Genomic DNA, 69,947 nt, shown 5'->3' with positions numbered 1-69,947 from the left:
TAGTAATATTTAGATATGTGGTTTAGGATTTGATTTCTTTGTGAAAGCATCATAAGGAAACAGAGCTATATGTATATTTTTAAATGCAAAAACTGTGTTAGATGATGCAAAAATTGGCTATATGATTGATGCCAGTACTGCAAGTCAAGAGCCTAGATAAAATTGTTTAATACAAGAAAGGAAAACAAATGTTGTATTTCTAAATAAAAATGTTTTATGTAATGTTATTTAAGATAGTTGTATATAATTGTACTAACAATTATCAGTAGATTTTTTTTTTTTTAAGATTGATTGATTGATTGATTGATTGATTGATTGCTATGTTGGGTCTTCGTTTCTGTGCTAGGGCTTTCTCTAGTTGCGGCAAGCGGGAGCCACTCTTCATCGCGGTGCGCGGGTCTCTCACTATCGTGGCCTCTCTTGTTGCGGAGCACAGGCTCCAGACGTGCAGGCTCCAGACGCGCAGGCTCAGTAGTTGTGGCTCACGGGCCTAGTTGCTCCGCAGCATGTGGGATCTTCCCAGACCAGGGCTCGAACCCGTGTCCCCTGCATTGGCAGGCAGATTCTCAACCACTGAGCCACCAGGGAAGCCCTATCAGTAGATTTTTATTTCGTCTAAGCTCCTCAGTGTTCATATATTCAAACTGATGCACAGACTTTTTAAGAAAATATTTAGATTTGGAAAATAAAGTATCACATTATTTTCAAGTTTCCTTTATAATTAGGAATGCATGCTGTATTGCACAAAAAGGATCATGAATAAATTGTATTTTTAAACCTGAAAAAAAAAAACAAACAAGAGAAAACCCTCAATTCTACACCCTCCCAGCTATTGTCCTTTGCACGCTTTCTCCACAAGCATCCTGAACACCATCTACACCCCCCCCCCCATTTTCTCTCCTCTCATTTGCTCTAACCCCGGCTCTGACTTCTGTTCCCACCTCTCCCACCTCTTCACCTCTCTGAGCCTGTCTCAGGCAAGCAGAATCTCGGAGACACTCTCCAGGCTTTACACCCCTCCAGCATGGCACTCTCAGGGGCCTCCTCAGAGAGTGGTTGTGGGGATGAAATGACTTACCAGTGCCTGGCTCACGGCAAGTGCTCGAGAGACAATAGCCAAAGTGTGATGATGTCCTTCACTCAGTACTTATTTGTGGAGCATCTCCTGTGTGCTGAGGGCTAGCTTGGGCCCTGGGGAGTCAAGGCGGAAGAAGAGCTGGCTGTCCCCCAGGCTGCTGGCTGGGTTTCCCTCTCTCTCTCCCCTCCTAACTCTCCTGTGAGATCCTTGAGGTCAGGGCTGCTCCACCACTCATCTCATTATTCCCAGAACTTGCCACAGGCCCTGGTGCTCTGCCAGGGAGTGAGGAGGTGGATGGAGTGATGGAAGGGAGGAAGGATGGAGGGAAGAATCCATTCTCACCCGGCACTGGAATAAGAGGTCTCGTGTCTGACCTAAACATCCTTTCCTCCTTAAGCTGCCCCACCTGACAGAGCTCCTCTCCTTCCCTCAGTGAGCACACATCACACAGCCCAGCGCAGCATGAAGACCAAGTAACACAGTGGCCGACATTTTTCAAGGGCTCGCTCGACACCAGGCACAATTCTAGGTGTTTCACACGTATGATCTCACGTATAGAAGATGCTATTATTCTGCTCATTTATGACGAGGAAGCTGAGGTACAGGGAGGTTGAGTAACCTGACCAAAGTCATACAGAGATTAAGTGTTACGTCTGGGCCTGGAATCACATTAGGGGAGAAGATGCTTGGGAATTCCTCACCGTGGAGGGGAACTGACAAATCCAGTCTCCTTCTGTAGCAGCACAAGTCCCATCCGTGGCTTGGAGAGGAAAGTATCCCAGGACAATGGGTGAGTGAGGGTCAGCACTCAGGGAGCCTGGCTTTCAGCCCCAGACACTGGAAAAGGGAATTTAACCAATATTTATTGGCATCTGCTATGTGCAGTGCATGTTGTAGCTTCTCCTAGTTTAAAACAAAACAAAAGCAAACTCTCGATTCTACATCCTCCCAGCTATTGTCCTTTGCATCCTTTCTCCACAAGCATCCTGAACACGATCTACACACCCCTCTCTCCATTTCCCCTCCTCCCATTTGCTCTAAGCCCGGCTCTGACTTCTGTTCCCACCTCTCCATGGAAACCGTCCTCACCAGGTCACCAGTGAGCACCATGCTGGCAACTCAAGATGTACTTCCCTTCTCATCACTAGACCTGTCAGCATCATTCATCTGAGTCAGGAAACCCTTCTCTGGAGTGATTTTCCTCCTGCTGCTCAGCCTCTCCTCTGTCTTTCTCCCCCTCCTCCTCCTCCTCTCCCATCGTCTGAGTGTCTCAGGTCCTCAGGACTTGGGCCCAGGCCACCTCTTCTTTGTGTGCCTTCTTGTCCTCGTCCAGTCCAGTGGCTTTAAGAGTCCACTCAGTCGACAAATATTATTGTGCACCGAGTGTGTGCCAGGCACTGTTCTAGGCACTGGACAGAGAGCAGAACAGAACCAATAGTTCTGCCCTCATGGAGCTTACACTCTAGTACAGGAGATGGAGAATATGCAAACCATATATATTATATCAGGTCTCTGTGTGATAAATGCCATGAAAAAGGGAAAACAGGTGAAGAGAGGGTTATTGGAGTGTGGAGGGTGGGCAAGGCGGCTATTTATGTGGGTGGACAGGGCAGGCTGCTCTACTGATGTGACATTTAAGAAGATACTGAATGAAGTGAGTATGATGAAAGTTCCCCTATTTGTGCTTCCAAAGCTGATCTCTATAGAGATCCAGAGCTGATCTCTATTGAGATCCAGAGTCATATCCAACTGCCTCCTGATCTCTCCCCCTGGATGTCTCAGGACACCTCACACTCACCATGTCCAATCTCATCTCTTGAATCGCCCTGCCCCCGACAACACACACTGATCCTTCCTCATCTTTCCATCTCGGTCAGTGGCACCACTTTCACAGATGCTCTTCACAACACACTTGTGAATCCACCCACTCTTCTTCCTCTCTAGAGCCGCCACCTGGTCCAGATCCATCCATCCCCTCACCTGCACTCCTGCCATAAGCTTCTAGCTGATTCCTCTATTTCCATTCTTTCCCTCAATGTCTGCTTTGGAATGAACTCAATCTAAGATAGTTGGACGGCTTCTCTTAGGATGAAACACAAACTCCGAAACATCACCGCCAAAGCCCTGCCAGCTCTGAGCCCTTTCTACCTCTACAGCCTAATCACTTCCCTCTCTCCAGCCACTGAGAGCTCTTCCAATTCCTCTTTGTTATCTCAGGGCCTTTCCCCTTACATGCCTAACCTGCCCCCCATCCCTGAACTGAGACCAGAGAACAGCCTGGCACATGGTAGTACTCTGCTCAGTCAATGCCACTCTAGACCTCAGTTTCCTCATCCAGAAAATGGAGATAATAGCATCTACTTTCAGACATGAAGGTTCTTTATTTCACGCTGCAGAAAACATCTCTGGTAACTTATGCAGAGAACAACAGTACGAGAAGGATTCTGAGTAGCTTGAAAAATTATTAGAGAGGGACCAGGCTCAGAACAGGCTCAGACCAGGAAGGAGGGGTGCTGGGCAGCCAGGGCACAACCAAGGGCAGCTGGTTCAGGCACCGTGGCCATGGAAGCACACACTGGATGCTACTGCGGGCCCCAGCAGAAGGAATTCTGATCTGACCTGGTGTCTGTCTATCACTTGCTCCTTAGGTGTGTGTCCAGGTCCCACTTGTGTGGCAGGTCAAATATTTACCTGGCCTTTTAAGTTTCTTATTGAGGGTGAGGCCCAGTCTCTCACCAAGACTCACACGGTGGGGACATCCTCAAATATGGTGGGAAGTTCAGGTTCTCTGTGGTTCCGCTCCATGGAGGTGTCCATCACACAAGGCCATGGAGTGTTAGGGGGAGTAAATGGTATATAACATGACCCAGTGATTCTCAAGTGTTTCCCCTAAAGGCAGAAGGGATGGAATGTATCCAGGTCAGGAGGTCCAGCCTGGATCTTGAGACTGTAGGCTCGTGTAATGTTCATTCAGCAAACACCTCAATGTGACAGGCCCTCTTCTCAGCACTGGGAATATATCAGTGAACAAAGGAGAAGATACCTCTGCTTGGTGGATCTGTATTCTAGTGTTTATCTTTGAAGCCTCATGTTTCACTTGAAAGTGAATGTAGAGTTTTGCATTTTATTTTGTAACATGGACATAATAATACACCCATAACATATCAGGGTTTGTTTCAATACGATAGTGACGGCTTCCTACTCATGGTCTACTGGCTGTGCTGCCCCATTTGCATGAAGATACAGAAAACTGTGTCTTTATGTGTCTATGTCTGACCAAGTACTGGTTGACACAAGAATAAAGCTTCATACGAGTGTGTGGGAGGGGAGAAGAGAAAGCTGGGGTGCCAGGGCCCTGTGGGAGGGGGGCAGAGAGTGAGAGAGATGATGGAAGCCTCTGCCAGGGTCCAGGAACAGAATATTCTGGAAGTGCCTCCTTCTGCCTGCTGCAGCAGAAAGAACCACAGGCTTTCTTTTAAGGGATTCGAACAAGGAATGATCCCAGACTAGCAGCAATGTGTTACTGGGGGCAGTGGTCTGGGCTGATGGGCAGCTGGCCCCAGCTCAGCACGGACTTGGACCACTGCGGTCACCAGGTAGCCTGAGGGATGCCGTGCTGCTGGTAGCAGTGGGCAGCTGGGAGCCCAAGGGACAGGCAGCCTGCAGCTGGGACAAGGGGAGTGACTTCCCTTGGCAGTAGTGCTAAGAGGCTGTCATTGGCCCTGAGGCTTGTCAGGGCCAATGTAAGGAGGGAAGGAGGCCCAGAGAGACCCACACTCCCACCCCATGAGCAGCCTGGTTGCCCAGATGGGTGGTTTTGGAGAACTTTGTTTCCTAAGGAAGCTCACTCTCCTTCCAGGCAAAGCACTGGACCGTTTTATGGGACACAGATGCTGGTTGGAGTGGAGGTGAGGGGATGGGCTTGGCCTGAGCATCCGCCCCCCATCTCCCCACCCCTGGTCAGAAGCAGACCCAGAAAAGACCAACTAGGACGAACCCTCACCAGCCCAGCCTGGCTCCAGAAGAGACCTCAGATTACAGCTCGCACGTTTTGTCAGCTAAGAAAGGGTCCATGAGGACTTGGGCTGCAGCTGGGCTGTCGTTGACACAACAATTACAAGAGGTCACACGTGTCGTGCTCACTGCAGGTCAAGCATTGCTCTGGATTCATTTGTTCCTCCCAGCAGCCCTATGAACTATGTACTTGCTGTCCCCATTTTCACAGGCACAGAGAGGTTAACTGGCCCAAGATCACACAGGTAGTAAGTGATCGAGCTGGGATTTGAACCCAGGCATGTGGCTTCAGGATCTTAAACCCTGCTTGGTGTTGACTTTGTACCTTATACCCAAGAAGAAGAGAGCAGCCAATATTGTTTCAGCACCAGCTATCTTACCATGTGATTTAATACCTAATTTCATTTCATCTTCAGGGATATTATTATTGTCATTCACATTTTATAGATGACGAAACTGAGACTCAGAGACTACATTGTGTATTCTGCTCACGGTCACAGAGCAACACCTGACAGAGCCTGGATATGAATACAAGTCTGTCTCACTACAACTCTCAGCACATAATAAAACCTCAGTAAATGCTGAGCCCTTTCCCTCTTCTCTTGGGTCCAGGAGTCATCTCCTGGCTCCTGTGTGTCCTGGTCTGGCTGCAGTGCCCCACCCAGAGGTCCTGCAGCAGCGATCCCATCTCAGTCAGACCACTTCCTGTTGGCAAGCCAGCCAGAAAACTCCAGAGTGTGGAGACCTCAGACGGGCTGATGAAGCATGGCCGACTCTCCTCTGACCACATGCATCTCTACAGGCACCTTCGGACAGAAGCCAGCTGCACAGACAGGGCGACATGGATTGGCAGCCAGCAGCTGGTCCTGAGGAGGGCAACCAGGAGCCCAAGGCCACAGGACAGAACAGACCCTCTTCTCTCCACTCAGAGGTGGATTGAGGAAAGCCAGCTCCGTGATTTTTCCAAGAAGCTGTTCCAGAGCCAGAGAATGGGAAACTCTCCACCTGGTTCTGTTCAGCAGCTCAGGCCACAGTCTAGGGCTGGTGTCAGCTGGAGTCGTCCCTGCATAGAGCAGGTTCTGGCTGGCCAGCTGATGAGGGCTGCCTCTGGCCGCTGCCCCGGGAGACAGCAAGCCCAGGCCAGGCAGGGTGCAAGGAAAGGGCTTGAGGCTTGGGCACTGGGGGGCTTCTCCAACAACTGTGTATGCTAAAAGGCAGCGGGAGGCCCTGGCCACTCAGCATGTGGGCTTGGGTGCCACAGAACCCCCTCCCCAGACCCCTGGGCCCAAGTCACCTCCCATCCCTCTGCCTTTGGAGATAAGCATATGCGGGCATCTCTTAGCTCCTCCCCCAGCCTGTCCATCAAGGTTGCAGGGAATATGGAGACCAACTGGCCAACTCTCCTTCCCCTGACCCTTCTTATCCTAGTGGTATATTTTTCAAACAAATTTTATTTTCTTATAATGGTAATATATTTACGTGGCTCAAAATTAAAATGTCCTAAAAAGCCACACATTGAGAAACCTGGCCTCTGCCTGGGGCTCCATCCACTCTCCCCTCAGCTCTCCTCCCCGCCCAGGACCAGGTAACTCCCCACTGCACTCATGGGAGTCCTTCCCATGCTTCCTGATGCAAATCAAGCATATACAGGTATATTTATTTTTATTTCTCCCCCTTTTATTACATAAAAATAGCATACTAGACATTGTATTGTATCTTACTGTTTTGAGTAAATATATCCTGGAGATATTTCCTTATCAATATTTGGAGAGCATCCTCTTTTATCCAGCTGTATAGTACTGCCTCTTCTGTCTGTACCTTGGTTTATGAACCAGCATCCTAAAGATGAGCAATGGCTGTGTCCAATCTTATTTTGAAATGAGATCTTAGGCGGAGCTTGATTCGCGCCAGGCTGCTCAAGGTAGAGAAGGTGCTGAGTGAGGCCAACACCCTACTTGCTACCCCACTGCCTCACCAGAACCCTAGCGCTCCAGACCACGATTTTAGCCCAATCTGCTCACCTTATGGGTGGGAAACTGAGGCTCAGAGCAGGGACTAGACTCATCTGTGGTCATGAGTTACCCTGGGGCAGAATTGGAACTAGAAACCAGATCTCTTGGGCTCTTCCCTCCAGACTACTCACGGTTCATCCCCAGGGGGACCAGACCAGGGCAGTGGCGCCACTTGACTGGAGTCAGAGCAGATGTGACTGTGGACCCAGCTGTGAACCCCAGATCTGCCTCTCTCTCGCTCTGGCCTTCCAACTCCTCTTTCATTATTTGGAATCAGCCCCTTTGTACTCCCAGCAGGAAAGAGCTCAGGGAAGAGGCAGGGTTGGGAGGGGACCAGGGGTCTCTGGAACCCCCTCCCCCATCTTGGAGATGAGGAAACTGACTCACCCAGCAGTGAGTGACCTCCTCAGGGTGACGTGGCAGGTTTGTGGCAGAATTAGGGTGGATGGGGCACAAGCCCAGCCTGGAGGACGCTGCTGCCACACTTGTAACAGGCAGCGTGGGGCAGTGGAAAGGCAGCCGGCCTGGGAACCAGGAAACCTGGGTCCTGTCTTTGATTCTGCCAGACACAGGGTGACTCTGGACAAGTCCTGCCCTCTCCCTGGGGTCCAGCCGCACCTCCTCTATGGCAAGAGGGTTGGACTAAGCAGAGGACCTTTAAGCTTTCTTTTGAATGCCAAAGTGAGTGGACTAGACCTTGCCTTGGAATTGTGACAAATGACCTTTAACTTCCACCAAAAAGGAAGGATGGAGTAGCCACCCTCATGAACCATGAGGCTTGAGTAATGGGCACCTCAAGTGAGCCCTTTCCTTGGCAATTCTTTTACTAAACCACAGAGGCATTGCCAACCTCCTGGGAAATGTGCTCCCAGGGTTGAGTTCAATTTCATTCAGGAAAATATAAGAATATGAGATTCTTGCACCCAGACTTGGGGAGGTCAATGCATACTTGCTTTTGTGGATTAAAAATTAGTCAATAGTCAACCTAAGAAAGAAATGGAAAATTTTATTCTAGCTAACCTGAGGATTGTAAATGGGGAGACAGTCTCTCAGGAAGCTCTGAGAACTGTTCTGAAGAGGTAAGGGGGGAGGCCAGTATGTATGTGACTTGGGGGAAGGGTTACATGCAACCAAGCACACAGCTTGGTAGAAGGTTACTGTTGTTTGCAAGAAGCAGATATCTTAGTTAACGGTTTTAGTGTTTTTCTAAGTATGGGAAGATGCAAGAAACTAGGTTCATAAAAATATCTGATGAAAATGTCTAACTATCTGAGGGCCAGTTCTGCCAGTTTTCGCAGATCACAAAGTGTTTGATTCTGATACTTGTCCTGAATTCCCTTTAGGGTGGATTGTAGGTCAGTGACTGCAGTGGCAAATGACTTGATTCTTGTAGAGCTGGGTGGTGGGCAACATTCCTTTTTTTTTTTTTTAATTTAATTTAATTAATTTATTTTTATACAGCAGGTTCTTATTAGTTATCTATTTTATACATATTAGTGTGTATATGTCAATCCCAACCTCCCAATTCATTCCACCACCACCACCCCTCCACTGCTATCCCCCCTTGGTGTCCATACGTTTGTTCTCTACATCTGTGTCTCTATTTCTGCCTTGCAAACCAGTTCATCTGTACCATTTTTCTAGATTCCACATATATGCAGTAATATATGATATTTGTTTTTCTCTTTCTGACTTATTTCACTCTGTATGACAGTCTCCAGGTCCATCCACGTCACTACAAATGACCCAATTTCGTTCCTTTTTATGGCTGAATAATATTCCATTGTATATATGTACCATATCTTCTTTATCCATTCGTCTGTCGGTGGGCATTTAGGTTGCTTCCATGACCTGGCTATTGTAAATAGTGCTGCAATGAACATTGGGGTGCATGTGTCTTTGTGAATTATGGTTTTCTCTGGGTATATGCCCAGTAGGATTGCTGGATCATATGGTAATTCTATTTTTAGTTTTTTAAGGGACCTCCATAGTGTTCTCCATAGTGGCTGTATCAATTTACATTCGGTGGGCAACATTCTTTATTACACAATCCCCTCCATTTTGGTCTTAATTTCGACCAAGGTTTGCGAGGCATTTCCTGACCATTTTGTCCCAGGAATGCTGATTCCCAGGTCAGCTGAGGATTTCATTGATAGACCAGTCAATGTGCTATTACTCATCTAGTCCTGGTAACAGTAGCCAAGTGCCTCTGGACCACGTGTCTTACTAGTCTGTCAGCTCCAGGAAATGGTTCCCTCCTGTTGCTTCTTCCCATATCTAGAGTCACACTATTACAGTCATGGCTCTTATAGACTATACATCAGGTCAATCGTTTCAACTCACCTGGTCATCATCATTTTTATCGGAGGCTCAGTCACACATTTGTTAATGCGAGAAAAAATAATCTTGTAAAAAAGGCAGAGTGCAAATAATATAGCCTGTGACGTTAATCAGGTCATAAGTAAATAGTGTTATCTTCACCATTTTTCTGAAAAAAGAAAAGAAAAAACACCCAGGCTAATATCACCGTTAAGGCTGGCAGTGGCCGTTTTCTTCTCCCCTCACAGGCAGGACATGTTGTTTTGAACACCGAGGCAGGAGGGTCACATCGCTGCCCCTCACAAACACTGCAGACATTTGTCTCCAAGACCCTGTGATTTTTTGCCAGGTCCTTGTTTTGATTCCCCAGAGAGTAGCTGGGTTGGAAGGCATACCAACTACCTTTAAGGTGACCTCTAGGCAGTGGGTTTTTGTAAGCCTGGAAAAATTCTAGAGCCAGTCTCAGGTGGGGCTGAGCACCAGGTGGGGCCTTAGAATCTAAGGTCACTGCTTTAATCCTCCCGCCCACTGGAAATTACTGACATCCAGAGGGTTTTTTTTTAACTTAAAGGGGAGGTGCACTGTACACCCCCCTCCACTGGAAGAAAGGAGGCCCAGTGCCTAGCTACCCACCCCACACCCCAAACCCGCACACACACACCAACGAAGGCACCGCCAGGGGCACAGGCATGCTTTGGCTGTGAGGCCCCTCCGGAGGCCCGGGGTGTGAACAGCTGCATAGAGGGCTGTGTGATGTGGAGTCAGCACCTTAGGAGGTGGGAGGGGGGCGGTGGGCAGAGGAGGAAGAAGCTCAGGGTCCCGATGGGTCAGAAGAAGGAAAGGGGAAGAGGCGGTCAGGACACAGGAGACGAGAAAACAAAGATGACCAGAAGGGGCCCCAAAGTAGAAAATGTAGAAAAGATGAGGGCAGCAAGAGAAAGAGGCAAAACAGGATCTGGGCAACCACACAAAACAGGAAGGAGACAGAGCGGAAGGAGGGAAGGAAACAGCAAAGAGAGCGAGATGAATGGGGAAGGATGTGAGAAAGGAGAGAGGGAGCCAGGAAGAGCACATCAGAACTCCGTGTAGAAACTTCCAGTTAGAAGAGGAATCTGGAGCCCCTGGGTTGATCCTTAGTCCCTACAAAAGCCTCTTGGGCCAAGTATGCCATGTCGGCTGCATAAATCAGCAGGTTGATGGCTGTCATGATGGTCACAGCCAGTCGTTGGTCCCACATGCACACCAAGGAGGTGAGTCCGTCTCTGCAGCTCCCATTGCTGGACCGCTGGGGCTGGACACCAAACTTCTCATTGAGCTTGTAGAGAAGCCAGAGGACCAGGCGGTGGTGTAGAAGAAGATGGAGAGCACAGTCTGCCCCGACAGGAAACGGGGAAAGCGGACAGGCAGCTTTTTATCTTCGTCGCAGTCAGACCCCTTCAACATGAAGTTCATGGCCCCCAGGAGGAAGCAGATGGGGTACACGGCCACATACCACACCAGGGCCGGCTGGGACTGGTACAGGTAGGGGCTGCCGATGAAGACGAAAATGACACAGGCCACATAGTTCTCCAGCCTCCTGAGCATGCCTGGCAACATGGGCACACAGTTAGATATATCGCCAGGCCAGACACAGACCCAGGCCACTTCAGTGGCGTAAAGCACAGCAGCCATGAAGGTGAATGTAGTGGCGGCGATGGCGTGGTCCCGGGTGGGCCTGGAGACAAGAACTGGATGTAGGTGATGCAGAAGATGATGGAGGCTGAGAGGCAGACGACGGCGAAGTAAACGGCGTGGGAATAGAGAAGCCGTCCCAGGAGCAAGGGAGGCGGGACTGGAGCCCACAAAACTCCACCATGAAGATGATGTGGGACACGGTGAAGCAGAAGCACCGATGAACGTGCACCAGTTAATTACGTCACCCTTCAGAGTGTCCTCACTGGCCACCAGCAAGAAGGGCACGCAAGTGGAGAGCAGCCGCAGCAGGTGGAGGGGGAAGCCCACGATGGGCACGGAGCCCAGGTCTGAGGATGAGCACGTGGTAATGGTGATGGTCAGGCAGGTCACCATCACTGGGTGGTGGTGGTGTAACCTTGCTTGTTTTACAGCCAAAGCCTTGTGAATAGTTAAACACAACTCTGGGGTTTGATGGACTGCTTCCTGTTTTGCTTTGCCTGCTTTGCTCTGTCTTTGTTCTTCTTTCTCCAGAAATATATGACCACTGACCCCTAGAACACTGACCCTCTGATCTGGACAATGTAAGGACCAGACTCAAGTTTAAAAGCCAGCAAGGCGCCTCGTGGTTAATGTAAAGGTCTCCAAAAGAGAAGAGCAGGGCACCCCCAGCGCGCAGCCTGCAGCGTTTCCTGCTTCCCTTCTTGTATAAATCCGGCTGAAACTTGCATGTAAGGAGTTGGTTCTTTTGCGCAGTAAACCCCCTTCTCCCCTGGCTGCCGGCTTCCTTAAGATAAAGCTACTTTTCTTCTACCCAACACTTATCTCTCAGTGTTGGCTTCTTCAGCGACAGCCGAGCCTGGGCTGGGTGACAATGTCATGCAGCCGGGCAGGCGTCAGGTCCCCGAGGCTCCGGTCCCTCCACCTCGTCCTGGGGTGAGGAGGGGAGTGTAGCTGGGAAGGTCAGGGCGCCAGCTACTTCTGGCCAGGATCTACAGGCATGTGCCAGAAGCTGCCGAACTTGTTCATTTCCAGAACTTTCTCTGTCTTTCCCCACTCCTTGCTGACAGCCTGCTTCTGCTTTCTGTTGAGAGAAGGAAACTGGCCTCTGAAGGAGCAGCCGAGCTCTTGAGTGAGTGCAGGGCTGTGCACCCCGGAGCCCCCTTCCCACCCGTTTGGGCATATTCTTTGCCCTTTGGGACTTTGGGATCAGTTTGGACACTGCAGGAGTGGGCAATGGCTTGTTTATGACTCTGCACCAGTATCTCCCCGAGGGAGAATTTGTTTGTTTGTTTTGAAATCTGTTCTGGGGAGCCAGTGAAGTGGGGTCTACATCCGTCCCTTCTAGAAGTCCACTAGGACGTATCTTGGCAGCCTGGCAAAACTGTAGCTGTGACCTTATAACCAAGAAAAAAAAATTTTTTTTTAATTTTTTGTTTGTTTTTTTAATTAATTAACTTATTTCTTTTTGGCTGTGTTGGGTCTTCGTTTCTGTGCGAGGGCTTTCTCTAGTTGCGGCAAGCGGGGGCCACTCTTCATCGCGGTGCGCGGGCCTCACTATCGTGGCCTCTCGTTGCGGAGCACAGGCTCCAGACGCGCAGGCTCAGTAATTGTGGCTCACAGGCCCAGTTGCTCCGCGGCATGTGGGATCTTCCCAGACCAGGGCTCGAACCCGTGTCCCCTGCATTGGCAGGCAGATTCTCAACCACTGCGCCACCAGGGAAGCCTGATTTTTTTGTTTTAATGCAGCCTGGCCCATGTATGTTTTCGATTCTGAAGAACGGTGACCCCTGAATGGGTCTCTAAATGACTCCACTGTTTTGCAGTCAGAACTGTTTTGTCAAAGATCTGGTAAGTGGGAGGAAATTCCATGTGCAGGCCTTCCTGTTGCTCCATAATAAGGGTGCTTCCAACAAGGGCACTAAATTAATGCCCTTAAAAAAGGGAAACTGCACTGTGAAAAGCCCACCCCCTTTACAGATGGGTCTTTGCAGGCAAGGGAGGAAGAAGAGGGGGTCAGCTTCTTAGGGAATTGAATCCACCCCAGCTGCTGTGGTTCCTATCCTGATGCCTGAAGCAGGGGCTGCCCGGGGTCCCTCCCCCCGGTCTCTGGAAGGAGGAAGAGTTCTAGTGCACGGGGCAGAGCCTCAGCGCCCTCACAGCATGAGGAAGAAACGAGGTCTGGAGTAGTCTCTCCCTTTAAGACCCCACAGGGCGCTCAGTTTGGCCAGAGCGTGTCCCCTACAGGGGGAGGCGGAGGGGTGGGGGTGGGGGGGTGGATTTCCACTAAGACAGTTCCCTGCAAGAGGTCTGAATGCACAAGGACAGCCAGTTGGCTGTTATTGGTCTTATACTCCCTTTTCCGCCTCAGACCTACTAAGCTGTAAAAACGCCAATCCTCCGTACTGAGATGATCCACAAAACATGGTGGAGACGTTCGTTAGTGTTTTTTTCAACTCACTGCCCAACATGGGCTGATGCACAGGCGCTGGCGACGATTATGTTGACAGAGGTGAACGGCACCTTGTTCTAGGCAAAGCCCAACACTTGTCTCTCAGTATTTGGCTTCTTGATGGACGAGCCGCCGAGCCTGAGTTCGGTAACAGTGCCACAAGCTAAGGGGCCTCCAGAAGCTAAAAGAGGAAAGGAAGGACCTTCCCCTGGGGCGTCAGAGACAGCAAAGCCCTGCTGACAACTTGATTTCAAAATTCTGGCCTCCAAAGCTGTGAGAGAATGAATTTCTGTTGTTTTAAGCCACCAGGCTTGTGATCATTTGTTGCAGTAGCCCTAGGAGAACAAGATTAATTTCCAGAAATGAAAAATATAATCTTTGTCATATTTTTTTTTTAAGAGTTTCCAGAAAAGCTTGCCGACCTCCTGCTCTAGAGCATATGGGCACATTGATCCAAGGGACCCCTTGTCATAATCCTGTGGTCACCCAGTGTCTGAGACTCACAGAGTATGATTCCCTGACTAGAGAAGGGTGGTCAGTCCAAATGCCCACAGGAGCTGGGAGGGAAGGAGATAAGTAAAGGAGATGGAGAGGACCAAGGCCCAGTGGAGAGGACCAGCTGCATCTGTCGGGGGATGGTAGAAAAGCACAGTGCAGTGTGCATGACATGGTCTCATGATTATAATCGGGGGAAAAAAAATCTACAGATACGCCCTACAAACATATGCATATATGTACACACACGTCTAAATATGGTTTCAGAGCATGTGAAATGTGTTGAAGGCTGTATCTGAGGTTGAGGACGTGGATGCTCCCTGGGTGGGGGGCGGGGGTGGACGTGCCTGTGAGCAGGCAGGAAGCCTGGCCACGCTGAAGGGGGGAAACCAGGCACATGAGATATGATCAGAGTCCTGCTTTATGTCACTTATACATGAGAATAAGAAAATATAGAAAATACTAAACAGAGATGAAGAATGAAAAACATTATAACGTAAAGGGCGTAGAAGCTGCTCAGCTCCAGCTACCCCCCCTCCTAAGGAACGCAGCGCAGTGACACCAGATCTCCTGACGCTTCAAAAGGAGCTGAAAATCTGGATTTTCATGTGACATTAAAACCTGCAGCTACCAAACACTTCGAGAAGAAATAATACCAATTTTACACCATCTCTTCATGAAAACACTGTGAAGGAAAAACAAACACATCCCCGGGCCACCTCCAGTACAAACTGGCTTGCAACCCCTGATCTGGAGCAAATCAAGCTTGCACGTGCTAATGTCCAGAGTGGGGTCAGGGCCTTCTGGGTCCTGTTTGAGGGGAACAGGCAGCTGGCATGAACTGAGCGGGCCATGTGCCAGGCCCTCTGATAAGCCCTTCTCATTCTTTCAGACATTTAATTGACACAAAGTAGGTATTAAGCCCAGTGCACAGATGGGGAAACTGAGACTCTGTGAAGTAACTTGCCCAGGATCATCCAGCTACGAAGTGTCTCCTCCAGGCCCCACAGGCTCCCTGTAACTCTGAGTGTCCATCTCCCCTCCTCCTTCCTTCCTTTCTCCCAGCCATGACTTTCCCGGCTCACGTCTTGCGAGTCCAGCATGCCCGGCTGCTGGGCAGGCAGGGCTCAGCCACATCTAGGATGTGCTCTGACCGGGGCACCATTTCCACGCTCACAGATTAGAGTGGAGGAGGGGCTTTTTGGGAAACTCAGGCAAACCTCTTGCTTTACAGGTGGGGGAACTGAGGCCCAGAGAGGGCACATGCCTTACCCAGGGCCACACAGCTGGAACCCCCATGCCTCTCCTTCTCCAAGCCCTCCCTCTGTGGCGTTAAATGCATCCAAAGCTGTCATTTAGCCTTAGGTGTAAATTGCAGGGCCAGTTTGGGAAGTAAGTTGGGAACAAACTCAGGGACAGTCAGAGTGACACCCCCAGCCTCCCTTAAATCCAGTGCCTCTTGCCCACACCCCACCCCTGGCAGTGCCCACTGGAAGGCCAGCAGGCTCCAGGGCTCCACTGGCAACTGGGGCTGAAGGAGCCTTGTGAGTCCAGGTAGGTTCTCGGGGTTTGCTCTGTGTTTCTCTTTCCAGCCTCAGCTTTTCCCAGCGTTTATTATCAGCAAAGGTGACAAGGCCCCTGATGGCAGGAAGCTGGCTGCGGGCTCAGGGTGCTGACCCTTAAGCCCTGGGGGCACCTCTCAGCCAATAGTCCCTTTGAAACAGGGCAGCTGTCCCTGAGGAGGGAGCAGGCTGGGGAGGAGCTCTCAGTCTCCCACACCCTGGGACCCTTGCAGGAGGCCCTGTGTGAGGCAGGACTGCAGCCCTGCTGGCGGGACCGTCTTGAGCAGGTGTCCTGGGCAATTCCCTGGTCTCCATGGTCCCTGCCACGCTTGCCACGTGTCCCCTGTCCCAACCCTGAAACCCCTTTAGGCCCCCGTCCTCCCTCCCTCAGTTCCATTCCAGCCCCTTCTCCATGGGGAAGGTTGGCTCCATGCCTGCATCCCTTCTGGGTCAGAAGACACCTACTGGGCTGCCTCGGGGCCACTCGGACCCCGGAATCCTCCCCAGCTCATCTCCACTCTGCCGCCCCCGCCCCAGTCCCAAGTGCATCCTCAGGGCTGTCACCACCCAGAGGTCCAGCAGGTGCCTCCTCTTTCAGCTCCTGCCCTTAAGAGGGGGCTTATCATCCGTCCATCCTCCACCCCCTCCCTGGGATGCCCTGAAAGGCTCCACATCAGCATCCAGACACAACATCCTTGTCCATTTCCACTCCTTCCTTCCCAGCTTGGAAGCTGCTAACCGGTCTCCCAGACCAGAAAAATGCTCGCTCGAGTAGTACTACTTGTAGAACTTTCCAGACTAGCACCTGGATGGCAGCTGTGGAGCTTAAAAGCCAAACATTATGTTATCTATTCTGTGGTTCCTCCATGATGCTCCACCTTGGAGTAATGCTGGGTTGGTGCCTCTCTCCCTTCTCAAATGGGGAAGAGTCACATGTTAAGGCAAAACTGTGGGAGGATTCAAAACAGTTCTTTCTTCCCATATCATCTTGTCCCCACTGCCTTGCTCTCACCCCATGGCTAATCCCTGTTCACCCCTGAAGCTGCCCTCCTCCGGGTGGGGCTGTGTCTCCTCAGATGGCAGCTCCTTCTAGTGATGGCTGCAGGGAGGAAAGGCCGGGACACATGTCTCTTCGGGTTGCTGTGGAAGGAGGCCATGGCCCTGAAGGCGTGTCCTGGGTTCCCAGAGCCCAAGCTTTGGTCCTGGGCTCCCACCAACGGGCCCTGCTGAAATGCTGGGCTGTAGAGCGAAGGGTTCAAACCCATGGCTTTGGCATTTTTATCTGGGGTTCCCACTTCCTAACCATGCCACCTTAGAGAAGGGACTTAATTCCCTAAGCCTTAGTTTTGTCTCCTGTAAAATGGGGTTAAGTGGTACAATCCACAATCCATTTCTGAAACCCTTCAGATCAGATATGCTACAGAATTCACAATTTTGCAGCTTCCGACAGGTGACTTGGTACATATACTCTATATGACATAACATCCCACTGGGGTCTGAAAGTGCCTTGTAATCAAACACGTTAGTGTTTCTGCAACTGAACTTTTGAACATTCACACTAATGAATTAAACAAAGACCATAAATTGTCTCATGTCCTTTCAGGTTAAACCTTGTTACCAAAGAATTTTTTAAGTATTCTTTTCTATTTTCATTGACTTGGAGGGGTGGGATTGCAGATAGGGACCATTGTACCCTTTGTCTCTGTAGATAATGGCCCACAGCTCAAAGAGATAAAAAAAAGTGTTCATGGGTTTGAAGCCAGACCCAACCCAGCTGTGAGCTTTGTGATAAGACAGCCTCCTGACAAAGCCAAGGATGATGTGTGGGGAGAATCACTCTGGAGCGGCTGTGCTGTTACCCAAGTGTCTGAGCCATTGGTTCAAACTCCACACATCCTGAGCCTCAGCCACCACAGGCCCCTGAGCCTTCTCCAGGCGTGTGACTTAATCCCCTCCAGAGCCGGATCTTTCTCTGATGGGTCCTCAGCGAAGACCACTGCCATGCCTTTGAGGAGACCCTCGTGACCATGTCCACTACCACGCCCTCCGAATCACCGTCCTCCAGTCTGGGCTCCCCGTTTTGGATCCTGAGACTCTTCCGCTTCCTGCAGCTGCTCTCCACCTGTGTGGCCTTCTCCCTGGTGGCCCGCGTGGGCACCTGGAGCGGGGCCATAAGTAATTGGTACCTGTTCATCTGGTGCTTCTGCTTCGTCGTGACCCTCATCATCCTCATAGTTGAGTTATGTGGGCTCCAGTCCTGCTTCCCCCTCTACTGGTACAACTTTTCCATCAACCATGCCTGCCACGCCACCCTCTTCTGCCTCTCGGCCTCCATCGTCTTTGCCATCACCTACATCCAGTTCTTGCCTCAGGGCCCCACCCGGGACCACGCCATCGCTGCCACCGCATTCTCCTGCATCGCTGCTGTGGCTTATGCCACCGAAGTGGTCTGGACCTGGGCCTGTTACCTGCCAGGTGAGCTCACCAGTTTAATGGGTACCATGCATAGCCTGCTCAAGCTTCTGCAGAATTTCGTGGCCAGTGTCATCTTCGCCTTCATCTGCAGCCCCCACCTGTGCCAGCCCCAGCCGGCCCTGGTGTGGTGCGTGGCCGTGTACCCCATCTGCTTCCTCCTGGGGACCATGGCCCTCCTGCTGGGCTTGGTTGACTGCGACAATAGGCAGCCCATCTTCTGCATTTTCCTGTTGGGGCTGAGTCTGCTCTCCGTCCTCCTCTACGCCAGTGCCCTGGTCCTCTGGCCGCTGTACCAGTTCAGCAAGAAGTTCGGTGGCCAGCCCCAGCGGTCCAGCGATGTGAGCTGCAGTGATGAGCTCCCCTCCACGATGTGCATCTACGACCAACAACTGGCTGTGGCCATCCTGACAGCCATCAACCTCCTGACTTACGTGGCCGACACAGTGTACTGGGCCTGCCTCGTTTTTGTCAGGCACTGAGGATCACCCCAGGGGCTCCCAATTCCCACTTTTCTCTGAGTTCTTCTGTCCCCTGGTGTCCTCATCCTGTCCTCTCTCTCCCTGCTCACATCCTTCCCCATTCATCTCACTCTCTTTCCTGTTTCCTTCCCTCCTTCCGCTCTGTCTCCTTCCTGTTTTGTGTGGTTGCCCAGATCCTGTTTTGCCTCTTTCTCTTGCTGCCCTCATCTTTTCTACATTTTCTGCTTTTTGGCCCTTTTCTGGTCATCTTTGTTTTCTCGTCTCCTGTGTCCTGACCGCCTCTTCCCCTTTTCTTTCTTCTGACCCATCGGGACCCTGAGCTTCTTCCTCCTCTGCCCACCGCCCCCCTCCCACCTCCTAAGGTGCTGACTCCACATCACACAGCCCTCTGTGCAGCTGTTCACACCCTGGGCCTCCGGAGGGGCCTCACAGCCAAAGCATGCCTGTGCCCCTGGCAGTGCCTTCGTTGGTGTATGTGTATAGGTTTAGGGGGGGTGGCGTGGGTAGCTAGGGATTTGAACCCCTTTCTCCCAGTGGAGGAAAAAAAAAATCTCTGGAGGCCAGTGATTTCCAGTGACAGGAGGATAAAAGCAGAGACCCTGGATCCCTAGGCCCTAGCTGGTACTCAGCCCCAGCTGAAATTGGCTCCAGAATTTTTGCAGGCTTACTTAAACCCACTGCCTAGAGACCTTCTTAGAGGAAGCCAGGGGTGGATGCCTTCCATCCCAACTACGCTCTGCGGAATCAAAAGAGGAGCTGGCAGAGAACTGCACGGTCTTGAAGACAACCGTCTACAGTGTTTGTGAGGGGCAGCGATGTGGCCCTCCTGCCTCAGTGTTCAAAACAGCATGTCCTGCCTGTGCGGGGAGAAGAACATGGCCACTGCCGGCCTTAAAGCTGATGTTAGACTGGGTTTGTTTTTTTTTTTCCTGGTTAGGAGGTCACAAATTACTGGGTGGCCTTATTCTGAAGGAAAGTTTCTTCTCATTTTATTTTTGGTGGAGTGGTTTGCATGGGGTGGAGACTGCTGCTGCCATAGTCAAAGACACTGCAGTGACTGCGTGTGGTGCACACACGTGTGCTTCTGTGTGCCAGTTGCTTCTTGCTGCTGCATCCTGCTTCTCTGGGACTCATGGATAATGGCATCTATATAAATGTGCATAATTTTTTAAAAGCTCCTGGAGTTTCTGGTCCCCATCAGCCCCTGCTGTCAATCACAGAGAGAAGCTTTGTCCCTTCTACCACATCTATAATGTTAGTTTTTAAACCTTTTAAAGATAAAAGTAAGAAAACCCACAAAATCCACAGATCCTAATCGCGCCAAATTTACCTAGAACTCAGACGCTGCCAAGCAGGTTTCCCTCCTCACCCAAAGCACCCTCTCAAGGCACCCCTCCCTCAGTCTCTCCCCCACCACGCCCCACCCCTCCAGCTTGCCCACCACCGCCACAGCCAAATCCTAGGGAATGGCCCAGCCTTAGGAAAGGAGAGGTGCGCCCCACCCCAGTGCCCCGTATCTGGTCCCCTAGCTCTTAAAGGAGCCCTGCCAGCTCCTGGTGCCTCTCTTTAAAGGTGTGTGTTTGCGTGCGTGCTGAGTGTGTGTGTGTGTGTGTGTGTGTGTGTGCGCCTCTGTGCTCCTGTGCATTCAGACCAGCAGCCCCTCACAGTAACTGGTGGTCAGAAACGCATCATAAGCCTTCTTCCTCTCTTACTCCCAGCCAGGATGTTCAGAGCCCAGCATCCTTGTGTCACCAGGGCCAGAGGGGCCAGGCAAGCAGAGCTCTGGGGTAGAGGCAGGGGAAGGACCCCCCCACACCAAGGCTGCCACTCACTCCAGTCCTGGGGTGAAGCATGAGTTCTTCACCCAGTGGCAGGTTGGGTGGATGGGGAGGGCTCCCAGGAGGTGGTCCCCATGACAAGAAAATCTTAAGAAGTAATGAAGTAAAATTGCTATTTTTAGGCAAGACCAGAAAAATTTAACATAAAAATTTTCTCTGCCCATTTGGCCTCCTCCCTCCCCTCTAGTGTGCGTTGTGCATCTGCATTCTGTGTTAACCCGACCTCCCCAAGGGAAGAAATACCTGCTCCACCATAAAGATGAATTTTTCTTCTTCTGGTGCCAACCATGAACTCCTTAGAAGATAACAATGCTTACTTATGACTTTATTAATATCACTGGCTGTATTACCTGTATTCTGCCTATTTTACAAGGTTATTATTTCTTGCATTACCAAATGTGTAACTGAGCCTATGAGAAAAATAATGATGACCAAGTGAGTTGAAACGATTGACCTGCTGTATAGTCTATAAGATCCATGATTGTAATAGTGTGACTCTAGATATGGGAAGAAGCAACAGGAGGGAACCATTTCCTGGAGCTGACAGACTAGTAAGACAGCTGGTCCAGAGGATTTTGGCTACTGTTAGCAGGACTAGGTGAGTAACAGCACCTTGAGTGCCCTGAAATGGGCATTCCTAGCGCCTTGGGACAAATTTGCGATGAAATGCCTCCCAAATCCTGGTCAAAATTAAGGCCGAAAGGGAGAGGATTGTGAAATAAAAATGTTACCCACCACCCAGTTCTGCAAGAATCAAGTCATTAGCCACGGCAGTCGCTGACCTGCAATCCACCCTGAAAGGAATTCAGGGCTAAGATCGGGATGAGGCACTCTATGCTCTGGGAAAACTAGCAGAACTGTCCCTCAGTTAGATATTCGCAGGAGAAATTTTTTATGAACCCAGTTTCCTGCATCTTCCCATACTTAGAAAAACAGGAACGCCAGTAACTAACGTATCTGTTCCTAGCAAATAACAGTGACCTTCTAACGAAATGTGTGCTTGGTTGCACGCACCCCTCACCAAAATCACATGCATACTGGCTACCTACCCCGTACCTCTTCGGAACAGTTCTTAGAGCTTTCTGAAAGACTGTGTCCCAGGTTATAATCCTCAGGTTGGTGGGAATAAAATTTCCATTTCTTTCTTAGATTGACTATTGATTAATTTTTTTTCATTGGGAAAGCAAGTGTACATTGATCCACAAGTCTTGGTGCAAGTAATTTCATATTCTTATATTTCCCAAATCAAACTGAACACAACCCTGGGACTTCACTTCCCAGGAGGATGGAAATGCCTCTGTGGTTTAGTACAAGAATTGCCCAGAATGGGCTCAGCTGAAGCACTCATTGTCCAAGTCTCATGGTTCATGAAAGCAGCTGCCCCATCCTTTCTCTTTGGTAGGGATTAAAGGTTACAATTTAATTTGTCACAATTCCAAGGCAAGGTCCAGTCCCCTCACTATGGAGCTCAAAAGAAAGGTCCTCTGCTTAGTCCAACCCTGTTGTCATAGAGGAAGTGCAGCTGGACCCCAGGGAGGGGGCAGGATTTGTCCAGAGTCACCCCGTGTATGGCAGAGTCAAAGACAGGACCCAGGTTTCCTGGTTCCCAGGCCGGCTGCCTTTCCACTGCCCCACGCTGCCTGTTACAAGTGTGGCAGCAGCGTCCTCCAGGCTGGGCTTGTGCCCCATCCACCCTAGTTCTGCCACAAACCTGCCACGTCACCCTGAGGAGGTCACTCACTGCTGGGTGAGTCAGTTTCCTCATCTCCAAGATGGGGGAGGGGGTTCCAGAGACCCCTGGTCCCCTCCCAACCCTGCCTCTTCCCTGAGCTCTTTCCTGCTGGGAGTACAAAGGGGCTGATTCCAAATAATGAAAGAGGAGTTGGAAGGCCAGAGCGAGAGAGAGGCAGATCTGGGGTTCACAGCTGGGTCCACAGTCACATCTGCTCTGACTCCCGTCAAGTGGCGCCACTGCCCTGGTCTGGTCCCCCTGGGGATGAACCGTGAGTAGGGAAGAGCCCAAGAGATCTGGTTTCTAGTTCCAATTCTGCCCCAGGGTAACTCATGACCACAGATGAGTCTAGTCCCTGCTCTGAGCCTCAGTTTCCCACTCATGAGGTGAGCAGATTGGGCTAAAATCGTGGTCTGGAGCGCTAGGGTTCTGGTGAGGCAGCGGGGGAGCAAGTAGGGTGTTGGCCTCACCCAGCACCTTCTCTACCCCGAGCAGCCTGGCGCGAATCAAGCTCCGCCCAAGATCTCATTTGAAAATAAGATTGAACAGGTTGGACACAACTATGTGCTCATCTTTAGGATGCTGGTTCATAAACCATGGTACAGACAGAAGAGGGAGTACTATACAGCTGGAAAAAAGAGGATACTCTCAAAATAATGATGAGGAAATATATCCAAGGTATATTAAGTAAAAACAGTAAGATACAGAATGATGTCTAGTATGCTATTTGATGTAATGAAATGGGGAGAAATACAAATAAATACATCTGTATACAATTGGTTTGCATCAAGAAGCGCGGGAAGGACTCCCGTGAGTGCAGTGGAGCAGTTACCTGGTCCTGGTGGGGGAAGGGAGCTGAGGGGAGAGTGGATGGAGTCTCAGGGAGAAATGACGTTCCTCAATATATGTCTTTTTAGAGCATTTTGATTTTCAACCATGTAAATATATTACCTTTTTAAGAAAACAAAATTTAAGTATGAAGATATGCCAAGTGGAGAAGAAGGGTCAGGGGAGGGATAGTTGGCCAGATGGTCTCCATATTCCGTGCAGCTTTGATGGACAGGCTGGGGGAGGAGCTAAGAGATGTCCGCACATCCCTGTCTCAAAAGGCAGAGGGATGAGAGGCACCTTGGGCGCGGGGGTCTGGGGAGGGAGAGCCATGGCCCCCAAGCCCACCTGCTGGGTGGCTAGCACCTCCCACAGCTCCTTAGCACACACAGTTGATGGAGAAGCCCCCGGTACCCAGTCCTCAGGCCCTTCCCTTGCTCCCTGCCTGGCCTAGGCTTGCTGTCTCCCGGGGCAGCGGCCTGAGGCTGCCCTCATCAGCCGGCCAGCCAGAGCCGCTTCCACACAGGGGTGACTCCAGGTCACACCAGCCCCAGACTGTGGCCTGCACTGCTTCCAGAACAGAGTCCAGGGCATGAACATTCCCATTCTCTGGCTCTGGACCAGCTTCTTGGAAAAATCACGGAGCTGGCTTCTTCTCTCATGCTGCCTCGGGCACCTGGCTGCCCACCCCAGGGACACGCCACTGGCTGCCAACCCATGTGGCCCTGGTCTGTGGCTGGCTCCTGTTCTCGGGTCTCTCTAGGGAGGTGGGTGGCCCGAAAGAGGGTGGCAAGGCTCCAGTCAGTCCCCGTGTGAGGTCTCCACGCTCTCTGTGGCATTTTCTGTCTGGCTCACCAGGAGGCAGTGGTCTGGCCGGGATGGGGCACTGCAGCCAGAGCAGGACAGATGGTGTCCAGGAGATGATTCCTGGACCCAAGAGAAGAGGGAAGGGGCTCAGCATTTACTGAGGTACCATTATGAGCTGAGCTCTGCAGTGAGACAGACTTGTATTCAAATCCAGGCTCTGTCAGGGAGTAACTGTGTGACCTTGAGCAAATGATGTAATGTACTCTCTGAGCCTCAGTTTCATCACCTCTAAAACAGGGATGACAACGATAATATCCCTGAAGATGAAATGAAATAGAGGTTATAGTCACCTAGTCAGACTGTGGGTGCTGAGGAAATATTGGCTATTCTCTCCCTCTTGAGTATAACTTGCAAGGCCAACGCCAAGCAGTCTCAGATCCTGAACCCACATGACTGGGTTCAAATCCCAGCTCTGCCACTTACTACCTGTGTGATCTTAGGCCAGTTAACCTCTCTGTGCCTGTGAAAATGGGGACAGTGAGTACATAGTTCATAGGGCTGCTGGGAGGAACAAATGAATCCAGAGCAATGCTTGACCTGCAGTGAGCACGACACGTGTGACCTCTCATAATCGTTGTGTCAACGACAGCCCAGCTGCAGCCCAAGTCCTCATGGACCCTTTCTTAGCTGACAAAACGTGCGAGCTGTAATCTGAGGTCTCTTCTGGAGCCAGGCTGGGCTGGTGAGGGTTCGTCCTAGTTGGTCTTTTCTGGGTCTGCTTCTGACCAGGGGTGGGGAGATGGGGTTGGATGCTCAGATCAAGCCCATCCCCTCAACCCCACTCCAACCAGCATCTGTGTCCCATAAAACGGTCCAGCGCTTTGCCTGGAAGGAGAGTGAGCTTCCTCAGGAAACAAAGTTCTCCAAAACCACCCATCTGGGCAACCAGGCTGCTCATGGGGTGGGAGTGTGGGTCTCTCTGGGCCTCCTTCCCTCCTTACATTGGCCCTGACAAGCCTCAGGGCCAATGACAGCCTCTTAGCACTACTGCCAAGGGAAGTCACTCCCCTTGTCCCGGCTGCAGCCTGCCTGTCCCTTGGGCTCCCAGCTGCCCACTGCTACCAGCAGCACGGCATCCCTCAGGCCACCTGGTGACCGCAGTGGTCCAAGTCCGTGCTGAGCTGGGGCCAGCTGCCCATCAGCCCTGACCACTGTGCCCCAGTAACACTCTTGTTGCTAGTCTGGGACCACTCCTTATGCAAATCCCTTAAAAGAAAGAGCTTGTGGTTCTTCTGGTGCTTCAGGCAGAAGGAGGCACTTCCAGAATATTCTCTTCGTGAACCCTGGCAGAGTCTGGCAGGGCCCCAGATCCCTCCATCATGTCTCACTATCTGCCCCCTTCCCAAGGGCCTTGGCACCCCAGCTTTCTCTTCTCCCCTCCCACACATTCGGTAAAACTTTGTTCTTGGTGTCAACCAGAACTTGCTCAAATATAGGCACATAAAGACACAGTTGTCTGTATCTTCAAGCAAATAGGACAGCTCAGCCACCAGCCCATTAGTAGGAAGTCATTACTTTTGTATTGAAACAAGCCTGATATGTTATCGGTATATTGTAAGGGTCCTATTACCAAATAGAATGCAAAACTTCACATTCATTTTCAAGCGAAACATGAGTCTTCAAATATAAACACTAGAATATAGATCCACCAAGTAGGGGTATCTTCTCCTTTGTTCACTGATGTATTCCCAGTGCTGAGAAGAGGGCCTGGCACATTGAGGTGTTTGTTGAATGAATATTACACAAGCTTACAGCCTCAGGATCCAGGCTGGACCTCCTGACCTGGATACATTCCATCCCTTCTGCCTTTAGGGGAAATGTTTGAGAATCATCGGATCATGTTTTATCTCATTTAATCCTCCTAACAACCCCATGACCTTGTGTGATGTACACCTCCAAGGAGGGGAACCATTGAGAACCTGAACTCCCCCCATATTTGAGGATGCGTGAGTTTTGGTGAATGGCCGGGCCTCACTGTCAATAAGAAACTTAAAAGGCCAGATAAACATTTGTCCTGCCCCACAAATGGGGCCTGGACACACACCTAAGGAGCAGGGGTCACACAGACACCAGGTCAGATCGAATTCATTCAACTTGAGCCTACAGTAGCATCCAGTGTGTGCTTCCAGCGGCCACGGTGCCTGGACCAGCTGCCCTTGGCTGTGCCCTGGCTGCCCAGCAGCCCTTCTTCCTGGTCGGAGCCTGATCTAAGCATGGTCCCTCCCTAATAATTCTTGAAGCTACTCAACATCCTTCTAGTACAGTTGTTCTTTGCTTAAGTTGCCAGAGATATTCTCTGCAGGGTGTAATCAAGAGCCTTCATGTCTAAAAGCAAATGCTATTATCCCCATTTTCTGGATGAAGAAACTGAGGCTTAGAGTAGCATTGACTGAGCAGAGTACTACCACATGTCAGGCTGTGCTCTGGTCTCAGTTCAAGGGGTGGGAGGGGGTGCAGATTAGACATGTAAGGGGGCAGTTTCAGTAAAACATGATCGAAAGTTACTCAAGGGGCCAGGGAAGGTGGAGTGTCTGGGGGTGGCAGGAGAGGCTTTACAGAGGAAGTGGCACAAGTTGAGACTTGGAGAGGAGGGGGAGGAATTTTCTAGGTGTATAGTGTTATGGGTGCGAGTGTTATTCTGGAGGCTGGAGTGAATGGTGAGGGAGACCATGACAGGAGGTGATGCAGGAGAAGAAGGTGGAGGCCACTTACTGAGGGGCCTGGCCTGCCTTAGTAATGAGTTTGGATTTTGGAGCAGGCTGCCAGGTTGTAAGAAACAGAAATCGATGTTTGCTGATTTCATCGGAAAATTGATTTATTTGGAGAATATATGGTAACTTGAGGAAGTACTAAGGGTCTAGGCAGTGAGAACACCTGCTTTGTCAGAGTGCTGCTGATGGGATAAATGAGCAATATTTTGCAGGCTTGAATGAATCCACAGTGTTCAAACCTCTTGGATACAGGGACCAATTGGTGTAGCTTGAGAAGGCCAGAAACTCTTGATTCTTGATAATACCCATCAGGTCTGCGTACTGTAGAGGAGTAGATCGCAAAGAAATGATGAAGTGTTAGTTCTAAAAGAAAAAAAAATTAAAATTATCCAAGTCTAGTGGATAGTTGTGTAACAACTATCCACTAGACTTGACTTTGAAAGATATTTTGAGCAGAAGAATAACAAGTTTTTGACTTTTAGGAAGACAAAGTGGAATAAGGAATGAAGGAAAGCAAGACTGTAAATAAGGTGCCAGTGGAAGAAAATTTAAATAAAATCCAGGAGAGTGATGATGAGGTCATGAGCAGTGAAGATGAGAGTAACTCCAAAGACCTCCTGCAGTTACTGAGAGTAACTGCAGGAGGTATTTGGAGAATGATTGGATATGGGGAGTGAAAGAGAGACAGAGGAGCTAAGGAAAGCCCTGGATTCTGGCTTAAGTGACTGGATGGGTGTATCAAGTCATGAAACCAAGAGAGAAGTACATGAGGAAGGTAAAATGGGGATTATGATTCTAGGTAGAATTGTGTGACTTGCTGAGTTTGAAGTGCCTGTGGATAGTCCAACTGGACAGGTTAGGAGTTTAAGAAAGAGGCTAGTGAGTCATTCCCTAAGGGGGTAATTGAAGTTATGGACATAAGTATAAATTCCCAGGGAGACTAGGCAGAGTGAGAAGCAGAGATGGCGGAGAAGAAAGTATGGAGGAAACAGTGATATTTAAGTGGCAGGCAGAAGAGGAATCTGCAGAGAAGTAGGCAGTGAGCTGGAAAGAATCAGGAGAGGTTCATGTCATAAAAAAAATAATAGAGAAGGGAGTGCCAGGAGGGTGTGGTCAACATGGTTAAATGCTGCAGAGATAAGCAGAGATCTCATGAGATGAGCACTGAAAAGGGTTCTTTGGATTTGACCATTTGAAGATCATTGAGAGCCTTGCTTAGAGCTTTTTCATGAAGTTCTCAGGACAGAAGCCAGTGTATTGGAGAGGGAGAAGGAGAAGGGAAGACAGTAAATATATGCTTCTCCTGGGGTAGCTACTGGCTGTAAGGGGAAGGAGAGCTATGGTCATAGCTCGAGAGGAACCAAGGGTCAAGGGAACCTAGATGATGAATTTGCAGAAGGCCATCTACTATTGCTTGACTTCAACCCAATGGAATATCCAAATACTGACTCAAGGTCCAAAGGGGAAAAATATTTTTTAATGCCCCCAACATGATAAAACATGAATCATGAGGATAGTGGATGAAATCGGTTAGTAAATAGTGAATATCTTTATTTGTTATCAAATAGTGTGAACATTCAACTCTTTTTGGGTCAAAACAGGAAATAAAGAAGATGGTAAAGGTTGTTATTGTGGAGGAAGCTGCTGCTACCACCTCAGAGTTATCCTTGTTTTCTTCATCAACCCAATTCTGAGAGAAGTACATTAATGTTTCCAACTGTTATCACTGCTTTATGTATATCTCCTCATTATTCTTTCAGTTCTTATTTTATCCACACTGTGCAATATAGCAGCCAGTAGATATGTGTGGCTATTTAAATTTTTAACTAATTAAAATCAAATGGAATTAAAAATTCAACCCCTCAGTCTCACCAGCAACATTTCAAGCACTCTATACCCACATGTTGTTAGCAGCTACTGTATTGGACAGGGCAGGTACAGAACATTTCTATAATTGCAGAAATTTCTACTGGACTGCCCTGCTGCATATATTCTAAGACTATATTGTTAGATGCATATATGTTTGTGTTTGTTACATTGTCTTGATTGATGTTCATTTTGTCAATTCATAAAATACCTCCTAGTTCCTTATGATGTTTGTTATCTAAAATTCTATTTGTCAGAATTTAAATTTGTAACCCAGGCTTTAGTTGATTTACATTTACCCAAAGTATCTTTCTCCACATTATTTCATTCTCTGCCACACCTGAAAATTACACAATCAACACAAACGTTTCAGGCTTTTGGCTACTCAAAGTGATAAGGGAATCACAGAAAAGGAGATTTTTGACACAAAATTGAGCCTACCAACTTTGTTGAAAGAGTCCACTACAAAATTCATGCTCGTTGATTCAAGTCAGTTTCATTTTCGTTTTTATTCAGCAACTTCTTTTCTGCTTTTGTTGATTTCTTACTGAATTTCCCCAGGGGAATACTGAGACAATTACTGTTTCCTTAAATTCCATCAGTCCCTCTTGTAGGCTGAAAAATATTCCCCGGAGAGATTTCCATGTCAAATTCTTGTACCCTGTGAATGTTACTTTATTTGGGAAAAAGACCTTTGCGGATCTAATTAAGTTAAAGGTCTTGAGATAAGAAGCTAATCCTGGATTTCTGGGTGGGCCCTAAATTCGATCATAAGTATTCTTATCAAAGAGAGGCAGGACTTCCCTGGTGGTCCAGTGGTTAAGAATCCATGCTTCCACTGCAGGGGGCACAGGTTCAATCCCTGGTCAGGAACAAAGATCCCACATGCGGAGCAGTGCAGCCAATAAATAAATAAATAAAACAAAGAGAGGCAGATGGAGGTTATAGACCAACACACACAAAGAAAGCTGTGCAGAGGCAGAGACGGGAGTGACGCTGCCAGAAGTCCTGGAACACCGTGGGATGCCAGCAGTGACCCTCAGCTAGAAGAGCAAGGAATAGATTCTTCCCCAGGGCCTCCAGAGGAGCGTGGCCCAGCTGACAGCAGGAGTTCAGATATCTGGCCTCCTGAACGGTGAGAGAATAACTTTCTGTCATTTTAAGCCATCAAGGTTATGGTAACTTGTTTCAGCAGCCTTAGGAGACTAATATATTCCCATAGCTCCTATATCTTCAGCTGAAAACCAGAACTACAGCTCTATTTCCTGCAATGGGATTTGTAATTTCTCAACTTCTCCCAACTATAGTTCAAAATATCTCTGTTTCTCCACCTTTTCTAACCCTTCTTCTTTTGGTGTAGTCATAACTGTCTTTCCTTCTGTCCACGGTTAACTTCTGTATTTATGCTCTATCCCATCTCCTAAACTCCACAACCCTGGACCTTCAGTTACCCTCTCTGAATAGCATCACTTTGTTGTTGCTGTTTAAAAATAATTGTAGAATATTTTAGGTATTGAGAGGCATATAAATAATATAACAAACACTTGTGCACCTATCACCTAAAACAATTAATAATACAGTTGAAGCTCCCTGTGTTTCTCTTTCCAGTCCAATTTACCTATCTCTGCCATTGCATTTTATTTAAGTTCTTCTAAAAATAATACCCAAACCATTTTTTTGAAGTAAGTAACATACCAAGGCTTACAATAGAAAACCAACGCTCCCCTGGCCAAATCCCCCCATCCTCAACAACTGCTACCCAAAGGTAAGCATTTTCAACTCACTTAATTCTCTTTTATGATAGTTACCTCTATATTTCAATATAGCATGCTTATACTGTTGTTTATTTCTTTTCCTATTTGGAATATTATTTCCTGACTCCTTCCTATGAAATGTAAAGGTAAGAGGTATGCACACCTTTTCTCTATCTTTTTTTTTTTAAGATTTTTTTTGATGTGGACATTTATAAAGTCTTCATTGAATTTGTTACAATATTGCTTCTGTTTTATGTTTTGGTTTTTTTGGCCGGGAGGTATGTGGGATCTTAGCTCCCAGACCAGGGATCGAACCCACACCCCCTGCATTGGAAGGCAAAGTCTTAATCACTGGACCACCAGGGGAGTCCCCCCCTTTCTCTATCTTCTCAAAATAGTTATATCATGATTTTGCAGGGTTAAATCCATGCTCAATGTTTATATTTGTATGACTACAGAAATATTGACAAAAGGGTGTATTTCTACTATTCTTGTGCATTCTTTGTTTCTTAGCATTAATAATCATCTCATATTTTATTTTGCTTAGTTTTCTATGTGCCTGAAATTGACTAACCAATAGAACTACAGATCTCCTTTCGGTGTGGTTCCCTTTTTCATTTAGAGATATCCAGGTCTCCCTGGAATCCTGCTGCAGTCTGAGTTGTCTCTTCTCTGGACTCAATATACACTGTCACCTGGAGACATCCCTTCCCCATCCTCCCCGGAGCATCCTTTGCCTGTCATACTGGTTCTTCTCTTTTTTTGGTTTCCTCCTGCATTTGGGTGGACCACATCCTCCAATAGCTTTTTTAACAAGAAATATGGCAGATAAGTTTTTGACAGTGTAGAATTTTTACACAATCTTTATTTTGTCTTCATATTGGACCTGTAGTTTGGTTAGTTATGGCATTTTAGCAGGTAAATAATTTTCCTTCAGAATTTTGAGACATTACATCATTGTCTTCAAGCTTCCAGCCTTAAGAAGTCTGATGTCTTTCTGACTCCTGGTCTTCAATGTGTACCTTATTACACTGCTTTGGCTGTCTAGGGTATTCTCTTTACACCCAGTGATTTAATTTCCACAGCGATGTGTCTTCCAGTCGGTCTTACTTGAGACCTCTTCCCAAGCATGCAGTGAGTCTTAGGAAACTCATACCCTTCAACTCTGAGAAATTTTCCTCTGTTTTCTTTCTTCTCTCTAGAAATCCTAATTGTTAGATATGAAATTCCTAGAGCGTCTAATTTTCTTATCTGTTCTGTCTTATTTTCTACCTCTAAACATCTCAGTCTATTTTCTGAAAGATGGACTAAACTTCGTCTCCCAATATTTTTATCGAATTTAAAATTTGTGCGATGGTATTTTTAATGGTGAGGAGCTCGTTTTGTTCTTTAAATATTCCATTTAAAATAACGTTATTATTCACAGTAGAACATTCCAAGTAGTGAGAGCTGCATTTGCAAAGGCTCTGAGATGACAAAGAGGAATTGGAAGAAGTTCTCAGCGGCTGGAGGGAGGGAGGGAGGTGATGAGTCTGGAGAGGTAGAAAGGGGTCTGAGCTTGCAGCGCTTTGGAGGTGACGTTTCGGCGTTTGTGTTTCATCCTAAGGGAGCAGAGAGAAGCCTTCGAAGGTCTCTTAGTTTGAGTTTACTCCAAGCAGAAATTGAGGGAAAGAATGGAGATAGAGGCATCAGCTGGAGGCTTATGGCAGGCGTCCAGGTGAGAGGGATGGATGGATCTGGACCAGGTGGCGGCTCTAGAGAGGAAGAAGAGTGGGTGGATTCACAAGTGTGTTGTGAAGAGCATCTGTGAAAGTGGTGCCATTGACTGAGATGGAAGGTGAGGAAGGATCAGTGTGTGTTGTCAGGGGCAGGGCGATTCAAGAGATGGGATTGGACATGGTGAGTGTGAGGTGTCCTGAGACATCCAGGGGGAGAGACCAGGAGGCAGTTGGATATGACTCTGGATCTCAACAGAGATCAGCTCTGGAAGCACAAATAGGGGAACTGTCATCATACTCACTTCATTCAGTATCTTCTTAAATGTCACATCAGTAGAGCAGCCTGCCCTGTCCACCCACATAAATAGCCGCCTTGCCCACCCTCCACACTCCAATAACCCTCTCTTCACCTGTTTTCCCTTTTTCATGGCATTTATCACACAGAGACCTGATATAATATATATGGTTTGCATATTCTCCATCTCCTGTACTAGAGTGTAAGCTCCATGAGGGCAGAGCTATTGGTTCTGTTCTGCTCTCTGTCCAGTGCCTAGAACAGTGCCTGGCACACACTCGGTGCACAATAATATTTGTCGACTGAGTGGACTCTTAAAGCTACTGGACTGGACGAGGACAAGAAGGCACACAAAGAAGAGGTGGCCTGGGCCCAAGTCCTGAGGACCTGAGACACTCAGACGATGGGAGAGGAGGAGGAGGAGGGGGAGAAAGACAGAGGAGAGGCTGAGCAGCAGGAGGAAAATCACTCCAGAGAAGGGTTTCCTGACTCAGGTGAATGATGCTGAGAGGTCTAGTGATGAGAAGGGAAGTACATCTTGAGTTGCCAGCATGGTGCTCACTGGTGACCTGGTGAGGACGGTTTCCATGGAGAGGTGGGAACAGAAGTCAGAGCCGGGCTTAGAGCAAATGGGAGGAGGGGAAATGGAGAGAGGGGCGTGTAGATCGTGTTCAGGATGCTTGTGGAGAAAGGGTGCAAAGGACAATAGCTGGGAGGATGTAGAATCGAGGGTTTGCTTTTGTTTTGTTTTAAACTAGGAGAAGCTACAACATGCACTGCACATAGCAGATGCCAATAAATATTGGTTAAATTCCCTTTTCCAGTGTCTGGGGCTGAAAGCCAGGCTCCCTGAGTGCTGACCCTCACTCACCCATTGTCCTGGGATACTTTCCTCTCCAAGCCAGGGATGGGACTTGTGCTGCTACAGAAGGAGATTGGATTTGTCAGTTCCCCTCCACGGTGAGGAATTCCCAAGCATCTTCTCCCCTAATGTGATTCCAGGCCCAGACGTAACACTTAATCTCTGTATGACTTTGGTCAGGTTACTCAACCTCCCTGTACCTCAGCTTCCTCGTCATAAATGAGCAGAATAATAGCATCTTCTATACGTGAGATCATACGTGTGAAACACCTAGAACTGTGCCTGGTGTCGAGCGAGCCCTTGAAAAATGTCGGCCACTGTGTTACTTGGTCTTCATGCTGTGCTGGGCTGTGTGATGTGTGCTCACTGAGGGAAGGAGAGGAGCTCTGTCAGGTGGGGCAGCTTAAGGAGGAAAGGATGTTTAGGTCAGACACGAGACCTCTTATTCCAGTGCCGGGTAAGAATGGATTCTTCCCTCCGTCCTTCCTCCCTTCCATCACTCCATCCACCTCCTCACTCCCTGGCAGAGCACCAGGGCCTGTGGCAAGTTCTGGGAATAATGAGATGAGTGGTGGAGTAGCCCTGACCCCAAGGATCTCACAGGAGAGTGAGGAGGAGAGAGGGAAACCCAGGCAGCACGACCCCAGGTGTGTGGGGACCCAGGTAGGTCAGGAGTCTAGAGGGGCAGCAGGAGCAGCTGTTTTATTAGGATCAGTGGTGATGCTGCTGTTTATGGGCCCCCACCACCCCCAGCCCCGGGCTGGACACCCTGCCTATGGGATCTCAGTCCCCTTCTCAGCCCCTTTGATGGCCGGGGACCCTGAGCCCACAGAGGGAGACACTCAAGCCAGGTCGGCTGACTGAAGCTGGGGTCTCTCTAGAGCATCAACCCATGTGCTTCCCACGTGACTGTGCTTCCCTCCACTGAGAAGCTGGCTGGGCAGGAGGCAGGGAGCCCGGGAGAGGGGCCGGGGCCACAGCACACGCTGCCCTCTGGGGACTGACCCTCACCTTGGGGGCCCACCTGGGAGGTAGGGGGACCTCCCCAGCTTTTCTCTCCCCTGGGGGCATCCAAACCCCAGAGCCAGAAGCAGGAGGTCTGGTTAGAGATTTCCTTTGGGAAAACTTTTCCTCTGGGAATCCTGGTGCCTCTCCTTTCAGGGAAGCCTGAAGCCCTGGAAGGAACCTTGGGCTGGGAGCCAGGGAGCCTGGGGTCACCTTCCAGGCCAGGCTGTACCACGGCCCCCGGCCCCCTCTGAGCCTCAGCTCAGTGGCTGAGCGAGGGCATCTAGAGGGTCCTTGGAGCAGCCGCCTAACCATGTTAAAGACCCAGCGCCTCACACCTCCTGCCAGAGTGCCCCTCCCGCTGGTTCTGACTGCAAGGCAGCCTGGGGGCGAGATGGCCCAAGGGCTCCACCTGGTGGCCACGCACAGCCAAACACACAGCCTCACCCAGCAGCTTCCAGTGTTCATTCATTGATCTTAAGAGCAGAGGTCCTGACCCTAAAACAGGGGCTACAGGGCAGGAGAAAACCCAGAGAGATCACGGTGCACCTCCCCTGCCCTTCCCAGACCAGGCTTTCAGAGTCAGTGGTGCAAATGGAAGGTACCGCCATTGTAAATCTGTCTGAGTGTGAAGCACTGGAGTTTGGGGTCGGACGGGCCTGGACTTTAATCCCTGGGGTTCTTAACCTCACCTGGAGTCCCTCACCCATGCAGTGGGCTATTTAGGGCACATCCTGCAGGACTGTGGCCCTCTGTCTGCATGAGCAGGCAGCCACGGGAGATGGCAGGGTCGAGGCTGGATCCGTGACAGGTGTCCACCTGGCGGTGCTCAGCCCTTAGGCCAGTGGCTCATCCATGGCTGCGCATCACAGTCACCTGCCGCTTGGGCAGTGCTTCTCAAAGCATGGTCCCCGGACCAGCAGCAGAACATCAACAGGGAACTTGTTGGGAATGCAGATTCCTGGGTTCCACCCCAGACCTTCTGAATCAGAAACTCTGGGATGGGGCCCAGCAGCCTCCAGGTGATGCTGGTGCCCGGTCCAGTGCGAAAACATGGTGCTTAGGTACTGGGGGGCGCTGAAAAAGCTCCTCTGGTGATTCAGATGTCTTAGGATTCAAAATCACCTGTGAAGGTCAAAATACTAACAGGTGCCTGCCTCACCCCCACTCCCCCACCCTAACCTCCACCCCTAGGGAGCCTGGTTCAGTGGAGCTGAAGCAGGACCCAGTCAGGGATTAAAATAACAACTCTGCAGCCGATTCTACTGCACAGTCACTGCTCTGGTTTGGATCCTTCTCTCCATACCCTACTCATGCCCTTCCTTTAGAGGGCCAGGCCCTGCAGCAGAGGGCAGCAGTTCTCCTAGAACGCCAGGTTGTGTGCAGGATAGTCACCAGTTATCGAATTTGGTGGCTGCTTGAGCTATGACAGGCATGATCCTGGACACTTTGTTACAGCCTCTCACAAGAACCCTATGAATTGTTAGAAGTTCCTGCTTTACAGATGGAGAAACTGAGGCACAGAGAGGTTAAGTAATTGGCCCTAGGTCACACAGCTACTAAATGGCAGAACCCAAATTTCAACCTAGTTCCCACAGACTCCAGAGTCCACCACCTTTGCTTCCTTATTTTACAAATGAGAAGACGGATGACTTGCTGAAGGTCACCAGGGGTGGCACCCATCACTCCTCCTGTACCTTTGCCTGGAAGCTCACCAGTGCCCTGGAACCAATTTCAAGATGGGATGACTGGACCTCTGAGTGGGTGTCACCCCCAGAAAATAATGCCACGCTCCCAGGAATAAATGCAACTGGAAAAGGGAGGTGGAGGCAGGGTTGTTGTTGGGGTTTTTTTAAATTTTTTATTTATTTTATTTATTTATTTTTGGCTGCATTGGGTCTTCATTGCTGTGCACAGGCTTTCTCTAGTTGTGGCGAGGGGGGCTTCTCTTTGTTGAGGTGTGCGGGCTTCTCATTGCAGTGGCTCCTCTTGTTGCGGAGCATGGGCTCTAGGCGTGGGGGCTTCAGTAGTTGTGGCACGTGGGCTCAGTAGTTGTGGCTCGTGGGCTCTAGAACGCAGGCTCAGTAGTTGTAGTGCACGGGTCTGCGGCATGTGGGATTTTCCCAGACCAGGGCTCGAACCCGTGTCCCCTGCATCAGCAGGCAGATTCTCAACCACTGCGCCACCAGGGAAGCCCCGAAGCAGGGGTATTAATTAAGTCACAGGAACTTCTTCCTGGACCCACAGGATTCAAGATGTTAAGCAAATTGACACTTGTCCCTGTCCTGGCTCAAGTGTTCGTTGTCCTCTCAGTGCTGGGTGGTGTCCACAGACACCTGGCTCAGAGAGAAGAAAGAAAAAGACAAGAGGAGAATCCGAGGGAGTAGAGAAAATATACAGCCATTTTATTGCTAAAAATGTATTTTCCAAAAGCAAGGGCATTTTTGTTTTGAAGAGACGAAGGTCTGTAGTCCTTGCGGAGGGTGCTGAATACCACCAGGCGGGCAGCCCTCATAGTCCTCGAATTCTCCTGGAGATTCGGTAGAGCTCCATTGTTGCCCTGGCGTCTTCCACCGAGTTGTGTCCCAACACACTGTCCTGCAGACACAGGTACAGAGTGGGGACTTGGGGTGCGGCTGAATCCAGGCACCCATGTGACCTGGGCCTTCCCTGCTCGCACCCTGACTTACAGGGCTCAAGTGGGTCAGTGGGTGAGTCTTCCCAGGCCTCTGACGCCCTGGACTCAGCAGGGGCCTGGAGCAGGCCTGGCTTCACCCATTAGCACTAGACCCAGGCATGGCCAGGCACAGAATCCAGCATCCTGAGGGCCAGGCCGTGCCCTCCAGGTGCTTACGATCCGCTGGGTATGGGCCGGGCACTGCAGACTTGGCCTCAGACCCAGAGGGGCTGAAGCATTTCTCACAGGGAGCCCCAGGGCACCGAGGAATGTGGACACAGATGTCTCTAAGGGGCTCCTTGCTCAGCACGTGGAGAACAGGGCTCTTCAGTGAATCCACGTGCTGACACTCTGTCCTCGGTCCCTGGTGCCACAAGCCCAACAGAGGGGCCCAACCTCAGGCCCATCCCCTGTCTCCTACACATTCCTGCTCCCCAGCCAAGCCACCCCCAACTCCTCAGGCTGGGGCTCGGGCTCTCCCCTCCCCGGCGCCCCCTCTCTTGCCTCCTCCACTAAGACGGCCCCGTCACACTCCACTCAGACCTGGTGTCCTGCCTGCCCCCCGTCCTCTGTCCCTGCTCCAGGACACCTGCCCTCCCCTCTGTGGACACGCCCCACAGATGTGCTGATGCTCAGGTCTCGGGCCACCCTCCGTTCAACCACGAGTTTCTCAAGGATGGGCCGGGCCTTGCTCACCCGGGTGCTCAGCCTCTGGTCCAGCCTGGCCCAGAGCAGGTGCTTCATAAACATCGGCGGAGCTGGAAGGGCCCACGTGTGGCCGCAGCTCCTAGTGTCCACCCCGCCTCCCTGGGCCCTTCCACCCCGGTGTGCCCCCAGCCCCCAGCACACACCTGCCTGCCGGCTCCTGGAGACTGCTTTGCCTGGGGGTTTGAGCTCAGGGTCCCTCTCTCACTTTTTGGAATCCCCCTCATCGGATATCTGCCGCTTTCCTATCTGGGGGGCAATTCCAGAGGCTTCTGCCTGGGGCTCTGGGCGGGCCTGCTCTGTCTGTGGCTGCAAGTGCTGAGGAATTAGGGCCCCGGGAGGAGCATCAGTTCCTGCCGAAAGGGAGGTGTGTGTAAATAGTGCGGCTCCCTGGATACATCTGCGCTCTGTGCTCTACACCATTTCGCAGAGTTGGGCAGGGGGATTAAGCTTCAGTTACCCACAGGGAAACTGGCATGATTTTGAAAACACACAAAAACGCCTCGATTGGGTGCCTTCCCTTCCCTGCCGCTCATCCTCACTCTAGCAGGGCTTCCTGGGTCAGCTCCCAGATAAACGCCCTGCCCTCCTGGAGAAACCCCGCCCCTCTCACAGCACACAGCCTCTCAGGACTAAGGGGAGGCTGAGCATCTTTGGGGCCAAATATTTGCTCCGGAGCTATTGGGAGACTTTACAGTCCTAGCGGGAAGGACCAGGCCCCCAGAGCCGGCAGTCCGGCCCCGGCCTGGGAAGGGGGTGGTTCTCACCTGGATGCGCCGCCCAAGGAGGCGCTGGCTCAGCAGGCGGAGGGAGACGCGCCGGCAGTACAGCACGCCGGCCTCGCGCCAAAGAAGCTTGTCCGCGACCGTGTCGTAGATGGCGTAGTTGCCCATGTTCTCCTTCAGCGCCTTGAAGTCGTGCTTCAGGTCATGACCCACCACCAGCTTGCCTTTCAGGAGCTGCAGGATCTGGCCAGGAAGACACGCACCCTAAACGTCACCCAGGGTACTTCGGGTGGGTCTGGGGCAACTTGGTGACATCATGTGGGGGGGGGGGGGGTGCTGGCCTGAGCTGTGTGACTATGAGCAAAGTCCTCCTGGACTTGCTGTGTGACTATGAACAAATCACCATCCCTCTCTGGGCTTGGAACGTATATATCATCGATAAAATGAGGAGACTGGACCAGACCCCTTCACCCTCAACAGTTCAGTGCTGCCGGAAGGCCCATCCCAACTCCTTCCATGGTTTCTGTGTGATAGCAATGGCCATGGTCCCATGAGCCAGGCACTCGTTGTGCATCACATACATTATGTCGTTTAATCCTTTTAACAACCCTCCTGTGGCAGGCGGGTTGACCTCCCAGAGATGCCCACTCCCTAATCCCCAGGCCCTGTGAACATGTTACACGGCAAGGGAAAATTAAAGTTGCAGATGGACTTGAGGTTGCTAATCAAATGGCCTTAAAATAGGGAGAGTTTCTGGATGATCCGAGTGGGCCCAGCATAATCCCAAGGTCCTTATATGTGGAGGTCAGAGAGATCTGCCATGTGAACTTGCCAGGCTGCCTCTGGCTGTGGAGGTGGAGGAAGAGGCTGAGAGTTAGGAACAGGGGCAGCCATAGAAGCAGGAAAGGGCAAGGAAACAGATCCCCCTCCAAAGGCTCCAGAAATGAACACGGCCCTACTGACACCTTGATCTCAGCCCAGTGAGACCCACATCAGACTTCTGAACCACAGAAGTGTAAGACAATAAATTTTCGTTCTTTTAAACCACCAAGTCTACGGTTTTGTTATAGCAGCCATAGAAAAGCCATACAGCTATGAGGGAGGGTTGTGTTTAACTGAATTTTGCAGTTGAAAAAACTAAAGTGCTAAGAAGTGGAGTAATTTACTCAAGGTGACTCTGATGAATTTAAAATATTTGCAGATTCCTTGACACTCCTCACAGAAAAAATGGAGTCTAATTCCCTTCACCTTGAATATGGGCCGGGCTGTGTGACTTCTGATCTCTCTATGGGGCCAGTGTCCCGGGAGCCCTGAGTTACCCTGAAGCCACCATGCTGGGGAGACCACCCTGAGGTAGGGAGCTGTGCCCAAGGAGCCCCAGCACCAGGCACGGCACAGGTGGGTGAGCGAACCATCCTGTGATTCTAATCCCGGGCCTGCCGGGTGCCTCAGCCAACCAGCTGTCCCCTTCTGCCGAGCCCTGCCCAGACTGCAGATGCCTGAGCGACATAAATATTGACACTGTTTGGAGCACTACGTTTTGGGGTGACGTGCTAAGCGTCACTAGATAACTGGGACAAGTCACACGGCTAGTTCGTGGCAGGGCCAGCCCTCAAAGCCTGCTTATCACCACCACATTATGCTGAAAGACCTGCCTGCTCCAGGCCTCCGCCAGCCCAGCGGCCAAGCTGCAGAGGGCAACCCTCAGGGTGCCCCAGTCCTGTGCCCTGCACGTATGCCCAGGCCTCCATTCTCACCTCCTCTCCCACGGTGGCCCTATGGAGAGCCGCAATCACTGGCCACACAGGCGGGTCACCTTTCCTTCCCTCGGCTGCCACTGGGGAGGACGGAAGGGGGACCTTGGGGCGAGCTGTACCAGGCACCAGCTGAAGGGCAGCTCATGGCCATCTCAGGCCCAACTAGGACAGCTCTCCGGCAGCCTTCAATTCATCTCTTCCTCTGTGCCCCAGGAAGGAGCCCTCTGGATGGCTAACACCGTCCCGTGTCCTGCTTCTGCTTCCAGTGGCTTCCCCAGACATCCCATGGGGCGTTTGACTTGCTCCCCCTTGTGGCCACTCTGCAGAAAGAAGCTAAGGCTCCAAGAAGTGAGGTGACCTGTCCACGGTCACAGCACTGGAGGCAGAGTCGGTCCATCCACTGTCAACACATAATGTCACCAGCCTGCCCCACCGGTACCGTGGTTTTGTTGGGGTCCTCCTCCGGACAGACCCTCGCCCAACCTAGGGACCGGGGAAAGCACTCAAAGAATAAAGCTGGGCCACTCCTGAGGGACACCAGTTCTTGTCACACTTGGGCTGAGGAATCGCCTGGTGAATCTCACCAAAATCTGGATTCGGATGTGGGATTCTGCATTTCTAACAGGTGGTTCTGATGCCGCTGGTCTGTGGGTCACCCTGAGTAGTAAGGGCGCACGACCTCAGAGCAGCGGCTCGAGGGGAATCCTACGTGTGGAGGAAAGGGCTCGGGCAGCACGCAGGGGAGGGGTAGAGGCCCAGGGCCAGTGGCTGTGGCTGTGCTGGGCAGCTGTGGGTCACACGCCTTTCCTTGCTGACATCCTTTATGTTTCTGAACAATGGGGCCTGTTTTCCTGTCTATGAGCTGACTCAGGCCCAGTTCACACAAAGCTCTGAGGGGACTGTGCCACCCCAGAGTCAGCCACAGCAGCCGGTCCCAGGCGGAAGAGGGCCGAGTCATTGTGAGGTAGATTCCTGGGAAATTCATCACCTCCCGAGCCCCAGGGTCCCGGTGGTGGCGGGGGGAGAGGGGTACATTCAGGACCATGAGACTCATCATGAGACAAATAAAATAAGAGGTAGACAAGCAGAAGGAAGGAAGAAGTAGGGAAAGGAGGAGAACAGTCTGTTTAGCAGAGAGATGCCAACTCTTCAGGACAAAGGTGCTGGGCACCGGGCAGGGAAAGGCTGCTGGGACTCGCTATGTGGTCTCAGGGAGATCGAAGACGGTCTCTGGGCCTCAGTTTCCCCATTTGTAAGGTGAGGGCCTGGAGAGGTGAGTCTCCGTGGACTTTCTGTGGCAGGGCTGGGAGGGAAACCCAGGGTGGTGTGGAGGTGCCAGCTGGATGGGCCTCAGGGCTGTGTGACCTACTGGCTTCAGACCTGCCCTGAATCAGTGTCATGAGGCAGGTGTGCCAAACACAGGGGAGGGAGGCTCAAATTCCTGGAAAGAACTGGAGTGGTTGGGGGAAAGGGACATTCATCGATCTGTTCTCATTGCCTGGCACTGGGCCAGGTACTTTCCTCACCTCATCATGGGGCCTCTCAACAAGAATATTCTTAGTGTCATTTTATAGTGAAGGGGGTTGTGGATCAGAGAGGGTAAGAGGCTTGCACAGGTCACACAGCTGGTGAGTTGCTTGCTGAGATGCGCTGTCCAGATCTGCCTGACCCTGTCCCTATTATCACAGTTGTTGTTATTACTACCTACTGAGAACCTAGGGATTATATTAGCATTATTAATTTCAGGGTGGAAATTAATAATTTCTACTGCTGGGCCCATGACGGCACTCACTGAAGATTTCTTGAATCAGGAATATGGCCCCTGTGAGGCGGGGATTGTCATACCATCTTACCAACAGGGCAAGGGGGGTGCCAGTGGTGTGTACCCATGTCACACGCAGAGGAGTGACAGGCCCTGGTGTCTGCCTGAATTCTCTTTCCACTGTGTTTTCCCTCTAGTCCAAGTATTTCCCAGGCCTGATCAAAAAAATCACCCGAGACCCTTGTTAGAAATCCAGAGGGCAGGGCGCTACTCCAGACCTGCGGAATCAACATCGCCAGGGGAGGGGCATTAGCAAATGTTCCAGGGTATTCTTCCCATCTGCCAAGTTTGGCAATCCCGGCACCGATGCCTGTACAGCCCCTTAGAGCCCGCTGCTCCCATCATGCATCCATTCTTCCATCTGTCCGTTCATTCATTCCTGGCTGCCAGGAGACATGATTATAAGGGACTCTGAAGAATGTTGCCCTTGTGGAGGCCCAGGTCCCCTACTGTCACCTTCAGGAGTGGCCCTGGTCCCCCTCTTTCCTTCTGTCCCCTGCCAAGCTCTCTGGGTGCCCCTGCCACAAGCTTCTGTCTGCTTACCCGGGGTAAACCTGGATGACAAAGTCGTCCTCCTCCATCTGGCTGAGCCCCAGAGAGACCTGCCAGGTGGCGGGGCCCTGACAGGGCACTTCAACCCAGGCAAGGGCTACACCGCTTGGTACAGCTGAAACCAGTCCCTGTTCACAAGCTACTGTGGCTTCCTTTCTGTTTCCCACCTAAACCACGATGCCACACAAGATTTAGTTTCTTTATTTGCAAACTAAGAGTGTCATTATCATTCCCCAATCCCCGTCATGGGGTGGATGCTTCTCAGTATACCAGGTTAACATTAGAAGAGCATTTACTTACAAAAATGAGTTACAGTCTATGGACAATTACCGTTAGATTAAAAAATGAATTAAAAGAGCATTGACTTCTCAGCTGAGAGCCCTGCATCTGAGCACTGAGTTGTAGCCCAGCTTGCTGTGTGTCCTTAGCAAGTCACTGCCCCTCTCTGGACCTTGGTCTCCTCGCCGGTTCCTTCCTGTGCTGACAGTCTGATTTGTGGGGCTCTCTGTAGAACAGGGTTCTCAGCCTTGGAACTACTAACATTTGGGGCCAGATACTCCTTTGGTGTGAGTGTGTGTCCTGTGCATTGTAGGATGTTCCGCACCATCCCTGGCCTCAAGCCACTGGATGTCAGTAGCAGCCTTCCGCACCTCACTTGTGACAATCAGAAATGCCTCCACTACTGAGCCTGCGCGTCCAGAGCCTGTGCTCCGCAACAAGAGAGGCCGCGATAGTGAGAGGCCCGCGCACCGCGATGAAGAGTGGCCCCCGCTCACCGCAACTAGAGAAAGCCCTCGCACAGAAACGAAGACCCAACACAGCCATAAATAAATAAATAAATTTTTTAAAAAAGAAATGCCTCCAAATCCTCTTGCACTGTTGGTGGGAATGTAAATTGATACAGCCACTATGGAGAACAGTATGGAGGTTCCTTAAAAAACTAAAAATAGAACTACCATACGACCCAGCAATCCCACTACTGGGCATATACCCTGAGAAAACCGTAATTCAAAAAGAGTCATGTACCACAATGTTCATTGCAGCTCTATTTACAATAGCCAGGACATGGAAGCAAACTAAGTGTCCATCAATAGATGAATGGATAAAGAAGATGTGGCACCTATATACAATGGAATATTACTCAGCCATAAAAAGGAACAAAACTGAGTGATTTGTAGTGAGGTGGATGGACCTAGAGACTGTCATACAGAGTGAAGTAAGTCAGAAAGAGAAAAACAAATACCGTATGCTAACACATATACATGGAATCTAAAAAAAAAAAAGAAAGAAAAAAAAAATGGTCAGAAGAACCTAGGGGCAAGACGGGAATAAAGATGCAGACCTACTAGAGAATGGACTTGAGGATACAGGGAGGGGGAAGGGTAAGCTGGGACAAAGTGAGACAGTGGCATGGACATATATACACTACCAAACATAAAATAGATAGCTAGTGAGAAGCAGCCGCATAGCACAGGGAGATCAGCTCGGTGTTTTGTGACCACCTAGAGGGGTGGGATAGGGAGGGTGGGAGGGAGGGAGATGCAAGAGGGAGGAGATATGGGGACATATGTATATGTATAACTGATTCACTTTGTTATAAAGCAGAAACTAACACACCATTGCAAAGCAATTATACTCCAATAAAGATGTTTAAAAAATAAATATAAAATAAAATAAAATAAAAATATCTGATCTTACTGTAAAAAAAAAAAAAGAAAAGAAAAAAAGAAATGCCTCCAGATATTGCTAAATGCCTCCAGATATCGCCTCCAGATTTGCCCTTGGGGGCAAAATCACAGTGCACTGAGAACCACCGTGCTGGATGACAGTGGGACCTATAGGCGTCAGAAGATAACAAGGCAGTTACCTTGCATTATAAAAGCAATGTCATCCCATTACAGAAAAGCGGGTGAGGGGAGCCCCCTCAAAATCCTAGTGCCTCGTGGCTGCATGGGCCCTGGGTGGACTGGGGCGCTCCGTGGCTCCCTGGAGCCGGCCTGGCTTCTATGGCCTGGTCTGTGGCTCACTGCTAGCCGGGCCCACTTGCAGGAAGAGACAGGCTGGCGAGCCACCTTTGAAAAAGGCCTGGAAGAAACCAATGCCCGGTGAGCTGGTGGCTCGGCTGAGAGGTGTCACCTGACTTGTGGGGTCTGATAAATGGCTAACAGGCTTCTGCCCTTTGGGGGCTCCCCAGCACAGCTTGGGATCTGTGAGCCTGGTCTTTGGGATTAAAATACTGTGGGTGATGAGTGAGGTCAGGGTGCCTCAGTGTCCTTGTTTGTGAAAACAGATGATGGCGGTTGCCTCATAACCACAGCTTCACTCCCACGCTGCGCCGACACTACCTGTTCGTACATCAAGCACTTAGCATTCACAGCACGCATTTACACACTGTGATCACAGGATCAGAACATCACAAAGCAAGCCCTCGGGCCAGAAGTTGAGTCTCTGCTCCACCCCTTTCTTGGACAATTCGCTCAGCCTTGTGCCTAAGTTTGCTCATCTGCGAAATGGGGTGATGATACTAGTTAACTACCTCCCAGGGTTGTGGTGGGGTGTAAAGGTAGTGGGGTATGAAAAGTGCTTAGAACAGGGCCTGCACGTGAGGCTGGATACACCTGTGCTGCTTCATCACCCCTGTGTTACAGAGGATCCTACTGAGGGCCACCGAGAGGTTTAGCAACAAGCCGGAGGACACAGGGCAATCAGGTGGCAGAGCTGGGATTGATCCCACATCCAGCCAAGTCTAAAGACAGTGTGCTAAAAGTCCACATGCTCCAACTAAAGATCCCGCACGCCGCAACGAAGACCCAGCGCAGCCAAAATAAATAATAAATAATAAAATAAATAAATAAATATTTTTAAAAAATAAATCAAGACACTGCTTGCTCCCTGCCCCCTGGGCTGTACGTGTATTACTGTATCTTGACAGCAAAGGCCAACACGAAGGCAGAGGCAATTCTCTTCCACGCAGCTGCCAGAGCTCCCATATTGTGAAAATCAATTCAACTCCAATCCCACCAACATTCTCAGGGCACCTTCTATGTTCAAAGCACAGTATCCAACCTGGGGCAGATAAAGTACATGGCAGGAGCTGTGGAGCTAGACAGACCCGTGTGTGTGGCTAGGCAAGCTCTCAAGTGTGTGGGCTATGGGAATTCCCTGGCGGTCCAGTGGTTAGGACTCAGTGCTTCCACTGCAGGGTACACGGGTTCTATCCCTGGCTGGGGAACTAAGATCCCGAAAGCCACGCGGCGCGGCCAAAGAAAGAAAGAAGTGTGTGGGCTATAGCAAGGAGGGTGAGACCCCCAGGGGGGTAGAGTTGGGGGTGGGGAGGGTGAGGGGGTCGGGCAGGGCATCACACAGGACTCCTCTGGCCTGGGCCTGCCAGAATGGCAGTATTTCTAGGGAAAGGGATGGGGGATGGGAGAGAGTAGGGTTGGGTCTGAAGCACAGCTGAGCTGAGAGAGAAGGCAGAAAAGGTAGGTAGGTGGTATTTAGAGGACCATGGACGTTGGGTTGCCAGACCTTAGGCAATGGGAGCCTTGGAGGTATTTGAACCAGGGGGTGGGGATGGGAGCGGGGGCTATGATCTGAGCCAGGCCTGGGGAAGTGTCTCTGGCAGCAGGGTAGAAGACATGGGCAGGGAGCATACATTGTGCAGCAGGCAGAAAACGAGGGCCAGAATCTAAGACCGAGGTTCTCAAGGGAAGTTGGAGAGGGGACGGGATGTAAAATTTGACTTTCTGCCTTGTTCTCTCCACAGGCACATTGATGACCATCAGCCATGAAGCAGGCACTGTGCTTAGGGATACAGACCACATCACTACACCCAACCTACACAAGGCCAGGAAGAAGGCATTAGTACTCCCCCTTCACTGATGAGAAAACTCAGGCTCAGAAAGTTTCAGTAACTTGCCAAAGGTCACACAAACCAGTAAGTGATCGAGCAGGAAATGTGAACGGCAGGTGTGGTTCCAAAGAGCTGCCCGGTCTTTAGATCCCCACCTCCCTCCTCGAACGGCTGTTAAGTGCCTACTCCGGACGGCACTCCATGTTACACACTGGAAGGGCCCGGCATAATCTCCAACTGAGAAACAAAAGCATTTTGGCACCAAGTCTGGATGAGGACCGAGGTGTCCTGACTCCCAGGCCAGTGCTGGAGGGCGTCCAGGGAATTGCATTTCTCTTCTGCCCTTTCTGCTGCTGGGATGGGGAGGGAGGCTGGGGAGGAGGAGAAGGGATGGGGCCAAGCCGCCCACCTGACTGCTCAGTGGGGATCTGAGTGTGGGCAGCTCCATGTAGTATCCCTAGGTCTCCCATCGGCACCTAAACCACCCCACCTTTCTTCGTGTTGCCCTCCCCTTCTTGGTGACTCAACTTTGTCCTCCTCTGTCCTAACGTTTCCTTCTTTCCGATCCTCTGGATGCTACTGATGACTAAGTCACTGCTCCCTGGGGTCTCTGACTCTTCTCTCTGCTGCCATCTCTTTCCTCACTCCCATCCATCTCCCCAGCAGCCCCGTTCAGGTCTTCTTGACAGCGGTTTTGATCCTGCCATGCTCTTACTCAAGAATCTCAGTGGCTCTCTATGGCCCGCTGAGTTGCATACACAGAATCCTCCCTCCCCTTTGGCAAATAGCACCAGCCTCATGGAGCCTTTCCAGGACCACCCTGATGTACTCTGCCCCCTCCTCAGGGCTCCTTAGTACCCTCTTAGTACCTCTAGAACAGTGCTGTCCAATAGAAAGAAACATAACGTGAGCCACATAGGTAATTTTACATCATCACCGGCCATATTTTAAAAGGTAAAGAGAAATAGGTGAAATTAGTTTTAATGTTTTATTTAACCTAATATATAAAAATACTACCATTCTACATATAATCTATATTTTAAAATTATCGAAGTACTTTATGGTTCTTTTTTCAATCAAGTCTTTGAAATCCAGTGCATATTTTACACTTACAGCACATCTCAGTTCAGACAGACCAGCCACTTTTCAGGTGCTCACCTGTCACCCCTAACTGGTGGGACCCTACTGGACACACAGCTCTAGAGGTTTCGAGCCTTCCACATTCTAGTTATCTGAACTTGTGCGAGTTGCTTAGTGTTATGGGTTGAATTGCGTTCTCCCTCAAATTCATTTGTTTAAATCCTAACCCCAGCCACCTCAAAATGTGACTTATTTGGAAATAGGGTCATTGCAGACGTTATTGTTAGGATGTCATAATGGAATAGGTTGAGTCCCTAATGAATACAACCGATGTCCTTATAAAAAGGGGCAATTTGTGAGACACGCACACAGGGAGAATGCCATGTGACTATGAAGGCGAAGATTGGGGTGACATTTCTCCAAGCCAAGGAACATCAAAGATGGCCAGCAAATTGTCAGAAGCTAAGAGAGAGACACAGAACAGGTTTTCCCTTGCAGCCTTCAGAAGGAACCAGCCCTGCTGACACCTTGATCTGCGACTTCTAGAGCTAGTCTCTAGAACTGTGAGAGAAGACATTTCTGTTGTTTAAGCCACCCACTTTGTGGTACTTTGTTTCAGCAGCCCTACCAAATCACTATTTAGTTCAAGAGAGCCTCAGTTTCCTCATCTGTAATATGGGGACACACAATGTCTGTTCCTCACAATAATCCTGTGAGATTGCTGCTGTCATCACCCCCATTTTCTTTTCCAGATGGGGAAATGGGGTACAGAGAGGGTGAGGAACTTGCTCAAGGTAACTTAGCAGGTAAGGAACAAAGCCAGGATTCAAACCTGGCCCTCTTAGCTCTGAGCTAACAGCTCCTGAAGACACTTTTGGCAGACTGTTCTGTGAGGCATGAATGAGCTCCTGGATGGAGCTCAGGAGAGCATCCAGTGAGTAACCAGTGCTCAGAAAACAGGGGCTATTGTTGTGGGCTTATCTCCGGCACCTGGAGCCTGGCACATGCGCAGTATGTGGGATTGAGGTGAACCTCAGTTCTTTGTGTTCTTCATGAACTTCCCCAATGTGAGTTCACCTTCCCAGAAATGACTAACCCTGGTGCCACTTCTAGAGTGGTTGAGTTTCCTTTTCTTCTAGTGATTCAGAGAAACAGAAAGTAGACTGGAGATGTCACAACAAGTTGAAGGGCAAGAGAATGGGAGACTTTGGTGTGTCACACCCATCACTATGAGTGGATGGCCTGCGGTGGGTCTGGGAGCAAGCTCTCCCTGAGCTCAGTGGGCTCTGGCTGGCCTGTCCTTCAGGACCAGGAGGGCGCCCTGCCAAGCGCCCAGCCAGTGAGGGCCTCCACCCAGGACCCATCCCCCATTTCCCCCACAGGGCTCCCCAGAGGCAGCCAGTATAGAGGAAAGAAGGAGTAATCTAGCCCCCAAATCAGTGTGCAGGGAACAGCAGGCAGGACTCAGCTTCCCCATTGTAAGACCAGCAAGGTGGACCAGATGCCCCGAAGGCTGCTCCCAGATACGAGTCTAAGGTTGTCTGATGGCAGGAAGCCTCCTCAGGGATGTGATGGACACACCAACGGGTTTCTCATGCCCTGGTGCTCCCCACGCACGGGTGCCAGGGAATCTGACATGGCTGGGGTCACAGGTCACAGCTCCAGCAACCAGGGGAGGTGCCGGGGAAGTGTGTATGTGTGTGTGGGGGAGAGTATATGTGTGTTGGCCTGGCTGGCATATGGCCCTTCTCTTACCTCCAGCCTGGCCACGGCAAACGGGGTGGCCTCCTCCATGTTCTGAGCCGTGATCCCGCTGACGGGGGTTCTGTAGTCGGTGATCTCGCCCTCGGGCCGGATGAACTTGTCGTAGAGCACGGTGCCGTGGTAGTCCACGAGGCTGCAGCGAGCCAAGCCGCTCTCCTTGAAGGGCCCCAGCCCCACCATCTCGCAGTCCATGGCCACCACATGCATGCCTCTTGCCATGTTCCACCGGGACCCTCAGATGCGCTGGAGAGGGGGCGGCAGCAGGGGCATCACATGAGGGCCAGCTGAGACCCCAGGCGTCCTCAGCCACCTCCCAGCCAGCCTACACCCTCTGCCCTGCCCTTTGTCACAAACACCACCTGGTACAGAAGGAAGTTGGCCTCTTGCCACCCCAACTGGCTTCTTCAGCCGGCGGTCCCAGGGCCTCTCTCTGGTCCTGCCCGGCAGCCTCAGGACCAGGATGCCCCCTCCCAGCACCTCCCCTGGCTGCTACCCCAGAGAAATGCCTTGAACCCACCATCCTGTCTCCCACTCTCACCTGCCTGCCTCTCTGGTGCCCCTTCTCAGCTACTGCAGTTGCTCTTAGCAGTGACTCATCTCTGACTTCAAGCCGGGAATCCTGACCCTGTTTCAGTTTCTGGTTTGCTATCAAGTGAAATCAGGGGCGGGAGGCCGGGCACATGGGCTGGGCTGCCGGAAGGTGGGGAGCTCGGTGTCCTGAGCCAGAATTGATGAAGCTGGCCGGCTCCGTGTCTGGGTGTCCCACCTTTGCCCCTGCCCTCCACCCAATCGCTCAAGCCCTCCCCCTCCTCGGATGACGCAGCTGATGTGGATGGAGTGGATTGCAACATCTGTCTTTCATTTCTCACCCTCTGGCCAGGGAATAAACATCCCCAGGACTGGAGCCCAGGGAATGTCCCACAACTTCCGGGGGGCCGCCACCAATCTGAAAACTCTGTGAGGTCTTTTTTTTTTTTTTTTTTTTTTTATTTATTTGGCTGCACCAGGTCTTTGTTGTGGCATGCGGGATCTTCGCTGCGGTATGCAGGCTCTTAGTTGTGGCATGCAGGATCTAGTTCCCTGACCAGGGATCGAACCCGGGCCCCCTGCATTGGGCGTGTGGAGTCTTAACCAATGGACCACCAGGGAAGTCCCTCTGTGAGGTCTTTTATGGGGGCAGGGAGAGCTGGCTCTTGGGACACTGAGGTTATTGATTGGGAAGGGCAGGAGAAGGTTGGGGTGCAAGGGGGGCTATCCCCCACTGCCGACCCAGTAAAGCCCTACGGCCTCTATTGGCTCAGGGATGCCTCAGAAAGAGTAATTTGTCTGCCCTCGACGTGCTCTGCCTCCAGCTGGACTGACACTGTTTGAGGACAAGGAGAAGCAGGCCTGGAGGGAGCCCCACCAGCCCGGCCGTGTTTCCCAGGGGCTACGCTCTCCCAAGCTAGAACTTTGACCCCTTAGAACAATGCCTAACACATAGGGAGCACTCAACATTTATTGAATAAATGAATGAGTTACATCCGGGGCAAAAATAGAATCAGCTTTAATGAGGAAATTGTCCATTATATACTGTGGTGAGTTGAGCACTACCATCTTGCCTCCTACCCCAGATCCATATGGAACAAGCTCTGAGCTGTCGAATCTGACAGCCCCGCCCCCCCCCCCCCCCCCCCCCCCCCGTTGTCACAAAGATTTGTGGCTTCGAAAGGAATTTCCCCAGGTTCTCGGTGTTTTCACCAAGTGACATCCAGCTTCATTTAACAGACCTCAAAAAGAAAACCAGATACTGAAGTATGTTTAAAGGATAAGTCATTGTTCCTGTTTGTCGTTCAACTGGTGGGAAGTTGAGTTAGAAAAGGTTATCTGGGGTTCCCATTCTGAATGAGCTACTTTTTCTTGAATTCAGGCTGTCTGGGAATTTTTTGTTTCTCAAATGCATAAAGGATTGTCACCCTCACTTAGGGGGAGATGAAGCAAAATTCCCATTACTTTAAATGAACATGCATTGAAAAAGTAACCCCCTAAAGATCCAATTGGAGGTTTCTGTTTCTACAGTCCCCGTAGGACCCCATGCACCCTCTGGTGATCGGCCCACATCAACATCCCCACTACAGGCCTCACCCCCTCTCTTCCACTGGCCACCTCAGGACTCAGAACACGTACTCGCCCCTGTGATTCTTTTCCCCACGGGTCCTAAACCTGCTCCGTGGTCAACTCCAAACCTGCATCTTCCAGTCTTCTCTGCATTTCTCCTTTTCTACCCACACCCTACCCCAGTCCTCACCTGCCCTACCTCCATCTTCATGCCCTGCTCTAAATTATCCTTCAAATCTTACCAGATTAAGTTCTCCAAAACTGAATCTCTTACACTGTCATGGCACTTTGCTCAAGAACCTACAGTGATTTCCTGCTGTCCAAAAAAAAAAATCAAACCTCAATCCCACGCAGTCCCCAAGACCCTCTTACATCTGTCCCACCTGCCTTTCCAATCTCATCTTGCACCACTATCCAATCTAAGACTCTTTTTTAGGTTTTGACCTAAATCCATGGCCTTCCGTGTATTCACATGTTGACTCCTTCAGAAGAGATCAGTCATTCCTTAATTCATTCATCACGTGCTAGGCCCTAGGGTTAGCAGGGGTATAATCAGGTCTGCGCCTTCAGGTCAAGGAGATGTACAGTCGTGCTACAAGGTCAGCCCCTCTCCCACACCTTCAATTAGCACCCCCTTCTCACCTCCTTCCCACACACTGGCTTTTTCTCTGTCCCCAGAGCCTGGGCATTTGCTGTGCCAGTCTGGAAAGCTCTTCCTCCAGGTTATCTATCCAGTTTTCTTCCTTTCCCTCAGGTCTCCCACCAAGGCCTTCCTTGGCCTCTATTTAAAACTACACCCTCATCCCCTTCCCAGGTTTCTTCTATAAGAATTGATGCCATCTGAGATACCACAAATTGTACTTGTTCACTTACTGTTCCCCCTCCCACTTGCCTGGTTCGCTGTGGGGGTCCCCCAGCACCTGGAACCCTGCCTGGATCACACTGAATTTTTTCAAATGTATTGTGCGCTCTGAGGTTGGACACAAGCATTGGTGAGTAACAGCCTAGGGGAGGAATCCCTGACCCCAGCCAGGGGGATGGGCTGGGGATTTCCTAGTGGGGATGCTTCCCAGGTTTAACTGGTGTCACTCATTGGCCAGACCAATCCACAAATTTCCTTGCGTCAGGAGGAAAGTGAGTCATTCAGGGCAAACCTCTCAGCCTTACAAGACACGCGTCCTGCCAGTTGGCACCTGCAGTGCCTTTGGCAGGTTGGAAGGCTGCCACTGTATGGCCTTCTCTGAACCCCCAGCACAGGACACAGGCTGAGTGGATGAATCATAACAGTGGGTCAGATACCTCTCCCTACAGGCAACCTGCCCTTTGGAATCCAGCTCAACTGTCTCCAACCTCAGCTGGTCACGTACCCCTAAAATGTGTATGTGAATTTCTAAATTATATACCACAGATGGAAACACCTCAGTCAAATATCAGCAATTTAATGTGGTTCAACTTAAAACATGTCAAACTGTGCTATGGAATACTGTTTTTTTCTTTTTTGGCTGTGTCGGGTCTTAGTTGCAGCACACGGGATCTTAGATGAGGTGTGCGGGCTCAGTAGTTGCAGCGCGCGGGCTTAGTTGCCCTGCGGCATGCGGGATCTTAGTTCCCCAACCAGGGATTGAACCCGTGTCCCCTGCATTGGAAGGAGGATTCTTAACCACTGGACCACCAGAGAAGTCCCTGGGATACATTTTTTAAAACACAGACATAAAAAAGAATGAGTTAAAAATAAACTATATACCAATAAATACGTGAAAAAGATACTCAACATTACTAATCATCAGGGAAATGCAAATCAAAACCACAACAAGGTATCACCTCACACCTGTCAGGATGACTATTATCAAAAACACCACAAGTAACAAGTGTTGGTGAGGATATGGAGAAATTAGAACCCTTGTGCACTGTTGGTGGGAATGTAAAATGGTGCAGCCACTGTGTAAAACTGTATAGAGATTCCTCAAAAAAAAAGAAACACAGGGAATTCCCTGGCGGTCCAGTGGTTAGGGCTTGAGCTTTCACTGCTGTGGGCCAGGGTTCAATCCCTGATCGGGGGAAACTAAGATCCTGCAAGCCACGGCGTGGCCAAAAATAAATAAACACAATTACCATGGTCCAGCAATCCCACTTCTGGGTGTATACCCAAAAGAATCGAAAGCAGGGTCCTGGAGAGACATAGTAGCATTACTCACAATAACCAAGAGGGAGAAGTAACCCAAACGTCTGTTAATGTATGGATGGATGGATGAACAAAAGGTGTCATATACATCCAAATGAATTATTATTTAGCCTTAAAATGGAAGGAAATTCTGACACATACTACAACTTCAGGGACAAACTCTGAGGACACTATGTTAAGTGAAATAAGCCAGACACAAAAAGGCAAGTACTGTAGGATTCCACTTACATGAGGTACCTAATCAAATTCATAAAAACAGAAAGAACAGTAGTTGCCAGGTGCCGGAAGGAGGAGGGAATGAGGAGCTATTGTTTAATGAGTATAGAGTTTCAGTTTTGCAAGATAATACAGTTCTGGAGACGGGTTGCACAACAATGTGAATATATTTAACACTACTTAACTCTACCCTTAAAAATGGCTAAGATGGTAAATTTTATATTGTGTATTTTACATTTAAAACCAAAAAAAAGTTTTTAAAAATAAAAAAAGTGAGTACATACCTTCAAAGAGAAACAAGTTTAATAAACTTGTGCTCTATACTAGGGCAGTTATAAAATTTTCAAAAATAAACTACAGTGGGAAGCAGCTGCATAGCACAGGGAGATCAGCTCGGTGCTTTGTGACCACCTAGAGGGGTGGGATAGGCAGGATGGGAGGGAGACGCGAGAGGGAGGAGATATGGGGCTATATGTACACGTATAGCTGATTCACTTTGTTATAAAGCAGAAACTAACACACCACTGTAAAGCAATTATACTCCAATAAAGATGTTAAAAAAAAAATAAAAAATAAAGGAAAAAAAATAATAAACTATATAAATTCTGTAGTATTTTCTTGCTACATCCCAAAGCATCATCTTGAAAGCCGCCCACCTCAAAGGTCAAAGCACCCAGCAAGACTCAGCGCCCCAGCATCTCCACAATCCCTCCCCCAAGCCACCCTCCCACCCTAGCTGAAGAGTTCAAAGAAAAGGCCGCTTTACCCACTTTTCAATTGAGTTTTTTTCCAGGTTTTACAACAAAGCTGATTTTAAACCCAGTACATCTCCCCACTGCTAGCAGCTCCATCCTTCCTCAACCCACAGACCAAAGAACCAAAGCTACTTCTCAACTGAGAGTGTGGCTTCAGCTACAGACATTTAAGGAACCCAGAACAAAGTCCTGGAGCCAGGCCAGGTGTGGTCAGTGACTCAGCCAGCTCCCAGAACAATCTGCGGCCCTGCTTTTGCAGTTGCGTGGTTTCAGTGTCTCTCCCTTCCTGGCCCTGCTGCTTTGCTCAGACTGACGTGAAGTCCACACATCACGGGGAACCGTGAGAGCCCGGAACCTCTGAGTTGTCCTCAGAGGCCTGTGCCCCACCTGCTGGAACAGCCACGAGGACAGTCCTGTCTGGGTCAAAGCCACTCAACGCAAGGGCGTGTTCAGGTGTTACCCGGAAAGCCCAACACTGATCCTTAAAACACAGCCGCTCGCACTGACCTCGGCTTACTAGGCGCCAGGCACTGGGCCAAGCACTCAGCACTTCATCCTCCTAACAACCCTGTGAGGTAGGTGGTGTCATTATCCCCATTTTACAGACGAGGGAACAGACTCAAGAGTGAAGTCACACACTTGCCTAAGTCTCAAAGCTATTGAGTGATGAGCAAAGATGGGGCTCAAAGGTTCTGTGTGACCTGAGCTCTGGGTTACCCCAATACCCCCAAACTGCCCCTTAGGAAACAAGGAAAGAGGGGTAGGGGATGAATCCCGACACAGAACATTTTTAGAAATCTGGAGAAAACCCAACCACCACAGTGATTGGGGGCACCCACCCGAGTGCAACAGCTGCACAGCTGTCAATGCCCGGCCCGGCCCCAGTGGACCCGCCCTCTGCTCCCCTACAGACCCGTGGCCTTGCTCTCAATAAATAAAGATCCCTGTGGGCAATTCTGCACAGGGGTCCCAGAATTCAAACCGCTGTCTTGTTTCTCAGACTTTTGCTTAAGAGAGCCTAGCGCTGGGTGGGCAGGAGGAATGCCTGGTTTGGGTCAAAATACATATGCCAGTCTCCACCCAAAGCCTATCTGCCTTCCCTCCTCCCAGAATAGTGCCTGGTGACTTCTGGTGGTGAGCAAGTGAGGACCCAGCTCCCCACGAGCTGTGGTCTCTGCTATTCCATTGTAGCCTGGCAGCTCCTACGATGGCTACAGCCAGAGTTCCAGTTCTGAGAGAAAGGGACAAAATGACCCTTGAGTGGCCTTAACTCTGTAGCTTCAGGGCGTAGTTATTCTCCTGAAAATGACTGTGGAGGAAGAGGTAGATGGTGACAACAGGAAGAGAGCTTTACCCCAGGGCACTGGGGCGAGACAAGGGAATTCTTGAATAGGGACACCCACACCCACCCCCCCGCCCCCAAGCAGGGAGAGATCATCCCTTTAGAGAGCACAGCCTGGGGGTGGGAAGTCTGCCGGCGCATCCCCTACTCCTGCTGGGCTCTAGCAGCTAGCCCACCTGCCATTTTCATGGTGGCTATAAAGTGCCATCAGCAAAACCACAGAATCGGGGACTGTGCTGTGGGCAGATGGTCCCAACACTTTAGGCCCTGGGGGACACTGGTGGCATCCGGCCCCAGCCACTCCTGGTCCCCGCTCCCCAGTGGAGCTTCTCCTGACTCACTCCGTTCTGCCCGGTGCCTCCCCTGTTCCTCTGCTGGCGCCCTGGGCCGGGTCCTCCGGCCAGTACTGGTCCTCCATGTACTGCTCCATGTCTGTGCTGCTGTCGGGCTCTCTGTCCTCAGGGCGGGGTTGGAGGCTGCTGGCCTCCTGCTGTTCCCACTGCACCTCCACCAGCCGGTAGAGCTCCATGGCCGTCACGGCGTCTTCCACCGACGAGTGCCCGTGCTGGCCCACCTGCGGACGAGAGCCCACGCATCACTGCCCGCAGTCCTGGTGGGGGCCCAGCGGCCCGGGCTGGGTCCTGGCCCAGAGACGCATACTCTCAGAATGCGGGTGTACAGCCTGGTACAGTGGGAAGGGCATGGGTCCTAGTCACACAGACAAACGCTAGAATCCCAGCTGTACCACAAGCCTAGTTTCTTGAAGCCCGTTTCCTCAAATAGAAAACCTGGTTAAAAATCCCTGCTTCAAAGGCTTGAGGAGCAGATGGAATTATGAATGTGAAGCACAGCAGGAGCAAGAGCGATCAGCTGCCCCTGACCGAAGGCTGCAGGAGATGGGGTTCTACATGCAAGCGTGGGGACAGAGCCAGGAACTGGGTGGGAGACAGATCTGAACGACAGCAGCCCGGGAGGGTGTGGCTGGCTGTCACAAAGCGCTGGGGAAGGAGGGCGGTGGAGAGAAAACACCCAGGGCTGTGTGGACACGCGGGAGCCCCAGGACTGGGACTGGCATGCTGGAGGCACAGCCCCCGGCCTGTCCGTGGCCAGGCCAGCATGGAGGCCAGGCCCTCTCGCTCCCCCAGCCCCCCTGCACCATGCACCTGGATCTTCTTGTGCAGCAGCTGCAGGGCCAGGTCCTTGAGAGAGACGCGGGTCCGGGCGTGGAGGCTGGGCTGGCTGAGGAGGCTGGGGACATAAGTGGTGTCCCGGGTCTGGCCCCGAGGGTGGATGTACTTGAGGGCCTGGAAGTCATTGTGCAGGGCGTGCCCCACCAACACCTTGCCCTTCAGGAGCTTGAGGATCTGTGAGCAGAGGAGGAGTCGGGAAGGCCCCACTGTCAGGCGGGCACAAGACACATCCTGACACCCTGACCAGTGGGTGCGGGGACCCCTCTGGAGTGAGGCAGCGCAGAGGGGCGACCACGGGCTCCACTGTCAACCAAGTTGCCCCGAGTTTGAATCCAGACCCTCTACTCACTACTTGCTATAATCAGGGGGCCACTTAAGCTTCCCCCACACCTGCAAAACAGGAAAGCTGGCGACGGCATTGGTGGGGTGGTAGTGAGCATTAAGGGGCTCTTGGACGGGTAAGTGACCCGATACAAGCACTCTTTCCTGCCAGCACAGGCTCTTCTCTCTCAGCCCGGAAGACCTCGCCAGCCCCCCGGCACCCGCCCCCCACCAACTCCTCTCAGGCAGGTCTCAGCTTACACATCAGGAGGCCTCCCCCAACGCCATCAGGACCCCTACTGTTCTCTCCTTCGGGGGATTCACCACATTTTCTAAGCACACATTCAGCTCCGCGTGGCCTGTCCGGCTGCCCCCACTGTGAGCTCATGGTAACACGCAGGGACCGTGTCTGCCTGGACTAGTGGTGCTCTGTGACAGCTCAGCACACGGGAGGGGGTCAGGGTGAAGTCCCAGAACTGTGCCAGGCACTGGAGACGTATCACCAACGGCAGCTTGTACAGCATTAATGAACGGTCCTTATCTTCAGGATTCTGTCCCTTTGCCCCTCTGCTGTACAGGACTCCCGCTTCTCACCCTCGAAACATGCTCTCTGGCTCAGCTCTGACCAGCTACACAATGCGCGCCTCTCTTTCCTGCCTCCTGCCCTCCTCAGGCCCTAGGGGGGCCACGTCCAGGGCCACGGGCATCTCCTTATCACCCGCCACCAGCCTCCCACAGCTGCCTCTGCTGGCGACACGTGGTTTATCGCTAAACTCAGCCTTCACGGCGTATGGATAAGGTGCATTTAGACTTTAGTGGTAGGGACGGGCCACACCACTCTAGTCACCACCCCCCCATAACACACAACCACACACACACACACACACACACACACACACACGCCACGCGGTGGGAAGGCACCCAGCACACTCCACACTGGCTCAGAGTCCAGGCAGATCCAATGTGGTCCAGCTCTTGGCAGGCTGAGGGAAGCACGGGGGAGCTGGAGGGCTCACCACCTACCTCCCTTCCTGCTGCTTCTATTCCTGATCAACCTGCTTGATAAATAACCTTTTGAAAGAAATCCTTAGGGTGTATCTTATGTGAAAAAGGAAGACACAAGATGACTAATATCAGTATTTCCTAAATGCACCTTATCCCAAGAATAAACCAGAAATGTTAAGTAGTTCTGCTACAACGCTTGGTTTGAAAATGCAAAATGTTCCAACACGGTTGATATATTAGGATGTGACTTGAGAATAATGCAAATTTCGCCCTTGAGAAACAGAAGGGTGAAAGTGAATGCAGAAACCTCACTTAGCTGAGCAGAGCCACTGGGGAATCCAGAAAGCGCTCACGCCTTGCAAGCCTACCAGCCAGCGCAGTTCACCAGCGTGCTGCTTGCACCTGGCTTCCCACCTCCTGACTTCGGGTAACTCCCTCAACCCCTCCCACAGCGTGAGCCGCCACCCACCCCCCACCCCCCCCCCCCCCGCCCCCGCAACACCCACTTCCCCGAGCGCTCCAGGTCTTTTCAAGGCAAAGTGCCGTACTTAACGCATTTCTCAACCACTGAACCTGTGCAAAACTGTGCTCCCACTGTTATAAGGTTTCTATCTTTTTATTTTTGGGGTGTCATTAATGAAGTTTTTTGGGCATTGTGTCCCTAACCCCTTTTTCCCCATCAGCTCTGGGGTTTTTATCGTGCAAGTTTACACAGCATGACGGTTTTTAGGAACGCACACACCAGAGCCCTCCCAAGGCCTAGAGACCTGCAGGATCAGAATCTCTACGGAGGGATCTGAGGACAAGGATCCAAGATCGTTAACAAGGATTTAGGTGTTTCCTATGCTCGAGGACGTTTGGGAATTCCTGGCATGTCAGTGTGGTCCCAACACTAATTTTTTTCAAAGCAATGAAAAACTAACATTAAAAAAAAAATACCAAAACATTTAACACCTGAAGGTGACAGCACTGTGGGCCTTACAAATTTTACTCAGACACATAGTGCTTTTACAACAGAAAAGAAGCCGTTTCGCATCTTACAGTTGGCGCGGCCTCTCCACAAACACTATCACATGGGACACCCCAGCACCCCTTCCACGCAGGTAGGGCAGGATTTCTATTCACCCTTTTCTATGGAGAGGAAACCCAAATGTTTGGAGAAGTTCAGTAACTTCCCCAAGGTCTCTCGCTTCTAGTGGCTAAGTGTTGACTCAGACCCGGGGCTGCTCTTCCCAGCCCATCACACTGACCCCGAGCCCCCAGCCCTGCCCTCACCTCTTTCTGGGCCACCTGGAAGGGGATGGCCTTGCGCATGTGCTGCCTGGTGATGCCACTCCAGCGAGTGCGGTAGTCCACGATGGGCATCTCGGGCTGGATGTACTTGTCGTAGAGGACCTCGCCGTAGTAACTCACCACGGAGCAGCGGGCCAGCTCACTCACCCGCCCTCGGGGTCCCGTGCCCACCATCTCACAGTCGATAGCCACGCACTTGCTGGGCAAGGGCCCCGCAGATTCTCCGGGGGTGGGCTTTCTGCTGCATGGGGCACCTCCAGATTCAGCCCTTGGACGCTGCCTCACACTACTGGCGGCTTCGGTGCCTGGGGAGGATCCTGGCTCCGGGGGTGTGCTCCGCAACCCATGCTCCTGCAGCAAGGCCTTCCGGGCCAGGAACCGCTGGTGCTGTCGGCTCTTCCGCTTGTGTTTCCTCCGAAGCACATCCTTGGCATTCAGGCTGGCCAGGGAAGGGCACAGGCACTGGGCAGACTCTGGAGCTTCCCGGGCCACCATCCCAATCAGCTCACCGCTCAGGGCAAGGGAGGTCTGGGAGGTAATCTGCCTACGGGGCAGCAGCCTGGGGAGAGAACACATAGGGCAGAGGGGCTGAGTGAGGAGTGTCCCAGGCCAGCCCTGCCCCTCCATCCCTCTCTTCCTCCCTCCCTGCAGTGCTCTACTGCCAGGCTGCCCCAGAGCCCTACACTTTGTCTCAGCATCCCAGATGGAGTCAAGGACCTATTTCAATAATAATTGCACTCATACAATTGATACCACCTGCAAAGCCACTGTTTTAAGTACTTTACATGGAATTACTCAATCTTCCCAACAACTTGAACAAAGCATTATTATCCTCATATTACAGGTACAAAAACTGAGGCATAGAGGTTAAGTAACTTGCCCAATTAATACATAGACAAAGGCTGATGTGAACCCAGAATCCATGCTCTCAACCTCCAAGCCATAGCTTACCTCCAATACCATTAGCATCAAAACATTTTAGAGGTATGGCTATGAGAAAATAAAGGTTACAGAAACGGCATATATATGATATCTTATTTTAAAAAAACAAAAACAAAAACTTTATGAAATGTGAACGCAAGACGCACAGCAAAACCTGGAGAAAATATTTCACAGGAAGCCCACAATAGTTGTATTTTTGGTATGTGTTAACTAAAATGATGTAATCTAGTAAATGACTTTCTTCTAATTCACTCATCACAACACTGTCCACCAACATTTAAATACAGTTGGACATGTAGTTTAATCACTGAAGCCTACAGGCACTGGTGTGCTGGTAAACCAGCTCAACTCTAAAAGAGAAAGAGAAAAAGCCCTGACCTATAGTGCTGCAGATTCCTGTGGTACCTCCCACAAGCTCTCCATCCCTGAACGCTGGGTTGTAAAGAGATGCTGTCACACACCACTGTCATAGGAAATATTTGTTGCTCACATGGGTTTGCAAATCCCATGCAATAAGGATGGCATCTTCCCAACAGTGAAGGATGTAGCTTGGAAAACCTCATCTTGTTTGCTGTACTAAGTCAGCCAGTATGTTTTGAACACACCAGAAAACCAGCGCTTTGAAGTAGACAGAGCAGGGGCTAACTCAGCTCTGTATAAGTTACCTAACCACTGAGCTTCAGGTTCTTTGCATGTAAAATGGCCCTACTACCCTTCCCGTGTGAAGAGGAAAAGGCACAATCCATGTGTGCTAGGATCTGCATATATTTTTTAAAATTATTATTCTTTATTTTTTTAAATTCTATTGAAGTATAGTTTATTTACAATGCTGTTAATTTCTGCTGTACAGCAAAGGGACTCAGTTACACGTATATATACATTCTTTTTCACAGTCTTTTCCATTATGGTTTATCACAGGATACTGAATATAGTTCCCTGTGCTATACAGTAGGACCTTGTTGTTCATCCATCCTATACATAATAGTTTGCATCTACTAATCCCAAACTCCTAATCCTTCCCTTCCCCACCCTATTATTATTAAGAATACTAATTATTAAAAAAAAAAGAATACTAATTATTACAGTCATTTGGTTCATTAATCTGTCTTTAGTCAAGACTATATACCTTGATGTAGCCTTTAAAATCCTTATAGATGACCAATTTTAGTTGCATCTGTATTCATGAAAATGCTATTTCCTAGTACATCTGGGTAAAATTTAGCTGCTCATCCTTAACTCCTGAATCAACTATTCTTAATAGGAACAAAGGGATTTTCTGTGGAGTCAGCAGTGTCATGTCCCAAGTTTCCCTTGGTTAGTGTATATTTGGATTGTGGCCAAATCCCCATTAAACTGCATATCTGCATATATTATATGCTCCCTGCATATATATATATATATATATATATATATATATATATATATTTAAAGGACTTTATCTTTTTATTGTTTGCCTTTTATTTATTTATTTATTTTGGCTGAGCAGCATGTGGGATCTCAGTTCCCCAACCAGGGATCAAACCCGTACACCCTGCATTGGAAGCATGAAGTCTTAACCACTGGACTGCCAGAGAAGTCCCTTTTGCCTTTTTAATAATTTGCTTTTTTATTTTATTTTACTTATTTATTCATTCATTCACTCATTTTTGGTCACGCGGCTTGCGGGACCTTAGTTCCCCAACCAGGGACTGAATCCGGGCCATCCATCCATCCATCCATCCATCCATCCATCCATCCATCCATCCATTCATTCATTTATGGCCACCCGGCTTGCGGGATCTTAGTTCCCCAACCAGGGATTGAACCCAGGCCACGGCAGTGGAAGCGCCGAGTCCTAACCACTGGACCACCAGGGAATTCCCTCCTGGCGTGTATTATATGCTCCCTTTCCCCCAGAGGTGAAGACTCCTGCTCATGGTTGGTAACCAGTTCTTCCCAGGCCAGAGCTGCCTCAGCCTGGACTCCCAACCCACAGGCCTTCCTCCTGCCTCCCTTCCCACTCACATCCCCCCTACCCTTTCTACATCCTCCAGGAAGCCCTTCTGGAACAATCCTCCGGGTTGCACAGGCCAATGTCACACTGAGGCCTCTGGGGTCCCAACTGTGGCAAGAGCTGGGCAGAGAGTTACAAAGAAAGATCCTGGACTCCAAGAGTTGAGTCTCACTGCAGAGACAGAAACGGAGCAGAAGGCGTGTGAAGGGCTGCGTGAGAAGTGCCAGGGAAGCAGGACAGGCTGAAGAGGTTAAGTCTGCGTGAACGTGGAACAGTAGTCCTCCAGGTAGAAGGGAGAGGAATCAGTGGACATGTTAGGGGCAAAGGCCTGAAAAAAGTACCCCACCTTCAGCCTGATGCCATTTGGGCGTAAGGCACAAGGTAGGGCTGGCTGGAGGAACTGCCCCTGTCCGCTTTTTACTACTCCACCTTCTGTCTGCACTCTGGGAAGCCCATCACACTCTGGTGGCTTTTCCTACCCCAAGGTGGTGTCCCTATACTGGTCTCGGCGGGTCAAGCGAGGGAGCCCCAAAGGCACCTAGGGAGGTCACTGAAAGTGACCTTCTCAGGCACAGTAGCCCTGACCCCGGACAATTACAGTCTAACTGGGGAGCAAAGAAGTTCACCCCTCTCTGCTCTGGCAGCACAATCAGAGAATTTACTGCACTCTTCAAAGTCAATAGTTACATACAGCCTACCTCAGAGCACTCTGAAGGCAGGGAGAGAGCTTTGTTTGTCTCTGTCCCTTCCCCTACAGCCAGCCCAGGACCTGGCATGGAGCGGATCCTCTCCAGAAGCTGACACCAGGCCTGCTATCTGCCAGACTGTGGGGACTACAGAGCTGGAAGTGACCACATCCTCAGGGAACTCTGGTTTGGTCGGGAGAGAGATAGTTAGAAAATTACAAGAGTGTGCTCAGGATGGGAGCAATGGACAAAGGACCCATGCCTGAGTCACCAGGCCAGGTATTTAAAAAGCAGAAGCGCTAGGTTAGAAAAACCCTGGCAGTGGAGGGGACACTTTGAAGGGTTTCAGAAAGATCCACCAGGGAGCCCGGGAAGGGAAGGGCATCCAGACTGAAAAAAACACAGACACAAAGTCCAGGAGGCAAAGCACATCCATTGTGGGAAAGCAAGGAGTTTGGTGCAGCAATTGGAAAGCAAGGAGGTAAGGGGCGAGGAGATGGGTGCGGTGTGGACAGTGAGAAAGAACTGTTCCTGGAGAGTGGTAAAAGTTTGGGCTTAATCCAGAGGTGGATGGGAACCAATCTCCCTAGAGTTCTAGCGCGAGGGGGATCACAACTGCCATATAGGAAGAGACCTGGAGAACATACGAATCTGCGCAATAGCAGCAGAGACTAAGAGAAATGGGAGGGGAGATGAACTGCCATTTGGTGATGCCTGGGCCAGGGGGAGGCACGGTGACCCATCCTGCCTCACCCTCCCTCTGCTTGCTTATCCCTTCCCCAAGAAGTCTTCTCCTTTTTAAAAGGGATCTTAACTGTAATCACCTTCTTCATATTGACAAGTCACATATTAAGGCTGACAAATACAGAACCTCAATTTGTCTCAGCCCAGTAATGGGGAGGCCTAAGAAGACAGAGACCCACTAATAACTGACTTTTGTAGGGGAGGAGGGCCCTTTCCCTTCTCTGAGACGGCTAAGGACCCTACAGGTCAGGAGCTGAGGCCAGGACAAGGGTCAGTGGCCTCCCTAACACTGTTGGCAAGGTTTCAAAGAAGCCAGAAATTAGGATCCCCGAGAAAAAAGGTCTCTGTGGCCCTGGCCCTGTGTTGCAAGAGATGAATGCAGTTCTCTGCATGCCCTGACCTAGCTGACACGTCAGAACCAACAATTAATCATCAAGGGCACACCTTCCTCATCCTGGGCTCCCACATGGAGCTCAGGGAAGCTCAGGAGAAGTTTTGCTCAAATAAAAGTATTTCAGTGAGGCAAACAAATCTCTCTCCAGCCCAGAACCAGCACTTTGAATCAGCAGCCACCAGGCCTTTGGGCAAAGGCCCAAAGGAACCTCAAAGTCAGAATCCCCAGTGGCCTCAGGGCCACCAACCTGCTGGCTGATCAGGAAGGTGGGCAGTTCTAGACCCCGCTCTGGCCCTAAAGAGCTAGATCAACTGGACCAAGGCACTGTCTCCTAACTTAAAACGAGGGTTTATGAAGTCCAGCACTGAACTAGGTTAGGGGCTTCCCCAACCTAGTCTGTTTAAACGTCTGTTTAAAAGGCTGATTTCCAGGCCTACTCCCCACACCTTCGTAACTGCCATTTGGGGAAACGTGGCCTGGAATCTGTATTTCAAAGAGTGCGCGGCCCCACCCCCTTGCCATGATACTAATAATCGCCCGAATTTGAGAAAAGCTGGCTCGATAAGATCCCCTGTGCTACTAAAAAGTTCACGAGACGAGAACAGTCAGAGGAGAGCCCTGCACTATCTCCCCCGGCGCCGGCGTTCCGAGGAGTGACGTGTGGGAGGCCCGGCCTCACCCAGGGAAGGACTGAGGCACTGGTCACTCACTGGTCGCGGCGGCCGGGCAGACGCCCCCCAGGCCGAGTCCCATCGTCCAGCGCCGCCCACTCAGGCCCGAGATCCGCGAGCAGGGCGGGATGGGGGCCAGGCGGCGCCCGGGGCCAGGCCTGCACTTCGGAGAGCCCGGGAGCCGGCCCGACCCGGCCGGGCGTCCCCCGCCACAAGCCGGGGGCGGACACACCGCGCGGGGCCCTGCGGCCGGGGACACGTCGCGCCAGCCTACCCGACCCCGCGATCCCCAGCATGGTCCCCGAGATCACCTGAAAGCCCCGAGAGTCTTCTCACGCCAGCACGTGGCGTCCAGGGAACCTGCAGCTCCAACACGCCCGGGCAAGCCCTGCTCCGGCCGCCAGCCTGTTGGCTTGCTGAACCGCAGCGCCCGCCTAAGACCTCTTCTGATTGGCCGGGAGCCTGGCTCGCTGCGGGTTGGCGCTTGGGAGCGTAAGGGGCGGGGACTCCTAGAGGGGTGTGGTTTGTGCCCAAGGCTGGCCCAGCCCGCGGGAAATTTTAAAGCGGTTGGAGGGGATCGTGGCCTCCTATCGCCCACTTCTGCTCCCACTTTTGTCCAATCCATCCCGCTCCCTGGGTCGGGATGTGGGCTCCTATGAGCTCCGTGCCACTAAAGGCAGGCTGACTTACAGAGTACACACCCACATTTGCAGAATAGGAATAACCCCTACCTCCTCTGGTGTCGAGGGGTTTCGGTGAAATAATATACACGATGGCCACTAAAAAAAAGATTTTTAAGTCAGGTTTGCTCCTTCGGCGCTACTTTTTCATTTATCCTTTTGCGATACTTTACTCATAAGTAATAAGTTCCTACTATGGGCTCGGCATTGGGATACACAGAATAAGAACAATCACTGGGGACTCTAGTTGCTCATGGTTTGGTGCAGTAACAGAGGTTAACAGATAACAGTGCAACGTGAATAATAAAAACAATAACAATGAGTTTGCATTTATTATGTGAGCATTAACAGTGTGCCAGGCAATACACCCCTTTAATCTGACGAACCCTTTGAGATTTGTACTATTATTTCTGTTTTACGATTAAGGAAATAGACATTTCAAGAAATTAAGGGAAAACAGCGAGGGTCCAAACAAAGACCAACGCAGTCAGATTCCTTCTAGCTCCATTGTGCAAGCAGCAGTGGCATCGCAAATGTACCCAGAAGGCCAGGGGTACATGTTCCAAAACTTGGCTCTTTCTGACCAGGGTACAGATTTGAGGGAAGCAGGACAAAGGAGAAGGCCACTAGAGGGATAAGGCTTTCCACTCAGATTCCTGAAGGCTTGGGGGAGCTGGAAGGAATTCAAGCCAGAGCTGGTTCACCAGCGGATTTGCGTTTGGGGAAGCTCACTCTGGCTGCAGTAGGAAAGGAATGGACCCGGCCTGGAGAAAGAGGCGTAGGTGTTGGGGTGATTGTGGACATTCAGGTGGAATAAGATCCTGGTGGCCAGGGTGGTAGAGAGGATAAAGAGCTTGGGACAGATTCCAGAACTCCTTCAGAGGCAACATTGAGAGGACAGAGAGCAGAAGGGAAGGGGATGCAGAGCAGCTGTTTTCAGACAAGGAGACTTTGTCAGAGGCAACTCTCGGGGCAAGGAGGATTTTAAGAGAGTCAGTAACCGGATCCTCGACTCCCATGGGACTAGACCTGGGAATGGACCTGGAGTCCTTGGAGTCCAGCTTCCCTCTCCCTTTTTATAACCAGCTGTCTCCCACTTTACAAAGGAAAGTCACACACACACATTCTAAATCTTGCTCTGTGGTATTACCCTGGGAAATAAAAGTAGTCTTGGGGAAGAAGAAAAATAATGATAGGGATTGAGTAGGATAATCAAATAGTCAGCTTAGAAACCCCATTAAGGGATTGTAGATAGGGAACTTTAGGAGGTTTTGGGAGACCACAGTAAGATTAATGATCACTCAAGAAAGCAGGTTTACTTAACCACAAAACCAAGCAGGCTTGCCTAGCAACAAAACCATGTGACAGAAGCACGAGACATGCCCCAAAACAATAAAACAATGGTGGCATTAGACCCACATCCTGCCCAGTGAGCTCAGTATAGAAAGGTGCTCATTGTACAGAGACCTGAAATAATTTTTAAAGTCCTGGCTTGACTATGTAGGGACAAAAAACTCCCCTGCCCAACCGGGACGAGGAGTTGATGATGGAAGCATGACATCTACTCAAGAATGAAAAAGAAAGTGGTCTTTTCCCCCTCCCCACTTTTCCTTTGATTATAAATCTAAGTTCCCACTAAGTTCTCGGGCATGGCACCCTCTTGCCCGCCCGCGTGTAAGCCTCACAAGCGTCCCATTCTAATAAATCACTTCTTATCTATCACTTAGCCTCTTGCTGAATTCTTTCTGCACTGAGACATAAAGGACCAGGCTTTTCGGAGCCCCCCCGAAATGACACCTATCAGTTTCAATAAGACTGTTCTAAATATGGGTTATTATTGAGGACTGGGCAAGAAACCCTTCTACAAGTCTGGTGGGTTTCTGATTCTTTGCTTTCGCTATGATCCGAGGAGGGTTTAATTATGTTGCCAGCTAATGGGTCATTAAAAATTTTTTTTGAGGCTAGATAATTATCAGGAATGAAAAGAACTGACATTGCCAGAGAAAACTGCTTCCACTTCTATCTGCTTTTTATGTGAACAATGTTTTTATCAGTGTTTACATCCATAAAAACAAAACAGAAGGCCCAACTCTTTCCCATTCTTGCAAAAAGTGATATTCATCCCCAGATTTATAAACTTAATGAAGAATAACTGGCTCCATCTATCTCCTAAAGAGACATGTTTCCAATGGCATTTCTAATTAAAACTCACTTTTTATGTGTAAAGATGATTGCTCATATAATGAAATGCTGTATATTTATCATTTGCTCACTTGTAATAGAAATAATAGCAACAATGTCTCAATCCAGAAGGAAAAAAAATAACACGTAGAACCTCATGGGTCACAGGACATTTTTCTAGAGTTAACAAGTTCAAATTGATATACATAATTTTGTGACATAAAAGTATGATCAGGTTCTCCAGAAAATATTGCCAAGCATGAAAATAGATTATGCTAGGATAAATCTCCATAGTGGATGTTGAATGGAAATGTAAGTTGAAGAAGAAAAAAGAATGTTGCATGTAATAAAAAACAAATCCAGATTTAGTAAGGGGAGACTTTATTTGAAAGGATTAGCGGGGTGGGTGTTTGGGAGGGGCTATTTATTGCAATAGAGAAAATGCTCTGCTAGTTCTCAAGGGTAGGCAAAAAGGGTTTTCCTTTATAGGGAGGAGTAAAGGGGGCTAGAAAGAACAGGATATGGGGGTGGCAGTGACCAGATCCCAGATCCTATTAGGTTAGTAGATTGATATTAGATATGGAGATTGTTTTACCCTGAGGCCAGCCTATTCCCTGGAGGGGTCATTAAGGAGGGATTGTAAACTGGCTCTGGCTGAGGGTGTGTTCAGGGACCTAGGGGAAGAAAAGAAGCTTAACCAAAGTTTGGTTAATGAGCGTTTTATTCCAATTGATCCATGGGTCCAGCAGTTCAGCTAATCATCAATGAGGCAAAGAATGGGAATTTGGAGTGTCCGTGCCAGGACTTGTCATAGGTAAACAATGGGGGAATCCTGGAGTCTTATCAGTCATATGGGGCAGGGTGTTTCTTTGCAGTAACTAGTTTCTGGAACACAAAAGGATGGGAGAAATTTCTTCACCATTGCTGCTTTCCAGGAGCATAGGACTCAGATAAAATTTAACATTGATGGTAAGAGTTTTTTCATGTATTTTAAAAATGGTTAATGTTAGTATCAAATTGCTCTGCTATATATGTGTCCACTACATTCATTTACAGACACATTTTTTTAAAAGATGTCAATATTTACGATACATCATTTGTAACTATCACAATTTACGATAGAAAATATTATCAAGCAAAAAAGTTGAAGGTCCACAAGTATACAATATGGATGGCCCAGTACTGGCATCTTGACTGTGAATGGCAGTACCTCCAACCCCAACCTTTAGGGACTTCACCTTCCCATTCCTGAAATGAAACTATTTCCTCCTTCCACAAAGACTGGGGCTCCTCTATAACAGACCCTTTTGAGTTGGAGCTTGGGGGGGGAAAGCCCATGATCCAAGCCCTGCCCCCAGGGACCCCACCCTATCCCCCCCAACCTTGTCAATCCAGAAGCACTTGAGACATCGGACTTGACCTGTGCTTTGTGCTTACAAATCATTATGCCACACTCGAAGCACCATTCTGCCTTCCTTGCATGCCTGTTTTGAGGACTATTCGAGATGCTACGGGGATCCCCATGTTGCTGGACCAGGTGCAGACCTGAAGGCGGGTGTCGATCTGGCCATTTTTTGTAGCAGCGATTCTCTAAGTGTGGTCCTAAACCAGCAGCCTAGGCATCACTTGGAAATTTGTTGGACCTACTGACTCAGAAATTCAGGGGTGGGTGGGGCCCAGCGATCTGTGTTTTAACAAGCAGATTAACAGCTTCGTCATGCATGCTCAAGTTTAAAATACGATGTGTTAGAGGGTATGAAGCGGACACAACCTGGGAGCCAATGTAAATAACTTATTTTATTCAAGCACATTCCCGCTCTACTAGCACTCTTGATCCAACAGTGACTTTGAACCTACCTGGACACAGCCTGTCACCAAGACAATTACGGTATTTTATACCTTCTCCCAACTCCTGAGATTTTCCAGGATTTTTAGAACCATGTCAAGTCTCACATGACTGACTTTCTGTGGAAAACTGGCAAGATTTGATCCAGGGGAATTTTATTCTCCACCGTTAACTTTTTCCATTCTACACTACAATTTCTTCACATATAAAGTTAATCTGTAATTATTGCTCAATCTTGGCTGAACATTAGAATTGCCTGCGGAGCTTTAAAAAATATTGACACTTGGGTGACACCCCAAGATTCTGATGTAACAGGTCTGCAATGTGACCTGAATGTGGAGATTTTTAAAGCTTATCAGGTGATTCCAGCTTGCAGCCAAGATTGAGACTGGGCGCTAAGGCGCAGCTACCTACAGGATCCATCAGAGGGCGCTGCCTCCT

At 50.2% G+C, this 69,947-nt stretch overlaps 3 protein-coding genes and 1 pseudogene across 5 annotated transcripts; 1 reads left to right on the top strand and 3 right to left on the bottom strand.

The window, feature by feature from the left end:
• Positions 1 to 10,522: 10,522 nt before the first annotated feature.
• Positions 10,523 to 12,096, bottom strand: LOC137760776 (myeloid-associated differentiation marker-like; annotated as a pseudogene).
• A 1,570-nt stretch (positions 12,097 to 13,666) lies between these two features.
• LOC137764283 (myeloid-associated differentiation marker-like) lies at positions 13,667 to 24,917 on the top strand. Its single transcript, XM_068543321.1, is given in 9 exon segments — positions 13,667 to 13,693; positions 15,525 to 15,585; positions 15,766 to 15,890; positions 15,995 to 16,185; positions 17,591 to 18,548; positions 18,550 to 18,612; positions 20,276 to 20,431; positions 23,719 to 23,722; positions 24,871 to 24,917. Coding segments are annotated over 9 exon segments (1,632 nt in total).
• An 11,500-nt stretch (positions 24,918 to 36,417) lies between these two features.
• Positions 36,418 to 55,987, bottom strand: ISG20 (interferon stimulated exonuclease gene 20). Of its 2 annotated transcripts, none has more exons than XM_068557403.1 (4): positions 55,902 to 55,987; positions 48,960 to 49,211; positions 38,183 to 38,383; positions 36,418 to 36,631 (listed from the first exon to the last, which is right to left on the bottom strand). In XM_068557403.1, exons 2-4 carry the CDS (start codon positions 49,185 to 49,187, stop codon positions 36,545 to 36,547), a joined length of 516 nt encoding a protein of 171 aa, XP_068413504.1. In that variant the 5' UTR covers positions 49,188 to 49,211; positions 55,902 to 55,987; the 3' UTR covers positions 36,418 to 36,544. The 2 variants fall into 2 exon arrangements, with proteins under 2 accessions (XP_068413504.1, XP_068413514.1); XM_068557413.1 differs by lacking the exon at positions 55,902 to 55,987 and adding an exon at positions 49,507 to 50,605.
• Positions 38,303 to 65,191, bottom strand: AEN (apoptosis enhancing nuclease). Of its 2 annotated transcripts, XM_068557389.1 has the most exons (5): positions 65,111 to 65,191; positions 59,352 to 59,928; positions 56,724 to 56,924; positions 55,902 to 56,134; positions 38,303 to 38,383 (listed from the first exon to the last, which is right to left on the bottom strand). In XM_068557389.1, the coding sequence occupies exons 2-5, from the start codon at positions 59,862 to 59,864 to the stop codon at positions 38,368 to 38,370; spliced, it is 963 nt and encodes a 320-aa protein (XP_068413490.1). In that variant the 5' UTR covers positions 59,865 to 59,928; positions 65,111 to 65,191; the 3' UTR covers positions 38,303 to 38,367. The 2 variants fall into 2 exon arrangements, with proteins under 2 accessions (XP_068413490.1, XP_068413481.1); XM_068557380.1 differs by lacking the exons at positions 38,303 to 38,383; positions 65,111 to 65,191 and having other exon boundaries at positions 53,472 to 56,134; positions 59,352 to 59,946.
• Between the last annotated feature and the right edge of the window lie 4,756 nt (positions 65,192 to 69,947).

The sequence above is a fragment of the Eschrichtius robustus genome, chromosome 1 (genome assembly GCF_028021215.1).
Source record: "Eschrichtius robustus isolate mEscRob2 chromosome 1, mEscRob2.pri, whole genome shotgun sequence".
In the NCBI taxonomy this organism is placed as follows: Eukaryota; Metazoa; Chordata; class Mammalia; order Artiodactyla; family Eschrichtiidae; genus Eschrichtius; species Eschrichtius robustus.
This window is presented reverse-complemented; position numbering and strand designations above follow the sequence as displayed.

Bases quoted from the DNA above. Each gene is read 5' to 3' on its own strand.
- ISG20 (XM_068557403.1), bottom strand. From the start codon at position 49,187: ATGGCAAGAGGCATGCATGTGGTGGCCATGGACTGCGAGATGGTGGGG. The intron at 38,384-48,959 runs GTAAGAGAAGGG...CTTCCTGGCCAG, and splicing joins TTGCCGTGGCCAGGCTGGAG to ATCCTGCAGCTCCTGAAAGG. The intron at 36,632-38,182 runs GTGAGAACCACC...CTGTGTCTGCAG, and splicing joins TCCTTGGGCGGCGCATCCAG to GACAGTGTGTTGGGACACAA.
- AEN (XM_068557380.1), bottom strand. From the start codon at position 59,945: ATGTGTTCTCTCCCCAGGCTGCTGCCCCGTAGGCAGATTACCTCCCAG. The intron at 56,925-59,351 runs GTGAGGGCAGGG...CTCTGCTCACAG, and splicing joins TCCAGGTGGCCCAGAAAGAG to ATCCTCAAGCTCCTGAAGGG. The intron at 56,135-56,723 runs GTGCATGGTGCA...TCTCGTCCGCAG, and splicing joins TGCTGCACAAGAAGATCCAG to GTGGGCCAGCACGGGCACTC.